This window comes from Pollicipes pollicipes, unplaced genomic scaffold (genome assembly GCF_011947565.3).
Source record: "Pollicipes pollicipes isolate AB1234 unplaced genomic scaffold, Ppol_2.1 Scaffold_7231;HRSCAF=8579_pilon_pilon_pilon, whole genome shotgun sequence".
NCBI lineage: Eukaryota > Metazoa > Arthropoda > Thecostraca > Pollicipedomorpha > Pollicipedidae > Pollicipes > Pollicipes pollicipes.
In genome coordinates this window covers 24,411,710-24,482,630 of record NW_023597034.1, presented here as the reverse complement: position 1 = coordinate 24,482,630, position 70,921 = coordinate 24,411,710, and the positions used below count along the sequence as shown (strand labels likewise).

The 70,921-nt window shown below is 54.8% G+C and overlaps 3 protein-coding genes across 5 annotated transcripts in view; 1 reads left to right on the top strand and 2 right to left on the bottom strand.

Annotated features, from left to right (window-relative positions):
* The window catches only part of Pka-C3 (Protein kinase, cAMP-dependent, catalytic subunit 3), a 52,399-nt gene extending 40,674 nt beyond the window's left edge, over positions 1-11,725 (top strand). The window contains exons 3-8 of the mRNA XM_037233371.1: positions 2,146-2,255; positions 5,734-5,887; positions 6,744-6,835; positions 7,241-7,422; positions 8,651-8,728; positions 9,107-11,725. Coding sequence (XP_037089266.1) covers positions 2,146-2,255; positions 5,734-5,887; positions 6,744-6,835; positions 7,241-7,422; positions 8,651-8,728; positions 9,107-9,232 — 742 coding nt within the window. The 3' untranslated portion in view covers positions 9,233-11,725. The remainder of the gene's footprint in view (positions 1-2,145; positions 2,256-5,733; positions 5,888-6,743; positions 6,836-7,240; positions 7,423-8,650; positions 8,729-9,106) is intronic.
* On the bottom strand, positions 11,715-23,305 carry LOC119109652 (DNA replication licensing factor mcm7-like). The gene is given in 11 exon segments (XM_037233370.1): positions 11,715-12,369; positions 13,466-13,704; positions 14,420-14,571; positions 14,942-15,123; positions 19,811-20,022; positions 20,410-20,707; positions 21,268-21,453; positions 22,107-22,244; positions 22,796-22,890; positions 22,893-22,975; positions 23,287-23,305. Coding segments are annotated over 11 exon segments (1,767 nt in total). The 5' UTR covers positions 23,298-23,305; the 3' UTR covers positions 11,715-12,198.
* Positions 23,306-32,009: 8,704 nt separating this feature from the next.
* LOC119109651 (potassium voltage-gated channel protein Shab) lies at positions 32,010-67,856 on the bottom strand. Of its 3 annotated transcripts, none has more exons than XM_037233366.1 (7): positions 67,241-67,856; positions 60,455-61,283; positions 52,065-52,161; positions 51,623-51,740; positions 46,876-47,208; positions 38,089-38,118; positions 32,010-33,874 (listed from the first exon to the last, which is right to left on the bottom strand). In XM_037233366.1, exons 1-7 carry the CDS (start codon positions 67,721-67,723, stop codon positions 33,785-33,787), a joined length of 1,980 nt encoding a protein of 659 aa, XP_037089261.1. In that variant the 5' UTR covers positions 67,724-67,856; the 3' UTR covers positions 32,010-33,784. The 3 variants fall into 3 exon arrangements, with proteins under 3 accessions (XP_037089261.1, XP_037089262.1, XP_037089264.1); XM_037233367.1 differs by having other exon boundaries at positions 60,455-61,435; positions 67,241-67,363; XM_037233369.1 differs by lacking the exons at positions 32,010-33,874; positions 38,089-38,118; positions 46,876-47,208 and adding an exon at positions 50,079-50,166.
* Positions 67,857-70,921: the final 3,065 nt, after the last annotated feature.

Here is a 70,921-nt window from a genome sequence, read left to right as displayed (position 1 = left end):
CGCGGCGCCCTGCACCGATTTAGTCCAGCCGCGGCAGAGGAAAACGCGCACCGTGATGACGATATTTCCTGCCGGTTGTGTTGAGTCACGCGCTAGTGAAACTGCATGGACAAGTCATATTTGTAAGACCCTGACGAGCTGCGCTGGGCATACACGTGCCGTCACTGGGGCCTGCCTCGGCGTGTGGCCCGGCTGTGTCAACACGCGGCGGGGCTGACCTTGGCCCGGTGCGCACCGCACCTTGCCCTAGCCCCGCCCGTCAAAACAGTGCCGTGAGGAGGCCCACCGCCGCCGCCGCCGTCGTCAGACCGCCGCCGTTCCGCCTGCGGTCCCTGGCGGCTCAACTTCACCACACCAGCATCGTCAGCGTCATCGTCACATCAGCGGGCTCGCCGTCAGCCTGATCATGCCACCGTCTTGACCATGCCACCGTCTTGACCATGCCCCCAGTCTGACCATGCCCCAGTCTGACCATGCCCCCAGTCTGACCATGCCCCAGTCTGACCATGCCCCAGTTTTACCATGTGCCCAGCTCTGTCGCAGTCCTTACCATGCGGCCGGCGTGACCATGCCGCATTAACCAGCCGTTTGCCGGACGTGCGGCTGTCCTGAGCCTGCGCTGGCCTGGGGCTCCGTGCGCTGTGCCGTCTGTACGCCCTCGCGCCGCCGGCTGATGTCCGGGCAGCATGACACGGGCCGGATGCGGTGTCCTTGTGCCCGGAGTCGGACTGTGCTGATGTCGGAGCCCTGCAGGACGCTGTCGGCCTGGGACGGCGCTCCTGTCGGACCCGGGCAAGCGGCAGAGCCGGCAGTGCCGCGCTCTCAGCGCCTCGCCCGGAGATGCCCCCGTCTCGTGCTTATCCCGCCGTGTGCAGCGTGGCCGGCAGCGCTGCACCCGGAGATATCCCCGTCTCGTGGTTACCCTGCTGTGTGCAGCGTGGCCGACAGCGCTGCGCCCGGAGATGCCCCGTCTCGTGCTTACTCTGCTGTGGGCAGCGTGGCCGACAGCGCTGCGCCCGGAGATGCCCCCGTCTCGTGCTTACCCTGCTGTGGGCAGCGTGGCCGACAGCGCCTCGCCTGGAGATGCCCCCGTCTCGTGGTTACCTGTGGCTGCGCTGTGGCCCGGTTACAATGGCTGGCGAGGCCTGGGATGGGACGGGCCGACCGACCGAGGAGAGCTCTTACGGCTCGACCCGGCCGTAAATATCGGCCCATCTGGGCAGACGTCGGCCCGCCTCGGCAGAAGTCGGGATTGTGGCGCGCCGCGATCCGTTCTGCCGCACTACAGGCGTTCTTGACGTGCTGTTTGAGGGTCACCAGTGATACTAGGAGGCTGAACCCCGCAGCTTCAGCCACCGCAGGCGCCTGCGCACCGCCCGCTGTAACGAGAGCTCTGTTTCTACTGATCTGGCGAAGTTCATACACTTAAAATGGCTTAGATTTGTGCTGATGCGGGCGATTTGAATCGTGATGTAATGGTACATTTGTGGGGTTGTCTTGCGAAGTGGTCCAATTAGTTGAATGGGTAGGTATCACAGAATGATAATTACTGTTCAAATTTAATTGATCAGAATAATTTGTGTATACGCAGGAGGTTTGCGTATCAAACTGAAGCGGAAATTATGAAGAAACCTAATTTTTTTAAAAAATTATGAACGTCGGTCAAAAACTTGTGTTGTAGCGTTATGTGATGAGACACGCTTTCGCTTATAAGTCCGAGATTGGACGGATTTATGTGCGCTTCACGCAGTGCGCGGACTAGTTATAGCTCATTACGTCATCACGAGGCAGTTTTAGCGGTCGTTCGGTACAACACTGAGTGAGATATGACACTCAGAACAAGCAGGCCTTAAACGGCTATAACCTACCTCAAGCCCGGTCGAACCACTTAACTATGCTCGGCCATGCACGCAATGTACAGGCTTACCCCTACAGCACGTACACAATGCGACAAATGAGGTGCGCCGCCAGCCGACACCGTAAGTGGATAACCGGTTTCCCGCGCATTCCTGCTGCTCGCGCCCAGTCGCCGCTATCCATACGTTTTTTTTTTATCCGTTCCCGTTTTCCGCATTTTGCTGCGGTCATGACGGCACCGGTTGGCTGCGGCGGCCGGCTGACGGCTGCTGCTGGTCTGTTCCCCAGGTCGTGGACGCATCATGACAAGTCGTTCCTGTACATGCTGTTCGAGTACGTGGTGGGGGGAGAGCTGTTCTCGTACCTGCGCCACGCCGGGCGGTTCTCCAGCAGCTCAGGTCAGTGGCCGCCGTCCGAGGACCCTCGCCGCCACGCGCTCCGCCGCCGCTCAAGCTGACAGGAGGAACTGGAGCGTATCCCGGATGTAATGAGGGCTCTTCTTATGGAATTGCTTCGTTCCAGCAGCGGGCGTTTTCCAGAAGCTGCATGTAATTTGTATAACTGCACACCCGGATGTCGCTATTTTTGTGGGAGTGAGAGCTCACTGGGCAAGCATTAAAGAACGTATCCAGGACGTGGTCGGGTGGTGACACGCACAGTACACGTCTTATGAAGTTCGTGTTCGTTACGTTTAGTGGCAGAGTTTTATGTAGACGACAGGGGCGTAGTTTCACAAAATGAGCTGGGGAGGGACCGGGAGGAGTGAAAAAATAACGCAACCTACCCGCAAAATAAGCTTAGGGACGGGTTTCTACCCGGATTTAGACCATCTTTCCTCTCAAAGTTGGGGGAGGGGATGGCTTGAGCCCCTTCCCCCGAATGACTAGGAAACTGTACCCATGATAGATGGTATGCATTGTGTCGTTTTCCTGTCGCATGGTAGGTAAATAGTTCTCGAAGGACTCATTACAAACGCAATTTATCCTCGTAATATCTTCCGTCTTCTGGCTTGACCAAATGTGGCATATTTTTCCAGCCAAAATGTACCTTTCCAGGGGGGGGGGGGGGGTCGTTGGTTATGTTGCGGTGCCAGGCCCGCACTCTTGCTCGCTGAGTTTGCCGGCGGACCAACGCCAGCATCACACTGCTGTTGACGACGGGATGCTGTTGGGCTTGTGCTAGCACGCGAGAGTCGGCGGGCACGGCTCTGCTATGGCAACAACAACACGAGCTGCACTATGCTCGTTCAGTTTACATAGCTACGTAATCGGAGCCGACGTGCATCGGCTGTCTGCTGCGTCAACAGAGGGAAACGGTCGCTCGATCATGCCGGCGTGCATAGCCTTTTCGCTGCAGATATCGACATCTCACGCAGTATGGTTCTCTCTTCGAAAACACGGCGATTCTGCGAACCAAACACAATGTCTCTTGCCGGTCTTGTTTTGTGGCGCATGCGCCGGCGGCCATTTCCGGGTGTATTCCAGTCGCTGCCACCGCCAGACGGCTGGCGGCCGCCCGCCATGACCGGCTTGGCCGGGGCCCAGGCGAAGCGGGGAGTTTGCACCGGGCCGCGGCGCCGCCGCTGGTAAACAGCGCACCGCCGGCAGCGGCCGTCACCGTCAGCCGTCGGCGGCCGACCGTCGGCCGTCACCCGTTGGTCATCGCCCACCGCCCGCCGCCTGCCGCCTGCCGCCTGTTGTCCGCCTCCCGTCGGCGGCGACCGCTCCACGCCGCCTGTGGCAGCTACCCTGCCCTGACTTACCCTGCCCTGTCCGACCCTACCCGACTCTGCCCGGCGTTGCCCGATTCTAACCGCCTGGACCTGCCCGCCCGGCCCTGCCCTGGGCTGGACCGGCCCGGCTTGGTGGCGGCTGGCTGCGGCAGGCCACAAAGTGGTCAAACCGCACCGCCATTGCGCGTGCCTGTGCCGCGGGCCCGAGGCGCCCTGTAGAGCGGCGTGGCGCCAGGCTCACGGCGCCGGGGCGGCGCGGCGGCGCGGCGGCGCGTGCAGGCGGCCGGCCGCGTGACGGGCGGCGTCTGGGGTGAGCCGGCGAACACACGTGTGGTAATTGCAGATATGTGATGATCGCAAATTGTGCACGCCCTGGGGCGGGGGGGGGGGGTCCTACGGTGCACAAAGAAAGAAGCTGGCTGTGTTCATTTCTGAAGCCTTGTCTGGTACTTTGAGTCCCCATAATGTTCACCGAAAAAAAGACAATATCGAGCTTGACTGAGGAATGTCAGTCACAGTTGTTCCCATGCAGTTGGGAGCTTTAAGGTAGGGGGTCACTGTCAACGGTGATAGTTAACTGCTGTTAGATCGATGATACGGACACACTTGTTTATCACCGTGTTTCGCGATGCGAAACATTTAGCAAATATCGTATTTTTCTCGTCACCGCAGAGTCTTGCTACCAGGAGAAGATTAGGAGTTGCTTGAGGTAGGTGCTGCAAACTCGCTGCACAGCCGAAGTGGCCTGCCCTCCTCTGGTCAGCGGGAGAGGGGTCTAACCCTGACCTGCAACTCTCGATAAGTAAACACACGACGTTGTACTTGGCAAGTCGATGTGCACGACAACCTTCACTATGTTTGCAGTCACGAAGCAAGCTGTTTCAACCGGCTAGGCTTCCTGGCGGCACCTAAACAAAGCCCTTGCACGGCGTGTTTTAAGCGCGGCTTGGCACGCTAATTCTTCAGAACCCCGCCGCAAGCCGGCTAGTATCACACGAGGTAGTCCCAAGCCCTGTCCTTTTTAATTTGTGTGGTGTAAACATAAAGTGGGGGTGCTTGCTGTTCCATGCATACGTTTTCTATCCTTCCATACACCGAAATAAACGTCTGGTCGCATCGGAGATTACGTCACCATTACAACTTCGTTTGTGTAATGCGTCGCCGCCATTTTTTGTCGCAACAGCGCCACTTCTTCCGAGATGGACTTAGAATGAGACTGACAATGCTGCAGTCCGTGAAATGTTTCGATCGCAGACGATCTGCCGGCGAGCCAGCTGGAGCTGCTGTCAAGTGCGCGGCGTCCACAGCATAATTCCATCCTAGCAGGCTTTGCGAGAGCCCTCCGAAGCTCTCCGTCAAAGTTCCGTGTTGTTCAGAAGTTTGGAAAAACAATCAGTGGGCGATGGACAGAGTGGCGTCTGATGCGGCCCGGACCAACGGTCGCCGCCTCGGCAAATCTGGCGAACCAAAAGCCGTTTTCCATGTCTTTAGAGGATGCACGCTTTTGATGCATACGGCCGCGGGTCCGCGCAGCTGTAGCCTGGCTAGGACGGCAAAGTAAATATTAAAGTTTCCCCGAGTCCCACGAGATTCCCCACGCTTCCAGCTCATGGACTCTGAAAGTTTGCTATCAGTTAATACTATGCAGACGACGAGCCTACCAAGAAGCTTCGATTTGCTGGAGTTACTTGTATTTAACAGCGTAACAAACATTACTACGCATTTGAACAGATCGGTGGCGTCTTGACAGCATAGACAGCAGGGCGATGCCTCCCCTTGATCAGAATAGATCATACAAAACTACGCATTGCACAGTTGCAAATCTGTCGTGCCGTATATTCTGAGAACATTCGATAACGTCCCGATCCGCGAATGTTCTCTCGGAACTGCGACAGCCCAGGAACATTCGTGCACGGTCCATCCATGTATGGGCCGGCGACGGTGCGGGATCTCAAACGCTATGTCGGTCTGTGATCTGTCCGGCGAGCGGGCACTTGTCAATCCAGCCGTTACCCGCCGCCTGAAATGTCGCCCGCCCCCGCAGCCGGCAGCACCTCCGCTGGCGCGCACCGCGGCCGCTATCGTGACAGTGACGGTCCGTCGCCATGACAACCGCGCCCTGACCGCCGTGGGCGTCCCGACAGGTCTGTTCTACGCCACGGAGATCGTGTCGGCCCTCGAGTACCTGCACGCGCAGTCGATTGTGTACCGCGACCTGAAGCCGGAGAATCTCCTGTTGGACCGAGACGGCCACCTCAAGATCACCGACTTCGGCTTCTCCAAGAAGCTCAATGACAGGTGGGGGCTGAGATCAGCGTCAGACGCGTGCAGATTAGCGTCTCGCCAGAGAACGGAAGACTTCGCTTACCATGTTTACGAGCCCCGCTGAAACCCTGGCGATTGTGAAAAGTTGTCATTGTGAGTGATGTCAGCAAGAGCGGGTTTATGAAGCTCCGCATGTGGCCAGCGTTGGCTCGCGGAACTCCAGGTAAGGTCAGTGTCAGGCCAGTGAAGGTTCGCTCGGTGCCAGGCGTGTGAAGGCCGGTCGACCCCAATGTCAGGCCAGTGGCAGGCAATGTCCGATGGTCAAAGTTCACTGGCCGTTCGCCGGGGGCCGGCGGTGAGAGGGAGGCGTCTGTGACGTGTCGGGGCAGCCCTACGACGCACCAGCAGAACCCCTCGCTCCGAATGGGCCTCAGGTGTTGAACTGAGCCCGAGCATCTGTATCGTATTGCTTCGCCCCATGGGGTTGAATGATTGTTATGTTTGGTGCTGTTCTATTGGTTTAGGGTACATTTATGATGGACCCCCGTGTCCGTCGAGCAAAATGTGATGCGTAAATTATCGGGTTCTTGAAATGATGACGATGCATAATGCTGCAGTAAACCATCAGAATTGTGTCATTTATCGCCCATATATGAGAACTTGCACCGCTGTGTTGGAATGACGTCACTGTTTTCCTTGCGGGACGGCCTCTGATATTGTGTCGCTCTCGGTTGGCCATCGCTGGTGTCACGGCGCCATGGAGCCGCACCGCAGCCTGACGCATCACAACATGGTGTGTCTGGACTAACGCCTGATGGCGTGTCTGGCGCCGCCTGGTGGCGAGTCCAGGCGGCGGCGAGCGGCCGGTGACGAGTTGGGATGCCGGCAGGACGTGGACGCTCTGCGGCACACCCGAGTACCTGGCGCCGGAGATCATCCAGTCCAAGGGGCACAACAAGGCGGTCGACTGGTGGGCGCTAGGTGAGCCTGCTGTCGTTGACAGGCACCGGCCGCCGCCGCTGGCCGCTGGCCGCTGGCCGCTGGCCGCTGGCTCTTCGTGCGCGCGGCTTCTGAGTACAGCGGGGAGCGCGCTGCGTCAGGCAGCTTTGGGTGATCGCGTGGCACATTGCCAGGTCGGAATGGGCGGATTCTTGTCTGGAACTGAACGCACCATTAATATCTGCGGTAGTTTGAAGTGGTGTTTCATCGATCAGAGCTTTTGCTGGTTTATTTTCGGGGAACCATTGGCTCCCCTATGTCACAGCTCCTTCTATTAATTTTATTTTGGGAGAGCGCTATTCCCGTTTGCGCGCTGAACTTTCGCCGGAGACCCCACACGGACAGACGGTGACACGACGCTAAATGGCTTGCGCCGCCCGCGCGCAGGCATCCTGGTGTACGAGATGCTGGCCGGCTATCCGCCTTTCTTCGACGATAACCCGTTCGGCATCTACGAGAAGATTCTGGCGGGCAAGATAGAGTGGCCGCGACACATTGACCCGGTGGCCAAGGACCTGATCAAGAAGCTGCTCGTGCAAGACAGGACGAAACGTCTCGGCAACATGAAGGTGAGTAGCCGACGGCGCCTACGCCCGCCGTGTAACCCGACGCGGAGCCACCCGCCGGCGTGGGGTTTGTTATGACACGGTGTCCCGCCCGGAGTGTACCAGGTTCCAGCCTGTCAGACTTTGAGCGTATGCGCGATCCCAAGTGATAACGGATATCACAAACAGCGACTCTTCGCTGATGAGCACACGCTTTGCTATGTTTGTCCTGTTCTTATCGGCGCGTGTCGGCATGGGGAGATGAAGGAAGGGGGGGGGGGGGAGGGGGCAACGCCCCGTCCCAAAACGTAGGGCAAAGTTCAGTGCAGACGTTACCCGCCGAAAGTTCGTTCGACAGGAATGCAGGCCCTACTCCACTATCACCCTGACTCCGAGCCCCAGCCTCGCTTCGGTTTCTCCCGATGCGGTTGTCACAAAAGATCGCGACGTTCTTGAGCAAGGCAGCCAGGCAGCCTTCATGTCGTGAGAACAGCTGACAAGCACGATCGGCGTCGTAACAGAAATCGATCATTTCGAAGTAGCCGCGTGCGTCCACCTCACGTTACCAGGAGTCTTATACAGACTGACTTCCGCCGCGCGGAGCGTGCTTTGGCAGGGTGCGTTGCTGAATCACCAGCTCGTGCGTCACGCTTCTCGTTACGCTTCGAACTGGCCAGCGGTGAGTTCGGTGGCAGCAAATGATGCCAGCCAACTCCTCCGCGGCCTGATGAGATCCTGGCCGGGACGGTGTTTGGCTTCGCTTGATTGGCGCCGCCGCCACTTCCGCCCGACTCTCGCCAGCTTAGGCCGTCAAAAGCGACCCGCTCGATTGCTTTCAGCAGGTGCCGGAGTTGGATGATCAGGGGCCGGGCCTCGTCCCACCAGCGTGCCGCGAACGTCTCCGGAGTTGGCAGGCGCAGTCGCTTACGTGGGTGATATTGTGGCGAGGAGGCTGACGCACTGAATGGGAATAAGCTGGCGGGAGAACCGCTATGCCCCGAGACACTTACAGCGATGTCAAAGCAGCCGCGATGTGTTGATTGGACGGAGTTTGATAGCGATCCCTGTCACGCTTATTGTAGGGACGCGGCCCTGGCACGGGGGTATGTCCCGCCACGTATCGTGCGTGCCATGCGTCGTCGTTCGTCACGCCGTCCACGAGAGGGTGTCCGTTCGTCGCGTTGCGTGCCACGCCGGCCCGGCCACGCCCCTACCTCACGCCATTGCTTCACGCCGGCTGCCTCCTTTCCAGAGCGGCGCAGAAGACGTCAAACGACACAGGTGGTTCAAAAATACCAATTGGGAGGAGGTTTACTACAGAAAACTCAAGGTGAGATCAAAAGTGCCCGCGCGCCTCGCGGAATCTCGAGCACCTGCTGACGATGAACACTGCGTGGGAGTTGCGAGAGCTACGGATGCTGGGAGCTTACCCAATCTCCGCAGCTCTGGGTGCTTACCCCATCACTCGATGTCGGGAAGAAAACTTACATACGTTTTTGTGATCTTTCCTGTGCTTTTATTAAAACCCCGCACGTCTTTGGTGAGTCCCCTTACGTGGTATGGTGGACTTTTCTAAAATTATCGGGGAAAAAGAACGTCAGTTGCGAAAGCGTTGGTGTTGTCGAGAACACGCTGGCACAGAACACTCTGAGCGTCGCCGGGCCTCGCCGGCCATCGACCACTGCCCTGACCGGCGCCTCTGTTGCAGCCGCCCATCGTACCCAAAGTATCGTACGACGGCGACACGCGGAACTTTGACGACTACCCGGAGACGAACTGGCAGAAGGCGCCGGCCGCCAGCGAGAAGGACATGCGACACTTTCTCGACTTCTAGCAAGGTGCAGCGGGTGTGCAATGGACCTGGCCATACGGCCACGACTGTGTGGCGTGCGCCGGCGTGTCGAGCCGTGCCGTGCCGTGCCGTGCCGGGCCGGGCCGTGTCGTGCTGGGCCGGGCCGGGCCGGGCCGAGCCGTGTCGTGTCGGCCGGACGCTGGGAGGCGGCACGTCAACACCGCATGAGTGGCCCGCCACCCAGTTCGTCGGCGTTTGGTCGATGGCCGGCAGGGTCACGACCCCGGCGTGCCGTGGGCCGACACCGGCCGCCCCACCGCCGGCAGCGGTCGTGACCTGCCGTGACCTGCCGTGACCCCGCCCCGGCGGCCCGAGTCGAGGACACTGTTGCCTGGCTCAGCTGGAGCGCCGCTCCCCCGTGGTGCTCTGGCGACCGTGGCGCGCGTGTGGGAGGCGGTGGCGCCTCCGGCGCTGGCACGGTCCGTCCGCGGGACGAGCGGTCAGAGTTCGCGCGCCATGTGGTTCGCAGCCGGCTGGGATTGGTCGGCCGAGGTGCTTCCGCGAGTGATGCCTATTTATATCCCCTCGGGCGACGCGTTCCGTGTGGTCAGTTGACGTTTGTAGCGGAGTATGTTTAGACAACGGCTAGGACTTACGTGTTTCCTGCGACAATACCGCGCTGTCCCGTGATGCCAACAGACTGAAGAATAAGCTGTGTAAATGGAATTTGTGTCCATGTGTCAGTCTGTACATATTACGAAGTGCGCACGCAATACCGAGTATCCGTTACGGGGAGGGGGATTGTGAGGAAATCTGTGTTACGCCACGTTGGCTATTCGCTTCGGAGTTCCGTTGGCCAGCTCCCACTTGGTTCACACGGCTGGCTGGCGCCGTCCGCTCTGGGCCCCGCGCCCAGCGCTGAGAGCGCAGACCGGGCCGGGTTGGCGTGCGTCCCGCACCGTCTACAGCGCTTCGCACCCCACCGCTTATCGGCACGCGCCGAGGCTTACCGCGCGCTCCGTCCGGCCCGCGGGGAGGGGAGGGGGAGATGGGCTGCGCAGTGCGGCCGGAGCCGGTGGCCAGCTGGCGACCGCCGGGGACAGCTGGGGTTGGCCGCCGGCGCCTTCAATTAGTGTCGTCTGGTTCACCGGTGTCGGGCGCCCCAACGCCAGGCTGGCCAGCTCCGATGCGGTCCCCCGGCGCTCACCAAACAGGGCCGGCCTCCTCCTCTCTGCCCGCGCTGGGACAGAACGCGCTGGAGTGGGCATCGGCGGCGTGACCATACGTTGATGCTATTCTCTAGCCCATGCCGTTAGAAGGCGCATATTGAGATGACCTGGACTAGTCTCGTGTCCGTTATATTTCGTTACTCGTGTGAGCGCTCAGCCCTTGAACCGTACCAGGATCCGCAGATGACGGTCTCGCAGATCGCCATCGCAGACGCAGACGGCGATCTCGACTTAGGGCACCAGCTCAAATAGCTTGCACCAGAAGGCGAAGGGCGTTACAAGAATGCCACCTGCACGCTCGGACGCATCAGATGCTTCGTAAGCCAGCGGTTGCAGAGGTCGGATCGGCCACGTGGCGGCGGGGCGGTACGGACCGCACGGCCGTCGACGCCATGCCGCGGCACCTCGGCGTGTCCGGCGGGGCTCTCAGATCCCCTCTCGCCGACTGTAGCTTCGCCTTCACTGCGCCGCCGCGGCCGAGGCCGCCGGCCGGGAGGCGCCGTGAGCAGGCGCAGCAGACGGCGGGGCGGTCCGCTGGTGACGGCTGCTCAGCCTGGCGCCCAGCCACAGCGTCCTGCGATGTGCCAAAATGTGCGCAGCGTACGCTCGCCGCCGGACGGCGCGCAGAGGTCAGGGGGAAGGGGAAATGTCAACCGGGGGCCAGGGTGCTAGCTGACAGGCCGACGTCGCCGCCAGCCCGGCGTTTGTTCTTTTTACGGTCGGACTCGCTGAGGGCCTCAATGGAAAGTTCGGGGTGACCCGTGAACAGATCCGACAGACAGGAAACCCAGCGTGACAAGTCATCAGCAGAGCATATACACAGGCCCCAGGCCCAGAAGCGCGCGGTACCCACTCGGCACGAGCCGGGCGCCGCTTGGCGGCCCCCGGTATGATAACCGGGACGATCCGCGTTCTGGGTGCGGGAATGGTGGCCCCCGAACAGGCTCCTCGCGGGCACGTGCCCGCGAGGAGCGGCGAACCGTCAGTCCGATGTATGTCCGGTTCTCCTCAGTGCGGGCGTGTGGGGTCGCCAGCGCGGCATCACCGTTGATACAGGGCCTCCCCACCCCGCCCCAGCCGCCACGCTGCGCAGCTTGGAGCCCGCAGGCACCTGAGACGCAGGTACCTGAGACGCCGGCGCTGTGCGGCCTTCACGTGCCAGTGTCGACAGATTGTAAATAAGCCTGGTACGCGGATCGGCGGCGTGCGCCCACCTACCGGAAGGTTCCGTGCCAGTCGCGTTGTCAGGAGCTCAGCTGTGAGTCTGTGGATGTGTTCAATTTTTGAATAAAACATATTTATCGAGGCGTGTATTCCATAAGAGGCGTCGAACAGCGTTGGCAACAACAGCGTCGGCGTTGACGGGCAAGGCGCATCATCGATGTGGTGTGGGGGCGCGGGCATCAGCCCAGCCGGCGGCGACAGAGGCGGGCGAGGGGGGATCGGACGCTGACCCGGTACAAGTCTGGTCACACACCTCATGCACCCGTGGGGGCGCGGCCCCATCGCGCCGATTCAGCTACACCCGCAGACGCGAACATAAAGAACCAATGTCAGGAGAAGAAACGCACGGCGCGGCGCTGCGGCCGGCGGATGTTCGGCGCGCGGTCGCGGCTCGGGACGCGCGGGCGGCACCTCCTACAACTCACTGGGTTGCTGGTTTCGCCGCTACTACGCTCGCCAGCCAGCCCGCAGATCGGCGCGCCTCGTACAAACCGCACAAAATGACGTACAAAGGCGACGAGCGGCAGCTGCGGAGGACGGGAGCCGGCGCGCCGCTCAGACGAACGTAAGCCGGGTGCGGCCTTGGTTCAGCATCCACACGTTCAGGTCCTGGTAGCTGTCGAGGCACTGCTCGATCTGGTCGGGCGTGAAGCCCTTGCTGGCGCACAACTCCTGCACGTCGGCCAGCCGCACCGTGCCGGCCACGCCGGCCAGCCCCTTCACCAGCTGCGGAGCGGGGCGGGGAGCAGAGCGTCAGACGGGAGTGTCCTGGCCCACCGAGGAGAGCAGGCGACGCACGTCGCACCTCCGAGACCATGCGGCACACGAGCTCCGACCGACGCCTTGCGTCAGCTGCATCCGCCGCACGGCGGCGGTCGGCTGCGCCAGAGAGCGCTCTCGCACTAATGGTCGTGCCAGCTACAGGAGTCGATAAACAACCAGTCCAGCGCCGTAGATGGACCGCCCGGCTGCGGCCGACACTCGGTAATCGGATGGGACAAAACGCCTTTACGGGTGGACGCGGCATGACGCAGCCAGCGAGCGCTCCGTGCGCATGCGCAGCAACTAAATACGATATCGCGTACGTCTTCCTACAGTTGCGCTGCATCCCTCGGGGGCCAGGCATGCCCAGGCTGCGAACGAGTTCTAATAGGCAAAACCTTTTGGGACGAAGAAACAAGTCCGTTAGACATGTAAACCACATTGCCGCGTACCACCCCGGCAGCGACAAATATGCTACTTTACCTCGCAAACGCATATTTAACATGCGTACTATAAATGGGCATTTCCAGGCGAAATTCAAAAGTTTCTCCGTCCAACCCAGCCGACAGCGATGTAATTACTCTAGCTGGCAAACGCAGTTTTCCCAAGAGATACGGGCAGTCCACGAATCAATTACGGGGCGGCGCGTTATGCATGTCAGGTGAAATGGCTTTAGCCTCACAGATACGTTGCCCTCTGATCTGTGACGACCTGATCCCTACGCCGTGCGTCTGCAATCCAGGCCAAATGGAAAAACAGCAATCCCGGCTGGATGGAAAACCACGCAGCGTGCAAATTTCGATTTATTCCTTCACATGTTCCTTGATTAGCTTCAAGATTCTTGAGATGATATCGTGCGTGCCCTTCCCTCTAAACGGGCATCAAAAGCGAGCCAAAAACACATGCCAATCTCCGTTCTCCCATGGATATGCCTTACCCAGCTCGACACCTTCATCAGTGCTTCACGAACTATCCCCAATAGCGGCGACAGAAAATTCCAGCAGGACTCACACAAGACCAGTTCCATCACGCACTTCACCAACGAGAAAGCATTGCAAACCTCAAAGATGGCGTTGGCGGTAGAGACGGGTGCGCGGCTCTCTACGTCGCAGTTCAGCGAGTCCTTGGACTTCTCCAGCAGCCGCATGGCCTCGTTGACGTCCTCCTTCTCCACCGTGTCCACCAGACGGAGACGGGCCAGCGCCGTGGACAGGCGAAGTATCGCCAGCAAGTTGCGAGCCGAGGTGAACGTCATGTCCTTGTTGTTGCGGGCTTCGCGACGCAGCTCGACGTATGCGCCTGCGAGGGCGGGGGAGGCGGCGCCGTCAGCGATGCGAGGCGGCGGTAAGACGCCGGGAGCAATGCCGAGGTTCGACACACGCGCTGGGGAATGGAGGATGGGGGGGGGGGGGGGGAGGAGTGTGGTCACCGATAAGCCAGGCATCTGTGGGGCACGAGGATAGCCCGGCAATACTCCCGGGCGAAGGTCACGCAGAACCCAGAGGGAATACCCGGCACACCAGCTCTAGGGACCGGCGAGGGCTAGGATGCTGATGGAGCCTCCTGTCTCGCACCCCACGACAGTGTCACCAAGCCTGCCAGAATATGTGCGCCATCCCGTCCACATACAGCGAACGCACGAGCTTAAGCCGTTCGTTGAACTACTGCAACTGGGGGGAGGGGAGTGGGTAATGATATCGCCAGGTCACTTCAACCGGCGTGGGCAACGATGCTGACGAACGCCAGATATCGAGCAAAACACGCCTGTAGTCAGCATGCGCGCCGCAGCCGCGCCCGACCTTGGCGGCCGGGTGGCTGGGCCTCCGCCGTCTCCGCCGCCGGCGGGATCAGGCTGGAGGTCTGGGTCGATGTCCACGTCGAGTCAGGGCATGATCAAGAGCGGAATCGGGACCCGGGGGCGGGATTACGGCCGGGATCGGGGTCGGGATCAGGGTCGGCACTGTCGACGGCGCCGTGATCTGGGCGGCCGTCGGCGTCGGAGCCGGATACTCACTGACGAGGTACTCGGCCAGACTCTCCGGCACGCGCGGCTGCTTGCGCCGGCACAGCGCCACGTAGCGCCGGATGAGCCGCATGCTCAGCGGCTCGAACTGCGTCGGCGGCTGCACGCAGTTCTGGTGCACGTACGTGATGTGCTGGGCCAGCCTGCCGACGGACGGTCAGAGGGTCATCCGGCGCGGCGGCGGGCCGGTAGGCGTACGGGCGAGCGAGCGGACAGCCCCCGGCCGATGGCCACGAGCGAGGCGCGACCGGAGCCAGACATCACGGTCAGGTATCGCACTGTGGCGAGTGTTACACCACATGCGATACGACGTCGGTGTCCCGGACCAGCCCAGCGCAGCACCCAGTGTTGCTGGTGGCATCACCTCACACCCCATGTCAGCCTTGCATCATGACATCCAGTCGGAGCATTGCCAGACGGAAGTCACGCGGCCAGCGCCCGGGACCCCCCGGGGAGACGACCCCCCCCCCCCCCCGGAGCCCGTTCCGGCGCCCGGTTCCGCCGGCGCCTGACCTGAGGTCATTGTCGCGGTCGGCCTTGTCCATGAGCAGCCAGAGCAGGTCGAAGCGGGACAGCAGCGCCGCCGGCAGCTGGATGTTGGCCTCCACTGAGCGCTTGGGATTGTAGCGGCCGTAGGCCGGGTTGGCGGCCGCCAGGATGGAGACCCGGGCGTTCAGTGACGTCATGATGCCCGCCTGAAATCCAGCACGGGGCGCTGTCAGCGCCGGCACACAAGGTCAGCGGCGGCACGCGGCCCCGTTCCAAACGGGGCGCGAGCCACTGGCCCGTCGCTCTTCCTAAACGGACGTGAGTGCGATTGTATCGCAGGCAATCGGTTTGTCCAAATCGCCCCACGAGCCGACTGGTCGGGATCACGGGGCCGTGCCAACTCGGTGCTAAGCGCTGGAAGCGAATTGGCAGCGAGAAATGGAAAGAGGAACAGGCAGCCGGCGTAGAAATGAAAGCGCAGTCGTCGTACCAACGTCATCTCGCATTCAGGGTGAGAACCGCTTCGCATGTGCGACTGGTTCATGCTTGTCACAATACAATACGTGCGCTAAACGGCCAAACCAACGTTTTTCGCGCCAACGGCCAAACCGTGGACGTTTCCGTCGATTGATTCCTAGAAGCACAGCCGAACTTAGCCCGCGCTTTCGCGCAAGAGAAATGTGCGTCACATCCTCCGCCAGGCGGCCACCTTTCGGACCGGACAATCGACTCCGACAGGCGGGCCGCGGGGGTGGAGCCGCGGCGTCCGGCGGCGCCGCCGTTTGGCTTGGCGGGGCGTGGCGGCCCGCCGGAGCCGCCCCCGGGCGTCTAGTCTCCGGCGGCGGCTGCGGCGAGCCTCAGACGGCGCCTTGATGTGCCGTCCGCGCCAGCCACATCACCGGCGCCATGAGTCAGCCGGCGCCTCACAAAGGCGGTCAGCCATCCTGTCTGAGCGCCTGTTATCGGCCGCCCGGCGGGAGTTCCGCTGTTTACAGTGCCGGAAGCGGCCCGGCAGCAGCCGGCCGCGGCCGCCGCGCGCCAGGAGAGCACCCACCGACGCGCCGACGGTTCTCACCAGGACGTGGCCGCGTTCTCATCCCATCGCCCGGCCGTGATTAAATCACCGTCAAATTCACTCCGAATCGATGACGATGGTCGCGCGCCGACGGAGACCGAGGGTGATAACCCTGCGCCACCTCTGCCACATCGGCGAGCCGGCGGCGGCCATTGGACAGACCAGCGCAGAGACTCGGGAGGGTGGCGGGCGGCCGACCGCATCGCCGCTGCGGGAGGCCGCGGAAGCTCCAGCCGCCGGCCACATCCACCAGCGCGCGTGGCCACAGCGCACTAAGGCTCTTCTGTTCTCCGAAAAGTCACGATGAACCTTTGTCCGACGCGATCGCAGCGCGACACATCCGTGTTTTCTGTTTACGTCTTCGTAACTTTCGTGACAATAACTGCGCATGGTGAGCGTACCACGCGTCCCTTTAACAATGGAAACTACAAATTATGCTGTTTGTAATGCATAACACACCTTTTCATCGTCCGCGGGCGGTCCCAGGCGCCAATATTGACTTGTTTATGACTGAACCAGTTGCGCCATTTCTGTCTAGCTTCAATCAAGTGACGGAAATAAGTTCTGCGCGTCCGACAAGGATCATGCGTGACGTCACGCATGCTGATGATGGTCGAAGTTTTAGGGTGCGCCGACTGCGATGGTTATTTTGCGCCGTGACGTCACGTAGACTCTTTGTCATCTGGACTGGCGCGATTACATCTAGACCACGCTTTTTCGTTACGGTGCGCACTTAACTGCGCGGATATGACACGGATATCAAATGGACTGAATAAATGGTTCAACGCCGTTCGATGAAATTTACAGCACGGTGCATCTCAAAGCAAGCATGTCCCATTCGCGCTACCAAAAACCTGCCCGTACACCCGCGTCAATGGGGCTTCATCACGCAACCAGGTGCTGATGCTCTACGACATCCCCGCCTCTCCCCCTGCCAGGAAGGACAGACATCTCGCTGGGATATCAGCGCGACCCACCCGCAGTAAAGAGGTGTCCTCAACAACCAGTGAGCATACTGATGAGCGGGAGTACTGACCGTGCGTCTTACGCAACGCACACTTCAACCCCGCACGCGTGCCCACACAGCTGGCGGATGTCGACGACCACCCCGTCCTGACGTTACTGCAGGCGCAACGATGTCCAATATTGCTCTGGACCCATCGTGAAACAGGCTGAAAGCGCCGTATTGCGCAGCGCACGAGCTTTAACGTGCTACTGGTTTTAATCAATGCCGCAAGCACAGCTGTAAGCTCTGATTAAGGCCCACAGCTTGTATCAAAAACAGGTTAAACTGGCTTTAATTTCGGCTCTGATTTCGGGCGGGACGGCCCCGACAGGTCAGACAAGACGCGCGGTCTGATAGCACCGCGCCGGTAACGCCCGTCAACAGTCACAACGCCGTTAGCCCCACCCCGAGAGCCCGACAGAATCAGAACGCTCGGGACCAATCTGTGACCGCGGGAGCCGGCCGGTCCTGCTCAGCAGCCGGCGGACCACGAAGCCAGCGCCAGCTCCAGCTCTCCGCCAGCCTCAAGAGCGCCATGGAGCGTGGCCCAGTGCGGATCGCGTTCGAAGAGGCCAGGCAGCAGTTCTCGCGGCTGCTGGAGCAGACACCGCTCAGCGGCGCCCTTCTGGCCGCCACGTTCGCCCAACTGGAGGCATGTCTGGCGGCCGGCGAGCGGCTGCAGGAGCGCCAGTGGCGCCACCTGCGGCGTCGCCTGGCCGCCCGCTGGCGCCGCCACAGCCAGGCCGCATGCCAGCCGCGCCTGCAGCAGCTGGCGCACCACCGCCGACTGCTGGCCGAGCAGCAGCCGCGCCTGACGACCTGCTGGCCGAGGCGCACCGCCAGCTGGAGCGGCTGGCCGAGCCGCCCTCCGACCTGCCCAGCCGGCTGCAGCGCAAATGGGACAGCATGATCGCAGTGGACGCGGACGGGGACGACGCTACTCCGCCGCCGGCGCCGGACGAAGACGCCGCTGCTCCGCCGCCGGCCACGGACGGAGACGCCGCTGCTCCGCCGCGCACCCTGAAGCCGTGGCTGATCGAGGGCCTGACGCTGGCTGAGACGTGCGTGAAGGGGCGCCTGCTGGAGCGGCTGCGCCAGCTCGAGTCGCAGCTGGACTGGCTCCGTAGCCAGCGCGACACCCAGTACCGGCCGGCCTGCGACTACGGCCACTGCCTGCGTCGCTTCCTCACCTGCACCGAGAAGACGGCACACAGCACCAAAGAGCTCATGAAGGTGAGGCTGCCGTCTGCCGTTCAGGCAGGGGTCAGTTCAGTCGCGTGAGGCGGATCTTGAGCCGACCTCCCTGGCAGCAAACCAACAGCTTCGGGTCCAGCTCCCGCCCAGAGGAACGCATAACGAACTACTTAGCGTGATGTACCAAAGAATCGCAACTGGTATATCCTTTCTAGGCCAAAAGTATTTTCAACCTATGAAACTGCGTGTTACCTATGCTGCACGCCGTATGCTGTATATGTATGGCGAGCATCGTGCGCGCATCACTGGGGTTTACGTTACGGGCTAGTCATTGGGGCTGACCCATGCCCAAGACTTTGCACGACATATTGTGTATAAGTGTGCTTCGTGGATATCAAATTGCCTCTTCAAGCAGCAAAATCGAATACAAACCTGTAAAATACATCAACACCGTTGAGTGCGTAAAACAGCCAATCAAAATTGACCAGCCACGGAAGCTGTCCCCTAACCCCACGAGCCCGGGCTCCAACAGCGTCGGATGTCACACGTCCCGGTCGCTCGGCAGGCGCGCGCCGACGTACGCCTGCACGCGGCCTGGGTACGCGAGCACCACCACCGGCTGCGTCGTCCGCCACCGGCGGCGACGACGACCAACGCGGCCGACTGCGGCGCCTCGGCCGAGCTGCGCCACTACGACGAGCAGCTGGAGGAGGGCGAGCCGGGCCCGGCGCCGGCAGACAGCCAGCCACGCGTCGACCGCACCGCCGGGCCGCCGCCGCTCGACGAGAAGCTGCTGTACGCGCGCCTCGACGCCGACGAGAGCCGCGCCCTGGTGGCGGCCGCCGCGGAGCGCGGCTGCTGGTACCCGGTGGAGTTCGCGCTGGCGCACGACCGACTCACGCTCACCGCCGACTGCGTGGTGGCCATGTTCGTGTGCTGCCGGTGCCGCGGCCGCTGCAGCTGCCAGTGGACGCGGCTGGCGCTGGCCGCGCAGCGCCGCGTGCCCGAGCGGCCGGCGCGCAAGCGCGGCTGGGGCTGGCGCAAGATGCGCATGGCCACGCAGCTGATCCGGCTGCTGCACAGCTCGCAGCTGGAGGTCTGATGTTCGCCGGCGTCGCGCTCTCCGCGCCCCGACGCGCGGTAAATCAACGGAACCGAGGACGGGGCGGAGGCTGACAGGCGACGGGCGACACGGCGGCCAGCCGCTGTGAGCCGGCCGGCGGCTCGCCAGAGGGAGAGATGGACCCTGGACACACTCCGCAGGGCGTCTGGCCCAACTGATTTAATGCGCGCACGAAGGGAATGAAGTCTAGAGAACATATGTGCCATTCATACCATAAGTAACTTCCTAACGGACCTGGTCCCATTCCAGCTAAGTCTTCTATGGGTTCTAAGGGCCGTCGACTGCGTGAGATCAATAATGCCATAAAAACCTTTATCTTAAATAAATATAATTCAAACCTTGAAACGTTGATCAACTTAAGTTCCACAGCATGGCTGCACAAACCAGCCTTCAACGCATTCTCACCTACGGACGAGGCTAAAAAAAAAACACTGTTCGAAAGTCCGCAGCCCTGACTGCTCGCAAAGCGGCGTCGCCCGCCCGTGGTGACCTGACCTTAGCGATGGAGATGGTCTGCTGTTCCATGACCTCGTGAATGGCGGTACGGTCGTGGTCGGCCATCTTGTCGAACTCGTCGATGCAGCAGATGCCCTGGTCGGCCAGCACCAGGGCGCCGCCCTCCAGCACCATTTGGTCGGTGAGCGGGTCCTTCATGACGGCCGCCGTGAGTCCGACCCCCGACGAGCCGCGACCCGTCGTGTACTGGCCTGCGGGCAGAGCGGGCGGAGCAGTCAGGCGAGCAGCGCCTCCTGACCATGTGGAGCGGGCGGAGCGGGCAGAGCGGTCAAGCCAGCCGGGCCTCCTGACCGTGTGGAGCGGGCGGAGCGGTCAGGAGAGCCGCGCCACTTCATCAAACGTGCCGCTTTCAGAGCGAACGGAGCCACGTAACCAGACATGTCGAGAGCAGAACAATACGCAGCCAAAGGGCGCTTGTCAGCATACGGTTAAAATAAATCAAAACAACGACAGCACGCACCCGACGTGGGCACGATATAAGCATCGGAAGTTCCGCGGTCGGCACGACCTGCCGGGCGCGAAATGTGTCGAAGTGCTGACACGCGAGCCAAGCCGGCGCGCCGGTGGGGAGGACTCACTGCGGGGAGCCAGACGGTCGATATAGCCGAGCAGCTGCGACTTGGCCACGCCCGGGTCTCCCATCAGGCAGATGTTGATACTGCCGCGGATCTTCATGCCGTTGGGGTTGGTGTCGACGCCGCCGACCAACAGCAGCAGCAGCGCCTTCTTGACGTCTTCCATGCCGAAGATCTCCGGCGCGATCGACTGGGCCAGCTTCTCGTAGAAGTCGTCCTGCGAGACCAGTCGGATCTCGTCCTCGGTCAGCAGGTCACAGTCGGCCTCGTCGTCGTCCGTCTTGTTCATCTGGATCAGCCGCTGCCGGACGGAGTGGGACGGCGTCAAGCGTCGGCTGACGGGCCCCGGTTGACACCGGTGGCGCCGGACGGAGGGGGATGGGGCGCCGGCTGACGGGCCCCGGCCGGCACCGGACGCACGACGCACAGGTCAGTCAGTGGTGACGACCGCCAGAGACAGTGTGCAAGTCATCACCAGTGGTTGCCACCTAGCAGCCATTGGCCCACCATTGCTGACGAAGCCATACGACACAAACGTAATGCAAGGCAGTTAGCGTTCGTGGCACCCTTGACGCGCACGCACTGGTTACTCGAGTAAATCGTGCCGGCAGCTATAATCTTTGTCCCCCCCCCCCTCCTTTGCATCCCTCCCTGACGTTTTCGCCATGCGTTAATACCACTAGCGCAACAGCCATCAATATGTGAAACTACCACCGCTAAACAAATAACACAAACTGTTCTCAGTGACGGAAAAGGCCGCCGATCAGCAGCAGCCCCGGGCACCGCCACCCGACTGGCCTCCGCAGCGGCCCAAGCCGGACACGGGCACGGGCCGGCCGTCAGCCAGCGGCCGGCACTCACGTGCGCGTCCATGTACGTGTCGCTGAGCAGGCCGGCGGTGAGGGCAGCGAAGCCGGCGGCGCGCGCCACGGGCAGGAAGATGCCCGTCACGGCCACGTGGTCGCCGGGCTGCGTCAGCCGCGTCAGCTCGCCGCGGCACACGATCGTCATCGAGCGCGGGATGTTGCCCACCGGCACCTGGTCGCTCTGTCAAACGGGAGGGCACGTCGGTCAGCGGGGTGGGATGTTGCCCACCGGCACCTGGTCGCTCTGTCAAGCGAGGAGGCACGTCGGTCAGCGGGGTGGGATGTTGCCCACCGGCACATGGTCTGCCGAGCGGGGGTCAAGCTGCGGAGTTTTACAACGGGACCCGGCCGTGAGCCGAGACAATGGTCGCTCTAGGCAGACGGGGGCCGAGCAGGCGGGTGAGCGCGTCAATCAGTGGAGCGGGGTCACGGGCGGCGGGCGCGGCGCTTAACGGGTCTTTGCGAAGTGGATAACGGCAGTCAGACCCGAGGTCAACTGCAGGCAGAGGGCGGTAGACACAGCGAAGGGAACGGAGGAGAGACATGCTTACATCTGGTCATTGCCCACCTTACGATGGCGGCCAGACCATTCTAGAGCCGTTCAGAAGCCGACAAATCACAGACCACATGGATCGCCCAAAGCATCAACGGTCCGACCAACAGCCAACGGTCTAGATCCCTTTAGCTAATCGTCATGCAGCGAAACGTGTCAGACCCGTATCCATATCACGTACAAATAAATGTCGCCATCGGCAACACAGTCGTCATTTCCGAGCAACTAAGCGAAAGGTCGCTGCCGTGCGCCGAGCTCGCCACGTCGCGGCACGAACTCACGTGTTCCTGGATCTTGATCTCCTGGAACTTGACGAACTTGGAGCCGCGCGACTGCACGTACAGCCGGCCTCCGGACTTGTTGACGCGGCAGTCCTCGCTGGGACACATCAGCAGCGGCATGAAGGACGGCGAGTTGATCTGCGCCACCAGGAAAAACACAGCGGCGAACGCGTCAGCAAACGGCTCTCCGCCGGCGCGCAGCCGGATGTGATGTAGGATGTGCATGTGACGCAAGATAACACATCTTCCACACTGTGAGGCAAGCCGCCGTAGCATGGCCATCGGCGAGTAGTCTATCGGACGTAAACGTCATTAACTAATCAACGGCATCCTAATCGCGAAAACGGCATCGCATGACCCCAGCGATAATCGCGACATGCATCGGGCACTCACATCATGATGGCAGGCCGAATAACTGGACATGCTCTGGCGTTGGCATCATCACATACGCGGACTGTCTGGGCGCTACGGCCGACGGGCAGCGCGGCTGGACGGCACGGAGCACTCCGTCACTCATACAACACGGCCATCCGAACTACACAGACCCTCGCCGATCACCAGGCAATCAGCAGATAGCCTGTCTGGATGCCGTGCTAGGCGCGTCGCTCAAGTGCCGTCTACAGGGGGCGTGGTTCGCCGACGGGGGGAGGGCGGGGAGGGCGGGGGAGGGGGGGGGGGGGGGGGCTCACCGGCTGGTACGTCTCGGCGCCGCACTGGTCGCACGTGTAGGTGGCCACCTGCAGCATGGGCTTGACCTCGGTGGCCCGCGTCACGATGCCCTGACCTGCACCAGCTTGCCGATGTGCTCGGCCTTGATATCGCGCACGGCCACGTGTTTGGCGGTCGCCGGCAGTCGGAACACCACCTCGCTGCAGACACGGCCGCGCCAGGTCAGGCCATGGCAGGTCATGGGAGGCCCTTCCGGCGGTCAGAGGGTCGACGAGGGGCCGCATCCCGACAAACATATGCTTTTGACCAATCGACACACGTGCTGAGCCGTGCTTAACGCCAGCGGCAGCATTTCAACAAATGCCACTCAAAGCAACGAGGAGAAAGCTCAAAACCTGACCGAACACACCAAGTCACGGTGCGTCGTTTTAGATTCGAGCCAACAACACAGTGTCATGTCTGCCCGTGTCAGGCAGACTGGCCAGCGCGGCTGACCAGCCGGAACACTCACAATCTGCGCATCAGCTCGGAGGGGGTACTTGTTGCGCGGGTCCCGGCTCTCGCCCGGCTGCCGCAGCCGCTCCTCCATCAGCATGCGGTGCTCGATGTAGACGTCCAGCGCGTCGCGGGCCGCCACCTGTCGACGCCCCAGGTGCCGTCACAGCCACAGCCGGGCCCGCAGGCGGCGCGGCGCTGGGTACGGCACGCGAAGGTGGGCTCAAACGGCTGTGGCAGACGGGGCTGGTGTGGACAATCGTGTACAGTATTCACCGAATGGTGTCAACTGGAGCACACGATATCCTCGCTTGTTACCGATTTGAGAGTTAGTGTCAACTGGAGCACACGACATCCTCGCTTGTTGCTGACCTCCTGCGAGCCAAACTCGCTCAAGCTGAAGTTCGATTCTTTGGGTCAACACAACACTGACCTCCCTTGTCTTGTACTCCGGCAGGAGGTCGTACACCACATCGGAGAACAGAAGGGTATAACGGCGGGCATTTCGACCACGGCCTCAGACAGATCCTGGTCGTAGCCCTCTGAAAAGAGCCACCGTCATTTCCTATGTAGCCCTCTCCACCATGCTTACAGTAACAGGACCCAGTTCAATGGACAGGGCCTCCCCAGTCAAAATTATTTGCAACTGTATTCCATAATATGGTCTAACACAACACCCAAATTATGAAACCTCAGAATTTCAGGATTTTGTTTGGGGGTGAGGGTTGGGGATCAAAGGCCTACATTCAGGAATAAACCCTTTGTTCAGTCTCATAAGACCATCAAACTTCTGATAAAACTGACCCAGCCAAGCCCAGACACATCCGGCTCCATCAGAACAAAAAAGAGTCAATCCCCCATGACTCCGCACAAATTCTGTTGATCACGAGGTCAATTCTGATTCTATGCCCAGTCCATCAGCAGCCTGTTAGCCAAATCAATAATACATCATTGCCACTACAAATAGATTGATGACAGCATACCAGTACCCTCGCCAATGGGCACGTGGTTCCAGTTGATGTCACACAGGCCTTCAAGGATTTCCTACATGACAGATCTCTTACCGACATCATCCAGGTCTATGGTGAGCAGAACCTGCTCGCGGTGAGCCAGTGCTGTCAGCTGGCGGGCATACTTGAAATCCTTTTTGCGGCCCTCCTTCACGTGGAACTCGACCAGAAACTGGCGAATTTTGGCTGAAACAGAGCATGGATTACCACATACATACTATAGCAGCACACGTGCGGCAGTACAGTTTGCAGGTGTCATGTGGGGTAGGTGGTTTCATGATCGCTTTGATATAAGAAGTGAACATTTTCTTCTTCTTTGGATCTGTTTAAAAGACCTGTTAATGCCAGATTATGGCAAACCACACTGCAAATTAACCATGTGAATTAAGCATGCCTCATCACATTACCTGCAGAATATTCAATTTCCTCTGCCTATTAAGTATTCCAATTTTGTACCTTTAGTCTGGGACCATCCAAGCAGAACAAAAAGTTTGTGCAGCCTACAACAAATATGTGAGGTCACATTCAACCAAAGGCATGAAGCTTTCACCACAAAGTGAAATGAGCTCAGTGTACAAGTTTCATGACATCAGTTGAAGTACCTACTGTCTGATTCATCCAAATGCAGCCTCAGCATATGATTGATGGAATTAACTGTGAACATATTAGATACTAGAATTAAAGTGACTGATGTCATGTCTTTAGCTTGCCATCTGTCTAACCAAAACACCATTTTCTCAACATGCAAGTATTAGTGAATGTGATAGATCTGTTCATTGAGGCCCATGATGAACAGTGGCATACAAGCTAATGGTGAACATCAATGAAGAAACCAATCTAAACCAACAATGGCAGTAACCATAACCTTAGCTAACCTGTGGCTAGCTTCATCAAATTATAAGAACAATAAGAATGTCTTGGGGCTTCTGGTGGCATCATCAAGAGCAGGCAAACATAGTTCACTGCATGGTATTTCTGGTCTTCTGATGAAATCAGTGATCACAAGCAAAATTTGGGAAGTTTGACTTTTACTTGGCTTAGTGGTATGCAGCTGTCAAATGGCATATGGCAAAGACCTCAATGCAAAGATGCACCACATTTGCTGATAGCCTGCAGTGTTATGAAGCTTTCAGTAAAAAGATACAGCTTACCAATCATTCACTACATAAAATTTTACTTGACAGAAGTGCAAGACTACCACAATCATAGTTAGATGGCACTGGTAGCAATGCATTCATGATGCACCCATATACATGTATGAACAAAATAATGCACATCTAACACCACAAGACTCACACAATATGCTCACAACACATAAGATGCAGACAATAATGATGAAAATACCTTGCAAACTAAACTAGACAACAGTTTTTTCAAAGCAGGCTACTAATGAAATCATATTTCATGCCATAAAAGGATGAATAAATGCATGTCACAAAACAGCAAAACACAAAGCAAACAAAAATATTGTTTTGGAAGCACATGCCAGACTGCATGATCCAAATTACAAACAAAAAAATGCACAACAGCACCAACATCACAATGATGCAAGCATGACTCCTAGCACTGAGAGCTTGGTAAATGGCCAACCACCTATTTCAGAGCAGAGCCCATGGTTCAAGGAATTAAGAAGTCCTAAAAACTCAATAACCCTTTAAGCGAAAACTATGCAACATTCACCTTGTCTAAGTTCGTCGCACGCAAGCACGAGGTTCAGCACAGAAGTCCCATAGACATCCCGCGTCCTTCAGTGGGATACTTTTTGCAGCCTAGCTGCAGACCAGCCGCATCTTAATACCCATGCACGTAAGGAATTGAGGTGTCAATATTCCAAAGTGCCAATATTTACCCAGATTCGATAGAACATGCACTGTAACGATCAATCTACGTTAGTACGCTTACCCTTCTCCTGTTCGTAGTCACGGGTGCGGCCATCCATGATGAATTATAAAGGCGCGAGATCTGCTAGCTGTCGGCCTTAGCCAATTGACACGAGAGTGCTTCCCCACGGAAGTCCACGATATCACAGTCAGCGGACTATCCCCTGTGAAAGGCTGGTACAATGCGAGCGATAAAACCTACTAATGATGAAAATGCCTGCGCGGAGACGGTCACGCCGGCGGCCGAAACCCCTAGATCTCGCACGGCGCGCAAAGTGCGCCACAAACAATGACGGCTCTGGGTATTTGGCGCCAAATATAATAGAGGTGGACAAAGAGAGCCATCGTGTTACTCATTCTGAACAGATTGGCGCATTAAACACGATTTCTCATCATATTTTTTCATTGAACTAACGTGACGGTTTGCTTCTAGAATGGCTTGGCTAATATGGTATGCAATCTACGCTAGTGCTTAAGTTTCACAGAATCACTACAGCTTGAATGCCAAACGCATGGCAAATGCAAGAAAAATAATTTGGGCCAGGGTGTCACAACCTCCCACGCATTTACCCCAAGAAACAGTATTTTGGTGGGACCCACCCCATTAGAAGATACGTTAAACTGCATGCTGCATCCTGCATTCTCTAATTACATATGCAAAAACAGCCCAATTTGGTGGACAATCGACATCTGCAACCTGCCTGATGGGACACGTATGGAGATCGGGCAAGGGGACGAAGCAGGCGTTGCCTCCGACCTCGGCTCTGACCAACCGCAGGCGTGTCAATTTTTAGATTATTGGGGGAGGGCCAAACCAAAGGCCCGACAAACCGCTCCCCATTTTTTCTCGCCGGATTTAGCCCACTTCGTGCTGATGAAAAGCAAGACATGTTTTAGCGTTTGTATAGTTTATAGAGAAGTATTTTAGACAGCATAGTGTTCACGCAGCGGTGGATCAACGCAGCACGCGCTGGACGCACGAGCCTCTCCTGATCAACAAGTGAAGGCGGCTCTTTAGAGGCCGTTTTAAAGCCGCGAGGGTGCTCCTCTATAGCGGTCATGGGAGGTGGCACGCATTTTGGTTGTGGGGGCTGGGGATAGGGCTAGCCATGAAGACCTTTGGGTCATCCACGTATTCCAGAGCTTTTTACTTTGACCTCACAAATTAATGTGTGTCTTATGGCCAAAAGGGTGTGAAGATTATTTGCATCGTTTATCCGCTCAGTTGTTGCAATTCGTATCTGATGGTGAGAGCAGCCACGACTTTTTGTTACAATAGGAGAGAGGGTTCTAGTGTTGATGGGTGCCCTCGCTATATGCGGGAAACGTGCGTCTCTATGGGGAGGCAAACATGCAGCCACATCAACGGATCCACCTACCGGATTTGGGGCGAAGCCATCCGGCCAAATTACACACCTTGTTCTTATTTCCTTTTTGTCTTTGAATTAGATCAAAGCTCCCACCCCATCCTCCTGCAAAATAAAGCTGCTTTATAAAAGTTAATTTTTTGTGACATGCGAGTGGGGCGCGAAATATTTTGGCCTCAATTTGGCCGTACCACATTTGCGAGCCCAACTGTTGCCATGACATCACGAGTTATATTTGCCAATACTTATATGGACTTTGGCCAACAACATACTGCTTTCATGAGATGCCTAAAAATGCGCTGTAAAAACAACGATGGGAATGAGTTTACTCTTCTTGTGGTAAAAAATTCGTGTGCTATTAAGAGGGCTTCCACATGTCTGGTTTTTATAAACGCGCGCTCGGTTCGGGGACCAATTTGGCTCCTCCCCCTTCCGAAGGTTTTCCAAAATAATTTATGGCCGGTGCGGCGTAACCGTTCTAGCGTTGGTGGGTGCACAGCTATATGCGATAATAATACGTTCCTACGGGGAGGCGAATAACCTGCTACATTAACGACGAAGTTTTGGTGCCGCCACGCCGCGCCGAACTTTACACAGCTGTACACAGCTGAGCAGCAGGTCTCAGGGTATGTAAAGTTAGATGGCATGGACCTACGGCAGGCCAACGTCAGGCCCTGACTTTCAGCAGTCAGTTCTTATGGAATCGTTCAAGCCGATGCGACGGCGCGCGGAGGGAATAGGCAGAGCATCCCACCTTTTTTACTTTTCACTAATTACTACATCAGACGCGTGCGATTCAAGCAGTAGTGGGAGTATTCTCCAAATCCTGAATAGCTCAGAATTTTTATTTGAACCAGGCAACCCTGGTATTTGACTCCATACTCACCACTATAAATTAAATAAATTTAAGTTGCCTCGCTTTTCCAACGTTTGTGTTCTGTAATGTTTGCAACACATTAAGTTTTCAACACGTTTGGGTAATAAATGCTATGAAAGACTGAAACACTATTTAGACACAAAGATATGCGAACATAAAGCTATTTTTCGACGAATTCCACGAAATGTTATGCTATGGCTTTCCTTGCTGCTTGGGGCGTTTACCACCGCGGCTCTTTTCGAGGCGCACATTGGCTTTGGGAATGGGAGAATCACATGATCCATGTGACGCACTGGTTCAAACATCAGTCAATGCGCCTCGCGGCAGCAAACCATTGTCCGCTGGGTCAATCACAAATGCTCTTTTATTCACACCAGTAAAGTGGCGCACGGTGGTTACCATGACGACGGTGGTCGCAACTGCAGGGAAGCATAATGCCGTTACAGAGCGATGATAGCGCAATTTGAACTGGAAAATAGTTAAAATTGATATCTTAATTATACCTTAACGGCATTGGAGTGGCACCACTCCATGTCATCATAAGATGTAACTAATCGTGAGGCTTCACTGGAGTATGTTTTTGAAATATGAAATATGTACATATATATATATATATATATATATATATATATATATATATATATATTGTGTGTGTGTGTGTGTGTGTGTATATTGGGTTTTTGGGCTCAGGTTCTTTGGGAAAAAGTCAGTGATGTGGCAGCTAACAGGCTTTGCCTTTCTACGAGCCCGTTGGCTGCAACGCGCAAAATGTTCGCCGAGAATCTATGTTGCCGCGAAGACACACCAATCAATGTTGCCGAAGCCCAACTTTGGTAAAGCTGTGATCAGCTAAAGTTATGCTGACCACATTCATGTTCTGGCGAAACGCTTGGAAGGGGGTTCGCCTTGCAGAACAAGCGTTCGTATAAGGCTCGCCGAAAAGGGCCATCTGGCTGCTGCCTTGACAGCGTCAGCCTGATCACAGGGCGCCGGGAGTCGTGTAACAGCATGGCACGGGAAAGGTCCTTTCACGCCATTTCGATAAAGGCCCGAGGCAGAATGGGTCCGTTAAACCTTTATCACAATAATGGAAGGTTAGTTTGGAGTGCGAGTAATTAACTATTTTCAGCAGGGAATCTTATTTTAAATTTGTCCCAGCAACATTTTTGTTTTCTGTTATGTGTATTGTACATCTATTTCATAGCTGAGACTTTACTTTGAAGCAGCGGTGCCGCACCAAAAATAACATTCTGTTATCCACTTTGAGAGGCAAAATGAGAGAGAGAGAGGGGGGAGAGAGAGAGAAAGAGAGAGAGAGAGAGAGAGAGAGAGAGAGAGAGAGAGAGAGAGAGAGAGAGAGAGAGAGAGAGAGAGAGAGAGAGAGAGAGAGAGAGAGAGAGAGAGAGAGAGAGAGAGAGAGAGAGAGAGAGGGAGAGAGAACATTTCTTTGTTTCGGCCAGAGATCCCCAACACCGAAGAGTCGGCTCCGTGTCGGTCTGAATTCTGGAAGCCCATTTCCCAAGCAGGGACACTGCCGCACCTGCCATTTACACTGGCCCGGGCGCCTGCAACAATGCGGGGCTCCTGTATCGTTCATGGATCCACGGTGCCGCACAGTTATTATGTGCCAACAAGTGGCCTAGAATCGGTCAGATAAAAATGTACTCAACAGTGACGTGGATGGGACCCTGAATGGCAGAGGCCTCTTGCGTCGGTTGGAGTCCTCTGACAATGAAAGAAAACAGGACAGCTTATGAGGATTGTTTACATTGAGACAATGGAAGGATCCTGTGCCAGCCCGGGCCTCCAGTGCCGAACAGTAGGGCCTGCAGCCCAACGCCAGCATGTGCTCGTTAAGCCGAACTGAGGCCTACGCGCCAATAATTGGACCACCTGTGGCGATCAGAAATGTTGCTGCGTTAATGAGGGCTCCTGCGTCAATCCGCGATTAACTGCGCTCTGCGGGGGTCAGAAGGCCTCCAGCGTCAGGGAGGGGACCAATGTGATATGATGCATTCCTTTAAGGGCCTCCGGATCGGCGAGGGGATCCCGTCCCGTGTCGCCCGGATGGCTGCCGGAGGACACGCCGTGCTGGAACGGAATGGCCCTTCAGCCTTTGAGCGGGAACAATTATGTGCCCCCAAGTGTCATATTCAACGGGGCCCATTCACGGAAATAAGAGTGTCATTAGTGCTGACAAGAGTGAGTCGAAATCATTTTTTTTTTTAAAAATAAAGGAGGCAATTCCATGTCTATCTGACAACGTTCACTCTTTTGCAGAACCGGCTAGTAAAACATATTATCGAGGGATTTGAGCCTGCGCGCCCGCAATCTGGGGAGCAGGGGTCTCGACAGCCTAGTTTGCGGTTTCCGTAAAACCGAACGATGTTGGCCACTGCAAGTAACGCCTGGCTGCGGGTGCCGTGCACGCGAGAGCAGCCGGGGCGCGCATGCTCAAAACTACGTCACGTAATTTTGATTTCTAACAAATTCTGACTGAATGTTGAACATTTCCAGACGAATATGCCTCGGCCATGTTAATGCAAATTGTTCATCGATGTTTATCTATAGTCGCGGGGCTCTTATGATCTCTGTACAGCCCAGGTAGGATTTTGACAAAGTTTCTGAGTTCTGTCGGCTTAGAAACAGTCCACTGGATCATTGTAAAACCAAAAGCGCCGGTGATTTATTTCATGCAGATGTTAAACGCATGATTTCTTCAGTTGATGGACTAAAATTGAAACAGAAATGATCCTATTCCAGTGATAAAGGATAGAAATTAAAAAAAAAATGCATTCATTAACAACTGGGCGATGTTCAGTGATTTTTGGTTTGAGACATTTTACTATCAGGGGCTTTTTGTCGACCATTTGCCCCCCCCCCCTTGCCAAGGCACTGGCTGCGCGCTTGCATTACCAACAGTCAGCACAAATATGATAAAAGTAGGGAAATCTCTATGCTTTTCAGGAAATCAAGCCTACGGCCCCAACGATTCTAACACTTTTGATTATGGTCAAAGTGACAAAGAATAGGCTGCCACAGGTAAACATTGGACCCCCCCCCCCCTCCCCCCTCTCCCTTGCCACTACCTCCACTCCGACACCTGCCTGCTTGCATTGCCATAGATTTTGAGCAGTTTTAAGTTACAATTCATCCTGTTTTTTATCGGCACATCCGCCGACAGGTGTCGGATGTCCTGTCTCCATGATGCTACCCTTTACTACTGAATCCCCTTTGTGCAGATGTGTGGGGATCGACATCGATGAAAAACCTCGCGTAGTTTTGCGCCATCGGTCTAGCGTATGTTCCAACAAGGTCGAGGTAAACTTAGCGTGTTTAAGTAAATCCAATAATCTTCTCTTCAGTTGCTTGCCTCCTAGACTGAAGAACAGGTCATTGTTGAATATGTTCCGGTTCCATTCACTGGTTCAGAATGATTCTGGAATTGAGCCGACCGCAGGCAGGCCTCAGTCCAGTATTTACCTACTGATGTTTGTGCCTGCGCAGGCCTGCTGCTTTGTAGGACACAAGATGTGCGTGCGCAATTTGCAGGTAGTTGTACTTGTGACGGAGGAGCAGATCACCATAACATCTATGAACGCGGCTCGTGATTCAAGAAGTTGTATTGTGATGATATATAATATTAAATTGAAAATGTGCGACACAGATAAACCTCATGCAACACCGCATAACCTCGGAAACAACTAACAAGATACCCGTTGATCACAGGGAGGAAGGACTAGCGGCTTCAAATAATCGATTCCACCGTGCAAATATAAACTGAGATAGCTGCGCAGGAATATGACAGACGGCCTCATTGTGAAGACTGATACAATTCACCTCGTGAGCCACAGCCGGGGAGAACTCCGCCAAACAGCGGCTACCGCCAAAACGATGCAAAGGAAAGCGACACAACAAACACTGCACTGAAAGGTCCGGCACGCGGTGCAGTGCATCATAATGCAAAGGCAAACGAGTCGATTGTGTTGTAGATCAGAACACGCTACACACGTTCGGTACGTCGCTTTCAGAAAGACACCTCATATTTGCACAGCTTGGCACAACCAGCAGACCAAGAGATATGGATAGGTTTTTGAGGACAAATGACCTTGGCTTCCAAGGGTTGCTGAATGCATTCATGGAGAGACGGGACGCAAATAAATAGGTCAAAACCGTGCCTAACTATATTAAAACTTGAAACTAGACTATGTCATGTAAAACTATGTCTACACTTTTGCTACTGCCGAGGCAAGAAGCTGAAAACGTATGCGGCGAGAAGCATGAAGTGCAGGCCCTCGTCAGGATATGCCGATGTCGTGCGCGGTGGGAGAGTGAACGGGCCGATGGGACCGAGCGACACACACCGACGGACCGACGTCGGCGTTGGGGTCTCCTCTGCCCCTCTCTCTCCCAAGACCGTGCTAACAACACCGGGGAGGGGCACGACACTGCGCCACAGAGCCCATCGGCGGTAACGACCAATACGCCCAGAGCGAGAGCACCCTAATGTATCACTGGGGACAGCACGCGTCCCTCAGGGCAGCATCGTGTGTGCAGCACTATTGCTGATGGATGCACCACGAGTGCTCCTCACGAAACGGCAAAAAGCATTGAGCGCCAACACGCTACGACGCAAGCGATGTGTGATGTGAGAATAAGGCGGGGCTTGTACGGGCCTAAATCGCGCACGTAAACATCAGACGGGGACCACCGACTGCGCGGTCTCACCGAAATACGCGCAGTTTAAATCATCCGACGCCACAATTGAGCCACAACCAGACCGCAGCTGCTCAGTACTGATACCCGACTAAGCCACTTGGACGTCCGGCCACTGGTACCGGCGACTGTGGCGATCCTCTGGGCGTGTAGGGAAGTGTTCTGGGCGTCGACAACACGAGCCTAGCCTGCGCTGTGGCACAGACCCCGGCATCGCCAGCCAAGCAGCGATCGGGCCGGGCTAACGTCAGTGATCCAAACACGGTGTGGTTGCGGAGAGCCTACTGATGCAGTTGCGCTGAATGGTTGCCGCTTGCGGCATGCCAGTTCTCACAGCAGCGACGGACGCCTGGCGCGGCCGGACCGCGGCTCGCCGGTCCGGGGCGGCCTGTCCGTCGGACGCGCAGCCGCCACCGCCGCCGCCGCCGCCGCGCCCGGCCCACCGACAGCCGCCGTGCCCGGCCCACCGACAGCCGCCGCGCCCGGCCCACCGACAGCCGGCTTGGACGGTCTCGCGATGGCGTCGCGACACGCGGACGTCTGGGGTCGAGAGAGCGGCGGATGCACGGCATCGGGCTCGCATTGGCGCGGCCCTCAGCACGGCCGGACGTCAGCCACGTCGGCCACGTCAGCTACGTCAGCCTCGTCAGCCACGCCAGTCGCGTCAGCAGTCCCGATCGCCGAACGTCAGCCAGGCCTTCGGCACCGTCTTCACTCTGTCGCCGGATGGCCTGTCCGTCTGGTGCGACCACGCCTGCCAAAATGCAACGTCGTTACGGCAAATTGTGGCAATCTGACATTGATTAGATCTGATAGATTGCTGAAGTCATTGTTTGCTTGACCTTGTCGGCGGCACCTCTGTCCGAGGACACAGTCAGGTTCCATCAGCTACCTAGAGCGCTTAATGCAGCTGTAAAACAAGTAGACATTGCTGATTATCTGACGCACCTCACTATTTAATATTGCATACCTATGGACAATCTGACTGGTCATTAACCACAGCTTGGTTTTGGAAATACAAACCATAAAATGAAGCTGACACGCTATCACCACTAGAGAGATGTTTAAACCTGCCCAAACAGGTCGCCTTTGAACATTTCTCTTTCTCTTTAATCTTACTGCTTCAGGCGTTTTCCCCAACGGTGATGCAATATGCATGGCTCAGACGTAGCTGAATATCACAAGATTGAGAAGATTGTGCCTGTCAGAACGTTTCCCGTTGCGTGACAAGGGACGACAGGCCAGCCACGTCTGAGGCCGCCCAGTCTCGTTGTCATGCATTGATCCCCTGTTGACGGCGCCCAATCGTAACGTCCAATTCGGCCACTTGAAATAGATCGTTCTCGCAGCATTGGCGGCGACTGCGGACCGTCCTGCCACGCCCGTGGGGAGCAGACGCGGAGTCTGGCAGCTAATGCAATGGTGATGCTCTTCATTCATGTTGTATGATCCCAAAGCGTGCAGGGGTTGTCTGGCCAGACACGTACTGAGCACTCGGCAGGTAAATGCTTAGAGACGACCAACCTGGCAATGGGAGCGTCACGACATTAGTGTCGCGGCAAAAACTCTTATCGGCAGGAATGCAACGACTTTAGTTAAACGCGTCATCTCTTCTACTGCAAAAAGTCATACAGACTTTACTTGTGGCGCCGATAACCAATGCAGCTCATTCGCCCGTAAAATCCAACAGCTAGCTAGCTGATTAACTAGGCCTTAATTATACGCGACATTACTTTTGCTGCGAAAACGTATGCACCTCATCCGGGCTAAACGACAAGACTTACTTTTGAGAAGCTCACAACCGTCATCTCTGCTACTGCAAAACTAATGCATTCATTTCTAATACGCGGCTTAATTCCTACTTCAAAACTCATAGTCAACATGAGCGCTACACGAACTACACACTAATTCACCAATGTCGTGTGTGTGTATTGGGCTCGGCAGTAGAAATAGTGTCGTAGCACTGATGTTGGTGGGAGTTTTTGCTGCAGGATCTGTAAAAAAAACAGCCCGAGCTAATGTAAACAATCCAATTTCTATGCGGATTTCAGTCGATGCATTTTGAGATCAATTTCTAACACAGATACATCTTGAATTCAGCATTATCATCCACCTCCCAAGAGGTCAAAAGTCATGGGCCTGGATTGCATAACTAGCCTGTCACCTAAAATATTGAGGTGATGATGTCCGCTATTGCTGAATCCCAGTATTTTCACGCCGCACTGTACTGCGTGAAACGAACATTTCACACCCAGTGCCAGTCCTATTCACTAAAACTTGGAGGAAGCCTCCACTGAACGGAGGAGTCACGTTCCATGTGGCGAGCTTAAGGTGCACGCAACGAACTGCTTAATGCATGTGCAGCGCGAAGTCGTCAGGTCAGGAACTCGGATACAATAAGAAGTTTCCAAAATACCACGCCCGATTTGGCACAACCCACCCATAAAGCAAACTACGGTGATGGCGCACTGCACTAATGCTGTCGCTCTAGTGACGTCATATTGATGCGCCGAGATCTATTTGTCCCGTCGGCAGTGATTTCGCACACGACACCACGTGGTGTCACCCAGGGCTCCGTCCGATCTGTCGGCGGTGACCATTAGCTTCATGTAACATGACGTCACTCAGGGTGACCTCCGATCCGTTTGTGGTGATCCGTACGCGACGTGATGTCACTCGTAGCACCGTCCAATCAAATGGGATTGATTCCGTGCATGACGTGACGTCACTCGGTGCTCCGTCCAATCCGCTAGCTGCAGTTCCGCGCACGACGCAATCTTCAAGGAGAGCGCTATTCGATCCGTCAGCGGTTACCCGATCAGTCAGCCCCAAACGGACATGACGTCACTCGGAGCGTATTCCAACCTATAAGCAGTGATCCCCGCGGACGCCATGACGTCATGCCGGAGTAACGATCGAGGCTCGGTCCTCGTTGTATCATTACCTTGGATTCTCGGTAAACACGGCGACGGACGGCGATTAGCGAGCGTACACAGAAACACTTGCGGGCGGCCGGGCAAGGCTTCGGGCCGCTCCGAGGACAATGGCGGTGCCAAACATGACTGACGCTGCCAAGGAGTGGCGTGCACTCGCCGCAAGTTGATGTATTGGAGCGCACACGTTGGTAGATATGTACGCGTAATTGATTGTTCAAGAGACACACCTTTGGGGGAATAGAGGCAAACGGAAGCAGAGTCCTTTGAGACTTAATTCACGAGGTACACAATACCGTGTGTGGTTTACGCAACGGCAAACCGCCAACCCATGGAAATGTGTGTATATAGCATAACCATTGTTATCGCTACATCCGCGGAAAGTTTGCAGTTAACTTATTCCATAGAATGCCGCTACACAGCACTTCTGAGAGCCACCACTGCGTGTAATCGCACGCTCCTTAAATGTTCCGTTTTTTACCAAAGGCGGGTTAGGTTAGCCTGAAAAGGCAGTGCAACGAGATGTGAGACTTCAGCAATTCACAGTAACAGCAGCCGAACTGCTGCGTTGAGGACGTTTGCAGTTCTATCAAACGGGAAGGAGGGGGACGGGATCTCTTCGGAGGCACGACGATGAATGCGGCGGCAGCAAAATTGGAAAATGAAATAACTCAGCTAGTGTTGCTATAGGCTTGAGCTCAGCCATCCAAAAGAAAATGGGGGCGTTAATATGCAGCAACGCGCAGCCATTTGGAGAAAACGACTCAGAGAAAGCTGCACGGTGCGTGCGTGTTGCATGCGCAGCGTATCTCACGAACGGAGCGCAACTGGTGTCAAATGTCCGTTACCGCCACCTGCTGTGTGAAAGCTCAAACACCGCTGCAAAACACCCTTGCAGGCTCAAGGAATGTGTTCAATATTTTCAAAAACCGACAAAATCGAAAAATGCAGATGTCTGGCAATACTCGTTATCCTTGGGGCATTTCTTTCTTCGACATTCTCAACTGCCGAGGCCACACGGCGTCGCCTGCCTCCCACCCTGGCAGGAAGGGGCGGGCACCGCGGGATACGGGCCCCGTACCTCTGGTTTCCCAGACACGCAGTAGAAGTTACTACACTAGCAGCACCCTCACCCTCCTGGTCATATTCAGTGGGTACCCTAGGCCATAAGCCAGCAACGGCCGGACAAATGGGTCTTAACGAACGTTTATCAAGCTGGTTCGGGCAAAATTAAACTTGTTTCGCATAAAGTTATGAGCGGGCCGTAATAACAGCTGAGTGAAAAGAGCGGCAACTGGGGAAGGCGAACTAAATACCCGCTGAATGCGTTCGGATTTAACATCTGTCACAACGTTACACATTTGAAATGACAACAGCGATAGGAAAAAACAGGCCCACGAAACAGGCATTGTACAATTCACAAAACAACCAAAGGATTAGGACTCAGCAAGTCATCTTAGTCCCACATCTATGCTTCGCGGGTCAGGTCGCCTCGGTAGCGAACCACGACCCCCTCCCCCTCCCCCGTACCACAGGTCACGCAGACCCGACCTTGCGTTATGACGAGACGGCCGGCAGGACGGCGGAGACGCCCGGCTCGGCTGCGGCGCCGCTCATGTGGCTGCCGCACAGGCAGACGGCGCCGCGGGACGGCGACTGCAGCGCCATCGTGCTGTACAGACAGGTGGGGTCCGGACAGCGGAGAGCGCCCAGACCCCGCCGGCCGCCGCCGGACGCCGGCGCCGACTGGGGCGAGGAGCCAAGCGCCCGGCACGGCGCCGACGGCACTGGTCGGGAGCGGCGCCGGATCGGGACCGGGGGCGGGAGCCGGCGCCGGCCGCAGCGGGGGAGGCTAGGCCGGGCAGCAGTGCCGGGTCCGGACTTGGGTCCGGAGGAGGGGTGACAGGCAGGCTGTCGGAGATGACCGAGCGGCGAAGAAGCTGTTCGGCCTCGGGGTCGGCACGCGCCGACCGACTCCGGCCGGGTCGGCTCACGTCTGCACCACCGCCAGTGGGCCGGCTCTCCTGTGACTCACGAGCAGGCGAGGAGACACGGCCACCTCCGCCTGAAACAGCACCACGGCACGTCAGATGGAGACACGGTCACCTCCGCCAGAAGCAGGACAAAGACACGTCAGATGGAGACACGGTCACCTCCGCCAGAAGCAGCACAAAGACACGTCAGATGGAGACACGATCACCTCCGCCAGAAGCAGCACAAAGACACGTCAGATGGAGACACGGTCATCTCCGTCAGAAGCAGCACAAAGACACGTCAGATGGAGACACGGTCATCTCCGCCAGAGGCGGGACAACGGCACGTCAGATGGAGACACGGTCATCTCCGCCAGAGGCAGGACAACGGCACGTCGGATGGAGGCACGGTCATCTCCGCCAGAGGCAGGACAACGGCACGTCAGATGAAGACACGGCCACCTCCACTCTAGACAGGTAAGCTGCACGTAAGCGTGCTGCTGCGAAACAGTTTCCGGGTATTGGTATCGTAGTTTGTAACTTACAGGCACCATTCACCTTCCTCGAGGAATGCGGACGCACAGACCCACAGCTTCAACACGCACAATGACACTCCTCCGAGCCGCCAAAAAATACAGCGACCTTCGACTCCAGCCTTCCGCAAAGTATGAGCATCATAATTAGCCCTGTTCCTCGGGCCCTTTTCTGTATCGAACAAAACCAGCCTCGCACGATTGACAAGCTCGTTCTTCCTTCTTTCCAACTGAATGACAAAGCTATGTGTGCATGCTACACAGATTGTGTAGCATGCTACATAAATCGGTATAGTTGTACAGCAGCTGTATAGATTGCTTCGAACTGTAGCAACTCACCCGGTGATCATTGGCGGGCGGGCGTTTGAAGTGCCGCTCATCTACAAAGGTGAACACCAAGGAAGCTGCCGCATGCTCAGCGGTCTGAATAATTAGAAAACTTCCTACTTCCGACTGCTTTCTTCAAAATCAATCTAGTAGGCACTCCCGCTTTTGTTAAAGCCTGAAAATAATTTGAGGAGGTATTTGAGTGACTCCCTCATCAATAATGATCGTTGAAGTCCAAAAACTTTCGAAATAAAATAACTCACAGGATCGGAGGCCTCGAAAGTACGTAAGTTGAGCGATACCAATGTCGTAAGTAAGTGATGGAGAGCAGATAGTCCGCGACCAAATGCCTTTAAACTACGAATCAAATACTTGATACTGAAACATTGCCGCTACGGGTGTTTTATATCCAGGGTAGCATGTGCCCACACCAGATATGACCCAACTATACACACCCCTTAATTATCATCAGGGACAGAGTTTTTATATCCGCCACCACAATGAATATCTTACTAAAAATGCTGCATGTGACAGGGCGAAATATATACACAAAGTCTAGGGTTCACACCATTGATAAACTGCAGCCAATAAATGGCGAATTGGAGCCTGGAGCGATACATTTTGACAGGCTGCAGTGTGACATGAATGCGAATGGTGTGCAAAGGCCACGAACAGCCATTCACTGCACACTGATTGCAGTCAACCCAGACATTGTCGTGTCTGGACAACGGCAGCCACTGGCAGTATCAGGCCGGGCCGGCCCGCCGGTGGTCCGGCCGCCCGTGGTCCGGCCGCCGGTGGTCCGACAGCCACCGGCAGCGGCGGGACGGGCCGGCCCGCCATGGGTCCGGCCGCCCGTGGTCCGGCCGCCGGTGGTCCGGCTGCCCGTGGTCCGGCTGCCGGTGGTCTGACGGCCACCGCCAGCAGCGGGACGGGCCGGCCCGCCATGGGTCCGGCCGCCCGTGGTCCGGCCGCCGGTGGTCCGGCTGCCCGTGGTCCGGCCGCCGGTGGTCTGACGGCCACCGCCAGCAGCGGGACGGGCCGGCCCGCCATGGGTCCGGCCGCCCGTGGTCCTGCGGCCACCGGCAGCCGCCATTTGTCCGCGATAACCATGTGGCTCCACTGGTCACGCTAATGGAGCGCGATCCTGACCGACATCGCCAGGCCCGAACACAGGCCCAACACGCGCCCACGCTGGCGGCGCCGGCGGCAGGGGCTCTTCAAGGATCAATTTTTCAGGACTCAGTGCCATACAACCCCCCAGTCTAGCGCTTTGACAGCGAAGTGAAAATCCAATCGGGCCCGATGCGTCACGGCAGATCCATACACCAGCCCTACCCAGCGTCGACGGTTACGGGCACCGGGACGGGTGCGTTCGTCCACCCGACTAGCACGAGGGCGTCAGCTGGCACCTGGCCAAAGCGGTGGCCCTGCCTCGGTTAGACCCCGCTGTGACACTGTACGGGTTGTAAAAAATCCGTGATCAAGCCGTCCAATGGTAGCTTGCAGACAGCATGCACGCTCCCGTGACCTGGGTCGGGCCACCTCGGGTGGTGGGTGCAGGGTGCAAGACAGCACGTACGCCCCCCGTGACCTGGGTCGGGCCACCTCGGGTGGTGGGTACAGGGTGCAAGACAGCACGTACGCCCCCGTGACCTGGACCAGGCCACCTCGGGTGGTGGGTGCAGGGTGCAAGACAGCATGCACGCTCCCGTGACCTGGATCGGGCCACCTCGGGTGTTGGGTGCAGGGTGCACGCAACAAACTCCGCTAAGCAGATGCTTTGAGCTCTCCCAAAGCACCCGTGTGAACCAACGTGCAGTATTAAGTATTCCATGAGAATGGGGCCTTCATTCCAGAGCCTTTCAGCCATACAAATCATTGAAAATTAATCATTAACCGGCAGGGTCATTGGAAATAACTAAGCAAAATGTAGTTGCAGTTGAGTTTGTAGTTGGGTTTATTACATTTCAGCCCAATGTCACGCGACGTGGAAAACGCGAAACGTGCCGGTGCGTTTGGGACTTCTGAAAGACAATTATTTACCCTACAATCCCTTACCATCCGTTTGTCCCGAACAACTGCTGCTGAATCAAATTTAATCCCAGCACGTGCCACGTACAGCTTTGCGCACTGCGTTCAGCATCATTCATTGATTAATGCTAAATGCATGTATCTATTCAGCCGGTGAAGAATCCTGGCAGTCAGTAACGTCAGTAGAGTGCTCCATTTTAAGATGGGGCTTCATTTTGTCCGTCCTCGAGAAGGTCAGCTGCTACCCTCACGGACCGGGTCCGTGATGCCTTAAGCTGTCGCAGCGGCACGTACATCGAGTCAAGCCGGAAAGGAAATTTTCTCGAGGCTATCGATCTGACGGAGAACTGCAATGAAATTCATTGCGTCTGGGAAGGCTAAAATCTATGACGAGCCGTCCCGCGAAAATACGTCATTTACGAAACCAAACTATCGACTCCAAATACCAAGGTTTTAAAATGCCGCCAGGGCACAGCCTATCAGGTGGGCGATGAGAACTGACGCCCAACAAGGCTGGCGGCGTGGCAGCTAGTCCGGTGATGACGTCAGACGGTCGACGGCGGCCAAGGGATGGAGCCCTCGCCCACAGTGGGTGCCGATACAGCCCGCGGCTTTGTTTTGAAATGCCTCCCCAACTGTTTGCTGCATCTTAGTGGTATTTAAACCGACTGAGACACACACATCTACGTTTCTGGCCTCGCGGTTGTGGTGTGCTGGTGTCTCAGGCCACTCAATTATTTTCCCGTTCGGAAAGGTCTGCACGACGAAGCTATGTTGAAAATGAAAGTTATATCTACAAGGTACCGTCTGCCAAAATAACCCGCATGCAAGCAGTATTTCTGCAGTTTTGCTCTAAGAATCTGTAACGAAGCGGAAGTGGTAGTGTACCAACACCCCAGTTCTCTGTCCGATCAAAAATGGCAAAACACCCAGTGTCGGCGAGGGCCAACCACCGGTACAGCGCTGCACTGGAGCCTTTCCACCACACCCCCTGCACCACCGCACGGGGGCGTGTAGCATGTGCCGCTCCAAACCACCCAACCCCCCGCCGGGCCCCCCACCGCCTGCAGACAACCCGGTGGCCTTGGGGTGGGCCGTCCCGCCGCCACACCCTATCAACGCGGCTCCGCGGCCTAGCAGTGCTCGGGAGCTTACTGGTGCTGCCGACGGGCTCACCGGCCGCCGAGAGCGGCATTGGCACAGCCTGGCAGGGCTTACCGGCGGCCGGCGGCGGAGGCCCATGGCCACCGGCCCCCGTCTACCGACCTGCGACGACAAGGCGGCGCGCATGGGCCCACGGCTTACCGGAGCGGGAGCGGAGCGCGGCGAGGCGGAGGCGGCTTACGGCCGAGGAGTAGGTCGCGGGCGGCGGGCAGGCCGGACGGCCAGCGGCGTCGGTGGCCCGACGTCGGCGGCTGGCGGCGGCGGCGGCGGGCTCGCTTCGCGTCGGCTCCGGCTGCGGGCAGAGGCAGGGGGCTGCCGTGACCGTCGGTGGGAGTCGATACGGGCTCGACGCCGCCGCCGCCGCCGCCGCCGCCGGCCGCGCGGCGCTGCATTATTGATGCTGCGCCGCGCCCGGTCGGACCCGGCACGTCACCACGCCTAGCCAGGGCTAGCCCAGTGTTAGCCCCCTGCCCCTGTCGACACAGCCGGCCCGCAGCTAGCGACACGTCACCCTCCCAGTGATGCCATTGTCATACCCAGTCCTTCATCAATACGACCGGTTACACCTAGTCTTTCCTGCCGACGCGACAGGTCACAGCACCCGGTCACACCCGTCAATACGACCTCTCACATCCAGTCGCTCGTATCGATATAGCCGATCGCACCCAACCTTTCCTGTTGATACGACCGGTCAGGCCCAGTCCCACCCCTGCTGATGCCACCGGTCACACCCATTCCATCCTGTCAATAGGCCTGAAGCACAGCCCCAGGCGATGCAGCGAGGGCCTCAGGCTGGCTCGGCGGCCCCTGGCTCGACATGTGACACTCACGTCACGGGTCAAGATACGCGCCGAGCGATACGCATTCGATACGCAGCAGAGCCCCCGCTGCTAATTCTGATCAGGAATGACCGTCTCGAGAAAACGTGATGAAGGCTTCAGCATCGCGCGACCAGTAGAGCCAAAGCTCTCACAACAGGAATAATAACAAAAGCTATGTGAACGGGGCTTACGGAATGCCAACTGCAGTGGCTCTTTGCGCTAGAAAGAAAAGACCAGACGAAACTAGGCGCATGTCGCTACCAGCATCAGGACAATGCTAGTGTCAACAAGACCACCCGCATCCCCCAGAAACCGATTTACTGCGTCAACGGGAGGCAGTCAACTTGTTACGACCAGAGCAACAATCGCAAGCTTGTGTTATAGTTCCGTTTGCCGTTCTCTTACCGACTACCGTCAAAGGCCCCTCATGGATGTTCTCATACCATGACACACTACGAAAAGCAGCCCATCAAGAAAGGTATCTGAAAATACCCGAGCGTCCTCGCAAGGAGCATACTGCAAGAGCTTCTGAGCGAAATATGGTGCGTCTTATTGTTCGATGTGAAAGAGCCTCCCATAAAGGTGAAATATCGTGGTACATAATACTATATGTGTGCGAGACGGAAGCCCGCTGGGGCTTAGTTGGTCATATGCGCTTCAGTAGCCCACTGCAATGGGTGCGGGGATAGGGACCGGTTGGTGGGCGACTGCGCGAGGCGCAGGAGCGCTTGCCAATCGATACTGGTCTCCAGGTAAGGTCCGCTCCTTCATCGCTCCCGACCGTTGTCTCTCCCCAGGTGACAGTCGCCCGCCGTCTGTCTGGTCTGTGTACCTCTCCAGGCAGGGCCGGTCCTGTGGCTGTCCGGCCCGTACCCTCTCCAGGCAGGGGCCGGTCCTGTGGCTGTCCGGCCTGGACCCCCTCCAGGCAGGGCCGGTCCTGTGGCTGTCCGGCCTGTACCCTCTCCAGGCAGGGCCGGGTCCTGTGGCTGTCCGGCCTGTACCCTCTCCAGGCAGGGCCGGTCCTGTGGCTGTCCGGCCCGGACCCCCTCCATACAGCGTCAGTCTCCTGGCCTGTACCCTCTCCATGCGAGGCCAAGCCCCTGGCTACTCAGCCTGTACCCTCTCCATGCAGGGTCAGTCTCCCCGGCTGTCGGCCGTGGCCCCCTCTCCAGACAGGGGTCGGCTGCAGCGCCAGCGGCCAGGCTGTCACGGTCGAGGGGCACGCTTGTCCGGACCGGTCGATGTCTGTCCGGGACGGTCGATGTCTGTCCGGACCGGTCGATGTCTGTCCGGAACCGGTTGATGTCTGTCCGGACCGGTCGATGTCTGTCCGGACCGGTCGATGTCTGTCCGGACCGGTCGATGTCTGTCCAGACCGGTCGATGTCTGTCCGGACCGGTTGATGTCTGTCCGGGTCGGCTGCGGTGCCAGTGGCCGGCTGTTACGGTCGAGGGGCACACTGTCCGGACCGGTCGATGTCTGTCCGGACCGGCCGTGACGCCGCGCGGGTAAGTGCCTTGGCGGGGCTGACCCTGTTCGTTGGCGAACGCTGCTGTCGCTCTGTTGTCGCTGGCCTATCCATAACTGTGCCAATGAATACCAATGATGGCATCGACCTTCTCACGAGGACCGCCGGAAAGGCATTTGCTTTGCCGGCTGGGTCAAACACTGACGATGTTTTTATTGAGCTGTTGTGCTGACCTAGTGTAAGCTGCTTGGGGGTTATGGCGTTCCTAATTTCGCCCGTATGCGTAATGCATGAAGCCCAAAATGGCGGAGCTGGCGATCATGTGCACGGAACAAACGTCATCAGCGCTGGGTGCGCTTTCCTGCCGTGGTCTCAGGTTCTCGCCAACCAGGGATGGTTTGTAAATTCAGTGACACTGTAAATGATAACGTACTTGAATGATACGCGCAATCTCATTACAAACACAACCAATTGCAATTGCGAACGCGGTTTCCGCGTGGAAAGCGCCATTGAGAGTGTGGTGCATGTAATGTATTGGCTCCGCTACACTCTGCCCTCGCCTTCTTCCCAACAGCACCGTCGCGCCTTGTTCGGTGGCTACAATCTGCTGATCCACCGATACGGTGGTTTAATATATAATGCAAACCAAAATATTTCCGTCTGGGAAAGGGACATTAAAAAAGTTCGCGCATAAACGATGAGTCGAATGTTCGCAGCAGCTTCATACAGCTGTAGTGCTCGCTTTCAGATGGGCTGTTCAGAAAGTTGCAACTTTCATTATCTCCTCACATATAATGTGTATAATGTCTGATGAGATGCTTTTTAAATGACGCAGCTGAAATTGAGGTTGCGTAGATCAATGTCGGCCAAGTTCTTCAGTGTTTTCACTCTTCTCATTTAATCTAATTCATGCTTTTTTCTAAGCTACCATTGGTCTGTTAACAGCGGATGCAAACAACGAATAAGGTTTGCAAAAGGTATAGGAATTATCAATGGCAGTGAGAACATAACCCGTTTTCACGAAGAGTTACGGTGCAAAACTCAAAAGCTTTTGAAAGAAATTCAGCATTTTTTTCTAGCCACACACTTTTTTAATAGCGATTTTTGCAAGAATTGTTTTGCAGAGATTTAACATATTTGATAAGACGTACAGCTTGATCAAATTGCGGTTTGCTAGCTTTAAGTAAGGTTATGCTTCTATAGACAGGGAGGATGCCAGACCTCTTTCTCCCGAAACTTAACAAAACCTATAAAAAAACATTCGGCAACATTTTTGGCACGGAAGCGACAAAATAAACACTTTTACATTATAGCGTCCGAGTTCATAGGCATGCAGTACATACAAAGCTTACTCACAGCACTTACAGAGCTTGTTTACAGTATTAACAGGGCTTACAGGGCTTAAATTCCTTAACATGATCTAAGATGAATGTTCTTTGAATAAAGTGATCCTCCAAGCGCGTATCGCTCCACATAGCACTGACGAGAATAATCATAATGCAGCATCCAACGCCCTCGACCCGATTAACGTTGCTGATTGCCAGGCCTAGTATTTTTCTAGATTAAGGGTGAACTAGAGGCATGGACTGGAAATGTCTATAAAGGGTCTCATCTGATACACCAAACTTGTTTTTCGTTATGTACACGGGGTTTACCTACCGCATGTTAATGGAATTCATGAAAACAATCTCTGTCATGTCAGAGTGTTAAGTATGTACTAAAATTTCATGGAAATATTTTAATGACTTCAAAAACTTTTCATTATATCAATCCATTGTGAAAAGGTTATTGCGTCATTCCCGGCGTAACTGCCAAAAATGTGTAAACATGCATTGATAAGATGCAGACGGGATGAATAACCGGCATTCAAACTGCCAAAGTTATCATCAACCGAAAATAAATGTTCTTTGTTTGTGCTAAAAGGATTCGACTATAAATCATGGCAACATACGGAGCTGTTATTTTAATGATCGGATCGAGGCCGTACGGTTCAGCTTTAACAGTCGTTGTTGGTCAGGGATCTGGGCGAGTTCAAGATAATTAATAAAATCAGCGCATCTGCTGCAAATAGTTGACGACCCATGTGCGTTCAGGAATCAATAATTAGGGCCTTTGCAGAGAAAATGGATTCCTGGCCAAGCGTGCTCTGCTTTGCTTGGCAGACATGTGCTCGGCCCCAACACGTCCGCGAAGCTAGCCTGTCAGTGGCCTAGCGACCGGTGACGTCACTTCCGACCCCAGCTGACCGTAAAACGGGCCATCTCGGCGACGCCACGCCACCCTGTTTGCCGGGTCCCCCCCCCCCCCCCCCCCACCAGATCTGGCAGATCTGCGCCGCCGCCTATCTCTCGGAGTCGGCCAGCCTGACTGCCGGATTCCTGGCTTCCGGAGTAACCAGGCCTCACTGCCGACTTTCCTGGCTTCCGGAGTCGGCCAGGCCTGACTGTGGGCTCCGTGTCGGCTGCCGGCCGGCTGCGGGGTCGGCTCTGGGCCCTGTCTCACCTCGTGGGGCCCGGCACGGCGAGAGGCCGCCGAGTCCCGGCCGTTCGCCGGGCCGGGCGTCGCGCCGTCCGCTGTCCGCTCAGGCTGTCCGCTGTCGGCTGTGCGCTCGGGCGGCGCGCCGGCCGTCAGGTCGCCCTCGGACGGGAACGGGTGCGTCCGACAGGTAGAGAAGGTGTCACTGCTCGCCAGACTGAGCAGGTCCGGGTGAGGCTCGGCGGGGGCGTCGGACGCTGGCGGCTGAGTCTTGGGCATGGTCTGCAGCTCGATGCCGGAGGACCAGGGTTGGCTGGGGTCGGACGGGGGCGTCGGCTCGCCCCCCGGCTTCAAAATATCCTGCCAGGCGGGCAGCATGTTGATTATAGTGGTGGGGTCATAGCGCAGCGTCTTACATCAAAAGGCTCGGATCGCTTGCCGTCTGTCATAAATCTAAGGCGAAGCCGGTGTCAAAGGTTGTGGCATTAACGAACTCGTTCAGTTTAAAACGCTCACAGATATCGAGCATATTTTCATACCCTATATCTCAGTAAACAAAATGCATGTCCGCTCGTGGAAATTCATGAATATTTATCGTTAATTTTAAACCTATTATCTGCCAGTTGGGTAAACCACACCACACCATATATAGCCTTTGATAATGCGTTTTGGCTGCCGGACCGAACTTTGAGCGGGTGACACTATTTCTCACCCTGCGTTGAGTTATACCCAGCCATTCATGTGAAGACGGCATTAGAAAGGCCACCCGCCGCACATCCACAAATGTATGCAAGCAACAGGTGGCACTTCTCAGCAGTACGCGACAGCTGGCACTGCTCGCAATCAGAGTTGTACGTGCATGCGTTCTTCTCCTCCATCCACACAAACTAGCAAAGTCAAATTTTATCAAAGAGTTCTCAAAACATTGGCATTTCTCCAATCCCTGGAACTCCAAATGCACCAGACCCACAATGCAAATAGGTTTGTGTCCTGTGTGAGTGGTCTAATCTGTCCGTAATTTGCGTGCTCTCTGTGCCCTATGGTTGTGACTCGGGGCTGCGATGGGACGCATCGCCCACATGCTATCTGGTTGCGGGAAACCACATGCAGCGGACGGTGTTCAGCCCAACCTAACCTAACCTAACCTAACCTAACCTAGACCAACTTAACCTAACCTAACCCAACCTAACCTAACCTGACCTGACCTAACTTAGCCTGACCTGATCTCGCCACGTCACCCATACGGACAGCCGGAGGTCGTCAAACGCGTCCACGTAAAAGGTCACAATTCTGGAGGATTCTTGATGACAATGCCTTCAAAGATGTCGCGCGTTTGGTTCCACTAAATAGCATACCTATAGCTAGTTTGTTCGGCAAGAGAGAACCGCACAAAGCCGCCTAGCGTGCGCCCCGAACTAATAAGCATGAATGTTCTGTACATCCTAGCGGCATTTGTCGGGTTTTCTCGCTGGGCTACTTCACTGCACCCAGCACGGCATTTTTGCAGCCGGCGGACCCCTGCGCACATGAATACCAAGCGTCGACGGGCAACAAGAATTCTATTTTAAAGTGGCTGGAATCAGACTCTCCGGGTAACCGCTTTATAGCCGGCGGCCCGTGAATGATGAACGAGGTGGAAACGAGAGGCGTTTTAACAATGCATGGGGTTAAGGGCGTGGGGAGCAGACTGATCTTGACCCAGAGGATTAGAGTAACGACCGACCTACGGAACGGACTCAGAACAGAACAAAAATACCCTGCGAATAACCCCTGCAAGCACTTAACCCGAGTGCAGCCTTTAGATTATTACACAGCTCCAATACTGAAATACTTAATTTCTTCGCAGCGCGGCGTATGCGTCGCAAATATAACTATCCCGTGGCAAGCCATTCAGCTATAATTTTGGAACGGAAATGCAAAGAACTACCAGACAGGTTTCGTGTTTAATCGCGTTATATTGACTGTCACACCAACACCTGAAGCTCGTTCGGTGACGCACCGAACATTTCACCACTGTGTGAAAGATGCTTAGGGTCTCACCAGCGACGTAGCGCGTATGCAACACGTCGCTAGCGAACGATTTACAGAGCTGTTCCGCTTGGCAAGCGAATCAGGTTGTCACGGGCCGGCCGTGTCGTGGAATTAGAAAGGGTTTAAATATCCTTCGGTACTAGTTGTTTGAACCGTTGGAGGAGATTATGTCCGTTGAACTGGGGCGTCTTTACTGCGATGTTCGATTAGCGGCTTCTCCACAAATTTTACTTATCGAGGACTCATATCCTCGTGCCATTTTGCCAAGTATTCAATGCCATTTCAGCGATATTCAGATGAAGGATACTTTATGTCAGTTTCACACTTGTCACATTGTTTGTCCCAGGACCACATCGCTGGATATAGTCCAGGGAAGAGCACCGTGCATGGCAGGCTGTTGTGTTGTATGCATTTCACGTCAACTTCAATGTAATTGCTGGCTCTCATATCCGTTTTTCGCTGTTTCTACGCGCTCCTTTGCAGCTGGTTCACTGTGCAGCCCCTGGCCGTGAAGGTGACCAGCAAGGTGTTAGGAAATAAGACACGACAGACATTACGGCATGCTCCACAGACACCGAAAACGTGCATGAACAAGAGGAAGTGCCGAAGAAGTGCAGGCAGTAATATACAATAGAACGCTACTATCAGAAGCTACCTCAATGCATGGAGACCATCGGATGGGAGACAAAGCTATAAACGCCAACAAAACACATCTTTAAATGGTGCATCTGATGCACAAGTATGAGATCCCGCCTAACGGTGTTTACCATTCGCATGCAACTTAGATCAAGCCGGGTTCGTTGTACCTAAAAGGGATTTAATAGCGCTCTCAGAATGGTTGTGAGTGCGTTTCTTGTTAAACGATGTTGAACAAACCAGCTTTAGCATAAGCTGTTGGCCAGCAAGAACGGCGGCAACAGGGTCGCATTAGGTGGCATGGGGCCTCGCTGAAAGGGCCTGCGGCGTACCCCGTGGCGTATTATAGGGAGCCCCGGGCACCCAACAGTCGAACCAAAGCCGAGAGCGAGCCGCGGGGCGTCGGCGTGGAATGCGAGCCTACCGATGGGAACCAGGGCCTCCGCCACCACAGGTCGCATTGGGATACGCCACTGAGCTCCCCAAACGGTCCGGCGCAAAACGCCGACCAGGCTCTCAAACTACAGGGTACGGCTCTTACCTGAGTTGAAGATGAGCTAAGAACATTGAGCTTTACTGGGCTTTCTCGTGCGCGGGTTTCTCGTCCCCACCGTGGGCCCCATTTTCGGTCGCCTCTCGTGCCGGCCAGGTCTGCAATCAAGAGAGGGCGCCGCCCCGTCGGGTCGCACGTCGTCTCCAGCTGCTCGGGGTCGACCGGCTCGCCCAGCGTCTCTCCCCCCCCCCCCCGCCACCCCAGCATCGGCAGCCCCCCGCATGCTCCCCGGAATCGATGCCTCACTCGTAGTGCCGATAGTGCACTTGACTGGAGAGTGCTTTCTTTATACTGTTGCAATTTCTGAGCGAAAGCAAGAGGAGAGACCACTTGAACGCTCCCAGCGTGGGTAAGGCGGCACCAGTAGGCTCTTAGATACAAGTACAAGCTGCGCTGGCTCGCTTGCAGTGCTTGTGGGCGGTGCGCTAGGGTCGACTACATATAGTGAGATGAAGCCAGAAGAACGCCACAGAATCGGATCTTTCAGTGGACATCAGGAAGTGGTAGGATTTAAAAAGCAGGGGAAGTGCCTCAGCAGGTTCCAAACACTGATCACTATTCCACTCCATAGCCAACATTTTAAGCGCAGCCTAAATTGTTACTGACTTACCTTTTCAATTTGAACCGCTCTGTTTCTGTTGTATATCAGCGATACGTCCCTAGCCAAATTCAAAACATTTTCATTTGTAAAAGAGACGTTTAATTGCAGGTCAGCCTGCACTGGTATGGTACTGGTATGTTATGATATTCTAAGGTTGAGATGACACACACGATCGAAAACTATCATTTTATCATTTTGTGGGACCCAGAAGCCTGATTCATGATCACGAGATTTCTACCTGCTTTCTTGGGGCTGGTAACCCAGCTTCTTATCGTTTGATTCCAAAAGCGCAGATACTTGTGTCACAGAACTTCATGCGCGCTCGTGCGCGTCTGCGTTTGTAATCATGGCTCGCGATCCACAGACAAATCATGTTCTTGGTCATGCGTTCCCGGGTTACCCGCAGATAAGGAAGAAATTAAGTGAAATATTACCGAGAAAACCTAGTTTCTTTTGCACACCTCGTCCACCCCTGAACCTCAGCCCTCTATCTCTTCTTCTTCTTCCCACCTCTAATCTGTTCACATGTGTTGTTTCAACCTATTCCGTTGTTCTCTGTGTTGCTCCTTTCGACGCCATATTTTGATTAATTTACGGCAACTGCGTTTCTCCTAACCCTCACGGCCATTAACATCAAAACCTCTCAAGCTATGCGCACTATGGCTACGAGAACATGGCTGCTAGAAAGCCCTTACGTTTTCTTTAAGGCACGCAACAGTTCACAGTTATTCGCAGGATGAGATCGAAGCCCACAGCCGGTGCAGGCCACGCAGCGCCACACCGGGCCACTGAGCGTATCCCATGTACAGTCCCAGGGCTGACGACGCCTCCCAGAGTTTCCTGCGCCAATGGCTAAGAACAGACATTCCGCTGCGAATTTACTCTGTGAAACATCTGCCCTCCATCTAGGCTCGAGCCCGGTCCGCGGTCGCAGGCGGGGGGGGTCCACTCACCGCCGGCGAGATGGAGTTGAGCGCGTACGACATGCCCTGCAGCCGGGGCTCTGGCGTGCCGTGACCTCGCTTGACCGACGCCGGCGACCCGGCCGCCGGCGTGCCGGGGCTGTCCGCCCTGCGGCGAGCCGGGTTCCAGTCAGACGTCGCGCCACAGTGCGCGCTCCTCGGTCAGAGCGGCCGGCGCAGAAGCGCCTCAGGGGCAGGGGCACAGAGAGCATCGGCGCGTCGGCGCGTCGGCAGCGACGGCACAGCATGACCAGCGCCGCTCTGCTGGTGTCCTGTTTGACACTGACGACGGAGGCACAATCAGCTGCCGCGCCGGAATCGCACCGGCCGGCATCCGGTCGCGCGCCGCGAGCTCCGCTTGATGCGCATTCCGAGCGCAGCCCAAGCACCAATGAGAAGCTTTATGGCAGGTTGCCAGCGCGCGGCAGCCTACCGTGTCTGCAGCTGGTTGGGTCCAGGCTCTGGCGGCTGGGCGTTTTTGGCGTCCACTTTGTTCAGGTCTGCTGCGCCACCATCAGAAGGCTTGTCTCCTGTGGGACACGTGGCAGACTGGTAGCGTGCATACGCCAATGCAATACATCACATCCAGGTATTCATCGTGCTCTCCGCTTTGGTCTTACGCAAAAAGGGCACACTAATAAACGTTATAGGTAGATGTGCTTGCTCAGATAAGTTTCTGTCTGCAATGCACCCATACACCAACGTAGCACCCCAAAGGTGGTCATACAGCACGTACCAGCGCGTCTCATGTTGTAATACACGTCAGGGTCGATTGGCCAGAAGATGCGGTTATGCCAGAGCAATGCAGAATTCATTGGTGATACTTGATGAAAAAGAAACGTTATGTTGTGCTTTTCGCAAAGTTCAGCGTCGAAATAATAAGTATCTTACATTTCGATTTATTTTTCAAGCATGCTCCTGAAAAGTTTGGTAAGCTATCGACTATCCATAATCCATATTTCACAGAGCTGCAGGCTTTCCATACCGAGGATCGGTTTGGTCCCACTCTGATTTTTCCATCATCAAAGAATCGTTCCAGCCAAAACGCTGAAAGTTTGTGCCTCTTATTGCCATCGGTTTGACACATCCTGACAAAACTTAGACATCCAGAACCGTAGCCCATATCTGGCTAATGCTCTGAGTCTCAAACGGGGTATCGGAATTTTGCTCTGGGACCGGCCTTTATAGCAAGATAGCGTTGACTGTTATGACATCTCAGGTCTGGTGCAAGGACACGGTTTTGCCTGATGTAAGCACGACAGGTCTACATCTTCTGGTTTTTCGGCACTATGAATTTACAGGCCCTGTCCTAAGTTATCGATCTTTGATATACCAGGAGATCTGACAGAACAGGGATGTGCAGCAAAAATTGATATATTGGCAGCACTCGACGTTGCGAGCCGTGTTTACAATCAGCACAAGCCGTGCGTATGGGGGCATGTGACCATAAGCATGCATTGAAACACTGAGTCCTTTATTGTGACCAATAGTTATAACCATTAGTCTACACGGTCGTCTAACCAGTGCCTCCTGGTATTTTGCATGTCAGTAACTCGGCATAACGCCCATGAACTCCTAAAAGAGGCGATTTTATGACGTCCGTGCACAAACCGATAAATATCACAGTTCAGTTAGGTCTGTCCATTCTGGGCACTAGGAGAACACCGCTTTGCCGTGCTTTTCTAAGAACCGAACCACGAATTTCCTTCTCACACTATCAAGACCTACATAGCATCCTTCCTTCTGTCACCCATCCAAAAATATCATGCCTTCGGGGTCACCATAGTCGCAATATCAAAACAAAATAAAATTGGGGAAAATATCTGCTTCATTTAGACAGATGAACAGTTCAAGCTATCCCATTTGATGCCATATTTAGTGCGTCATTAGTGTTTTCAGTTTTCAGGTACATAAACATCTAGTTCAGCTAACTTCAGACACCCATTTTGAGACAGATTTCTTTCGTCAAAGTTGTGTTAATAGGCTATCAGATTTCAACCTCAAGCATTCTCGAGCAAATTTTTTCGCAGCTTAATTGAGTCCAATTTAAGCCGACTCACACAAAAGTTGAGGACCGCAGCTTTCAGCCAAACATGTGCATTGTAATATCCAAAGCAAAACTCCTAGCATTTTCGACTGTGCGTGACAACTTTTTTATGCATTGGAGATATAGCTGTGTGGAACGTACTGCTTCGACATTCACGTGGACTACCCCACTAGGTTTTCTCGAACAGCATATGGTCTTAAGCTTAATTTAATGACATTCCGGGGCGAAAAGATAGAATTTCCGCAGTACCCGCATCATCATCATCATGTCAGCATTCGTTACGAGTTCTGTTCTCTTAATCTTACCAGATAAGCGCAGTGCCTCTCGAAGTACGTCGTTCTGAAATAATTGCTTTTCTGACTGGAAGTCATTTCTAGGTCGTCCAGCAAAGCAGTCTATACAACTACGGTTAGCATGCTGGTAAGCCTACGATGGCTGAACCGCATATTAACGAACATGACATGCTAAACGGCCGCCCAGATTTGGTGCCCGGGGTCAGCCCAGGACCCATGAGCATAGCGTGAGTGTGCTGGTAGGTTAAGCGCGACCAACGTGAAGGGCCCCTGAGCAACCGAGAATACCCCGGATGTCAACACATGCCCCCCCCCCCCCCCTCTCCCGGCCCTAGCGTATAGAGCGTTTCGGACCAATGGAAAGAATCCTGTGAAGGCCGCCCATTGGCAGAGTGCCCCGGCACGCTGGCAAGAATGGCCCCAGCAGCATCGCAGGGCCCTCCGAGCAAATGCAAATAAATCAAAGGGCAACGAAGTAGGCTCCTTAACAATCAGGTTGACCGCACAAGTGGATATATAGAGCCCCGGAAACAGCGCAGCACCTCTGGACAGCGTAAGCAGTCTTAAGACGTACCAGTCACCACACTCTCAATCAGTGAAGAATAATGTTTGTCTACTCGTGAGCTCTTCACTCTCGCTTGCGACTGTTATCGGTCGCCTGGAAGCCCAAAGACGTCCAATTTTGTTGCGCTCTGTGTAGAAAAAAACAAACACTGCGCCTGTTCGACCGGCTATGAGACCCCTCGGAGCCTATGGAGCCGTTCGGGGTCCAAGGGGGGGGGGGAGTCATGACCCCGTGCCCGTCCCTTCTGGATCCGCCCCTGGTTCACAAATGCCTTTTTGATAGGTTCAATGCCTTGAACAGAGGGCGAATTCCTCCACAGAACTAAAGTGAACAGATCAACACAGCTGTTAAGCATATTGCTTATCCCGGCCTATTTGCAAGTAGCACGATCCTTAAAGCACATTTATTTCATAACTCCAACTGTGATCACTCCCCACCAGCAGTAAACCATGGTCATCAGCCATGTCACCTGCGGCACACTTCAGTGGTTCTGTCCGTTCCCGTTTCTAGTGATGTTCGGAATTAAGTGCACGAATTAGTGATATCGCTGTAACAAAACTCAGACAATATGGCGCATACATGGGTACCACGCAATGTAGCCGAATGTTCTGTGCCCCGCAAAGGGCCGTTAATGTCGGCCAGACGTGGCGGTGTCCGCTGGGACACGGTGTCGGCCGTCCAGCGGGGCCCAAGGGACACTGGCCAGACGTGTCGATGCCACGTAACTCACGAGGGGGCTGAGCTTACCCCGGGCGCTGAGTGCTGGCCGAGTCAGCCGATCGCCCGCAACAGAGGATACGTGGTACCCATGTATGCGCCATATTTGTCTGAGCTTTGTTTGAGCGATATCACTAATGCGCGTCATAGAGATGGCGGCTACAAAGCTCTTAGGATGTATTGCCACCAGCTTTCCCTCTTGGACTGAATGCAATGATGACTGTCTTAGCCTGAGTTAGTCCATGACCTTAGTCGTCATCATATTATGTAAAAGATATTGCGAGAGAGAAAGATCTCTCTCTCTCCTTCTCCTCTCTCGGTACTCTCTCCTCTCTCTCTCGCTCCTTCTCTCTCTCTCCCTCTCTCGCTCTCTCTCTCTTCTCTCTCCTCTCTCTCTCTCTCTCTCCTCTCTCTCTCCTCTCTCGCTCTCCTCTCTCCTCGCCCTATCTCCTCTCTTCCTCTCTCTCCCTCTTCCTCTCTCCCTCTCTCTCTCTCTCTCTCTCTCTCTCTCCTTCTCTTCCTCTCTTCCTCTCTCTCTCTCCTCTTCTCTCTCTCTCTCTCTCTCTATCTCTCTCTCTTTCTCTCTCTCTCTCCCTCTCCCTCCTCTCTCTCTCTCTCTCTCTCTTTGCGTTCAAATACCTTTGAAGCATCGTTCCAGGGTAGTTGTTCACGGGTAGTCAGATCAGAGCTTTCAAATGGAAGGGAGGGAAACAGCTTGCTTCTGCAGGAAGTATGTTTTTCAACGATGTTGGTTGTTCATAGGATGTTTTTTTAAAACGGTTCGCGGGCTTACAGTCATTGACTCGTCCAATACGCCACCATTAGATGCTATACAAAAACTGCATTATCTTTATACTTCATCGCACGTAAGTGCAGCGTGACGGGACTAAGTGTGGGTGGGGAGGGGGGGGGGGAGTGGGGAGGTACCAATAGTGTTGTTGCACGTCTGGGAAACCAGATGCACGCGTCTCTATTGCCCGCGTTGCTCACTGTCCCGCTGGGGTGAGAGGCAGGCGATGCGCCCCAGCATCCGAGTGCGTCGTAAAGCCCCAACGACCGACAGGCGGCGGATGTGGCTCGGGTGGCCTTGACCTGTGCCACCGGCCGACCGGGACCAGCGGCGGCCTGCGCGGCAGACAGCCACGTCCGGCAGACAGCAACACTCTTACTTTCCCCGACAGTAAAACACATAGGAGTGAGAGGACAGAAGACCACGGGAGCAGGACACAGCCTACAAACTCGGAGGATGTCGATTAAAGACCAAACTCTTCTGGAAGTGGCCGAAATTTTTTTGTAAGACATTCAAAGAAGAAATGCTCTATTCATGTTGCCTTCCGGAAGAAGATACACCACAACCCTTGTAAAGTTCAGCGTTCGCCACGTCCACATTCCCGACGAGAAACCGTCTTACACTGACGGTTCAGAGATGCTCAAATGCTTTATAACACCACCATCAGGTTCACGTCTCATTAAGATCTCACTCAAAGGAAATTAATACTAAATGTCTTGCACCAGCCAAGATAAGCGCTCTAAAAGGCTTATTCTCTTGCGATCCGAGGCTACCAGACGTCATACGGACGATGGAGAAGCTCAATTTCAGCACGACACAGATACACTCAGCTGGGAGATGCAGCAAACAGAGCCATTGCCTTTTCGCTTGCGGCTTTGTGGCATAAAAAGAAAACACTAAAATTGTTTATCAGTCGACTTTGCACAGTTCATCGAACAATCGAGTTTGCAACAAATTTGTCACAAAATGTATCCGTCTGTGGCTCTCAAGTTGCCTACGCAACTACTCAGACTCCGGCGATGCTCACTAGTGGCTCGCCTCAGGCTGGTAGCAACGTCAGCACGGTCTGTCTGCCTGTCCTGCCAGGCTACGCTTCCGACAATCCTCAGTAGGCCACGAACGAGGCTCTGGTCTTGCCGCTAAGTGGCTCTGACGGGCTCTCTGTGGTGTTTATCCAACGGATAGTCGACCATGTCCGCGATCTTCTCTCTGTGGCTGGCTCTGACGGGCTCTCCGTGGCATATATCCAACGGATAATCGATCATGTCCGCGATCTTCCCCTCTGTGGCTGGCTCTGACGGGCTCTCCGTGGCATATATCCAACGGATAGTCGATCATGTCCGCGATCTTCCCCTCTGTGGCTAAAAAGGACATGCCACACCTAGCGGGCTGGGACCAAGGCTCCGGTGGGAGATGTGCCGACCTCCGACTGGTGCGCGTGGGTCACGTGGCTACAATGACCGTTTCTGACGGGGGGTGCGGAGGAGCACCGCCACTGGGACAAACACCTGCCCAGAGCGACTCCGCTGTGCTTGCGTCGGTCTCACCTCTCCAGTGAGAACGAACGGGAGCCCACTCGGAGCAATCGATGGACGCTGTGTGGGTATCGCCACCGTGACGTCAGCATCGTCGGCGGTGACGTCAGCAGGTGACCTTTTGCGGCATGGCACACTTCCGCCATACAGATGGTCAGATGTATATGAATGGATTTGTTATGGCTCCAACGAAGCAAAAACAAAGAAAAGCTGGTGAGAGAACAACAAGGTCATCCATCCCCACATCTAGCGATCGCTTGGCTGAAAGTGTCTTTTTTAAAGGGACTAAGACTAGTAAAAAGTTTTCCATTTTGAGTTACCACGACGAAATAAGGTTCGGACTCTAAAAATTGTTCAGTCAGTCCTAAGGGGCAAAAAACATAAATATTGCCACTTTTGGAATATTTTGTTGCGCTGAAATCGTCGTAATGCTATCACGGCAAGTACCTCTATATTTCAGAATGCCACTGTCAATTAGTATTATCATATTGGAAGGCACCAGGTGGACGCAGCAGGATAAAATTTTGTTAAAAACAGTTCATAATTGTCGCTACGCAATGAGGAATGTGCTGAAAAAGAGGAAACGCAAAACAAATATATAAAACATGCCAAAACTCTTAAATATTTACTCGACACGGCTGTTTTCGGCATCATTTTCGCGGGGCCCGGAAATGACATGGATAACATGATCAGCAAGGGGACAAAAGTTACCCCTGATATCTATACATACAGTGACCTTAGAGCCACAACGTTCTCAGACAATAGTGCATGGATGTTGTGGGTCACAGCAGCCGCAGGTCAAGTACATGGTACAACAAGATAAAAAGCAAATTCCCGGTTGGTCGGCGATCAAAAGAGAAAATTTTTACATAAAAGAAATCGTCCTCTTTACGCGGGAGCCACGACCGAGCATCTTTGAGGACAAAGCGTAAATCTTGCGCAGAAGACATAACGGCTCAGATTTGGGGTCAAACGAGGTCATATTGTGCCCCGATTAAGAACCGATTAAATGGCAGGCAAGCTGAGCAAACCGACGACGCCTTCTCTGACACAGCCCTCTCTGATAAAAGGTGACGTTTTTCAGGCGGCCGCACACGTCCGATGTCCGACGCTTGCGAATGTGTCCGGCCCTGGCCTTGTCTCCAGCCCGTCATGTGGTTCCGCGGTCGGCGGTGCCTCCTCCCGGCGGATGGGTAATTTCGTGGCGTGATGGGGGGGGGGGGGGGGGCTAGACTGAAACGAATCAGGTGCCTCTTCGGAAACAAACCGATCAAACCGTTTTCTATGAAAAACAGCATATTTAGACATGGCTATGCGAGCGCATGCCTTCATTCGCCGACAGCTCTGCCGCGCCGCGAGCGTCCGTTCAGATGATCCCGGCCGGCGAGCACGGTGAATGGACATCATGACTCTGCCAGCCTAGGACTTAACTGGTGACCTGCCTATGTGGTTGGCTTTTGCTTTACTCGACGTCTCATTCTATTTTTGGGAGATACGCCAACAACCGTTTGCTGACACCTTTAGTTTCGACATTATTCTCGGAATAAAACAGCAGGAGAAGAACGCAAAATTCTCTCACTACCTCTGGTGCGCATGTCAAAGCCGACAGCTTACAATGATTGGATGGCCTCACTGCTCGCTGACTGGTGTTGCCTCTCCTCTACCTCCCCCTCCCCCCCCCTCACCCCATTGCTTCAGTGGCAGGCGGGGGCCCGCGGGGAAGAGGATGACACCTATTCTCCAGCCCGCTCGTTAGACCTGGTCGATCCGGTCGAGGGGGAGCATCCTCCCTCGTCCGCTCGTTTAACCTGGTCGGGGTGAGCAGGTTAAAGGTGAGCAGGTGAGCAGGCCGCCAAAAGCCGGCAGCGGTCCGGCCACTGCCATTGTCAGCCGTCGCTGGCTCTCCCGGGATGGGCGGACGACATTGATTTCGCCCGCGGAAGGGGCGATCTTCTGTCGATCCACCGGACCGTGACGTCACACAATGGCCGGGGCCGGAACCCCGCGGCCGGTAGCGGTCGCAACTAGGCACCTCAAATCAGCTGAGCACGCGAACTGACAGCGAATGGTTGCTGTCAGTTCATGCGCTATGCACGCGGAAGCCTCTGTTGATACTTCACCAATATCTGCCGACGTATACCTCGCAGCTGCTCATCAATGTCCGCATCAATGCATGGTAACCCATCGTCTTCTTCTCAGGTCGTTTAGAAGTGAGAGTGGCGTAAAGTGGGCTCATTATGACCTGCGCTCTCAGGGACGTGAATAACGATATCGTCTATTCGAAAAGGGAAGGGTTAATACTATTGACTATCGCCGACGTCTTTCGCATGCTAAGTGCTCACAACAAAGTATTGTACTTTTGTGCACACGTTTCTTAATCCTTTTAACGTGGTTTCTGTTGGATGTGCTGATATGCATGATTCCCACACAATTTCAGTTTAATTGTCCCCAATGTGCAAATCACCCTTGCGAGTTTGATCAGTTTGGTGCATACCGATAACACAGCAGCAATAGCATTATTCCTCCTGATTTTTTTCGAGGAATAAGGCCATTACTACTGCCTTTTCTGTATGCATGATGTTCCTCGCAAACACACCTAACAACTTACGCATTTTGGTGCGTCACCGGCAAAACTTATGAAACAACTATGAAGCGTGACATAGATAGCGTGACAAGAAAACTAGCAACTTAAGTGTGAGCCCCCTTCAAACTGGCAGCACTCAAGTCGATGTTTATATAACTTGCACAACACGATATCATTCTATTCCGACACCCAGCCTTATTTAGCACATAAACCCAATCTGACGCATGCGTCTCGGCCAAGACGATCTTTCCCTGACCGCGATCACGTGGACCACGATCACCGCGCTTCTCACCTGGCTCAACCATGACGTCCACGATGTCGACCGACTTGGCGAAGGCGTCCCGCAGGTTGACGTCGTGGAAGCTGGCGACGCTGCCGTCTCGACGCGCCTTCTCCAGCGCCTCGCGCCGCTTCATCGCCTTTTCGCGCATCATCTGGCTCTTGTAGAACTCGGCGAAGTTGTTGACGATGATGGGGATGGGCAGGGCAATGACCAGCACACCACATATGGCGCAAACCGCTCCCACCCCCTTGCCTAGTGGGGTTCGGGGAAAGGCGTCACCGTACCCGACCGTGGTCATGGTGATCAGGGCCCACCAGAATGTCTCCGGAATGCTCCCGTAGTCTTTTTTGTTGCAATCTTTCTCGGCAAAGTAAGCGAGGCTCGAGAAGATGAGCACAGTGATGGCCAGAAACATCAGGAGCAAGCCGAGCTCCTTGTACGAATTCTTCAGTGTGAAGCCCAGACTCTGCAAGCCAGTTGAGTGGCGCGCCAACTTGAGGATCCGCAAAATTCGCATGATTCGGAATATGGCTATGACACGACGAACGTCGTCAAATTGATTCTCCTTTTTGCTGGAGTCCAGCGGAAAGAGAGACACGTAATAAGGCATGATCGCCAACAAGTCGATGATATTCATGGCACCCTTGAAGAACTGCCACTTGTTGGGAGAAGCGGCGAAACGCAAGAGGTACTCCAGGGTGAACCAAGTGATGCAGACTGTCTCCACTTGGGAGAGATATTTGTTATCACCTCCATCGTCCTGGAGACTGGGCAAAGTGTTGAGCACCAGGGACGTGGTGGAGACCACAATGAAGAGGACAGATACAATGGCCAGAACCTGAAAGAAGATGACGGAATTCTTATGATGAGGAATACTGGGACGCACCTGTTCCCGGCTCGAAACGACAGTGATCTTTCGGATGCGACGCATTGCTTCTGTTTTCGGCCATATCTGTTGCAGCTTGCGCTGACCGAGTTGAATGGCTGACGCTTAAAAAGACACGACACTGGTGATCATAAGGCAACGAATGCTTGTGGAGCTGTTCTGATCCTCTAAATTTGAGCCTCGGCCGGTAAGTGGGCCACAGAGTTTGTTTTTGTCATGCAGTGGGATGAGTGGAAGTGCCATATACAAAACCATTGTTGCTGATACTCATATCTTCCTAGATGCCCATGACATGGAGGAGCTTTTCACGTATTTTACCTTTGATTAGCGCTTCGAAATACATGTCATGCTTGTCCAAGTCACGAAACAATATACATTTAATAAGAAGGCCCATTGTCGAAAGTTTAAGACACGTTGGTTTTGGTGTAGGCTGGAACATTAGAGGGAGAGCTTTTGATCTGATTTATTAGGATGTCAACATGACATTCCGCAAGACCGAGCTGAGTAGAGCACACAATATTTAAACGTAACTATTGAGAAGATTCTGAGTGGATATATTCCTGAGGGCTGTGCCCCACATCTGTAACCATGCCACATAGCCATCTTGAAGATCATTCTATGCAGTTTGCAGTCCTGACCTTCCTGTGACCTAAACCATCCAGTCTCTGAGGTAACCGCTCAGAAAGGTGTGCAGACTATTTTAAAGCTACCCAGGCATCCATGGTGCCATAATAACGTCATTGAAATCCTACTTTTCCACTGGTCATGCGGCCTTCAAAGCCAATAAACGCACAATTGTCAAGTCATTCATATCTGAAGCTCGTGAGCACGATTTCCAGACATAGCGACCGTCAATTGGCTATCAGCCAATGCCGCGCAAGCTAGACGAGATTCCCAAATGAATGACGCTATGTACTCCATAACACAAGAAATCACAATTATTCCTAGCTATTACGGAAATAAGACTTGCGATCGAATAACTTAAGACAAACGTTATAACCACACATGCGAATACAGGTAAGCACCTTTAAAGACAATGTTTCACATTTAAAGATATTGAAGCAGGCGTCAAATGTGATGAAGCAAGCTCGCATGTAGCAATTGGCATACATTTGAATGGAAAAGACTGCCATAGATAGCACAAGCTATTTAGTAAATATGCTTCCCAACGCGCCATGATCTGATTACGTTACCAGCTTTGCACAACATTGACAGCCAATTGATGGCCGTCATATCTGGCAATCGCGCTCATGAACGCCAGATATGAGCGTCTCGACAATTACATTTTTTGGTCTCTATCGCCGCATGACTTTTGGAAGCGCAGCATTTAAATGACGTTACTATGACGTCATAAATGTCAAGGTGACATTGAAATACTCTTCCCGATATACCTTCCCCATTTTTGCGGGCGGGTGTTCAACAACAATTCGTGAGGTTATTTCCGACAGCCGCGTATAAATTATTTTAGCTAATTGATCAGGCTGTTTTGCCGTGCCGTAAGATTGGTCGCATTAAAGTGCTATGTTTTTGCCTCTCCATTTTTTGGATCTGACATATCGGGTCCCAAGGTGTTGATGCCTCCATCGCACCTCGCCTGTCGAGGTCGGATGATATATATATATATATATATATATATATATATATATATATATATATATATATACAAAAGTTCATATAGTGCGAACTAACTCGTCAGTCATCCAGCTCGAACGCATTGACCATTATGTACATGACATTGACCAATGACCATTACAGCTCGCGCAGACAAACAATACAAAGCAATGCTTCGTAACCGAAAAACCCCGTGTACGTGGGCCGAGGACAGGCGCTTTATGCACAGATTGCGCAAAGGTACACAATAGCATTCCTTCACATAGGTTATGCATGGTTATATATTCCACTGCACGCCAAGCCAGACCGGATTTTAGTAGTAATAGCCTCATGCGAAGGCTCCATTAAATAAACGCTTCAGAGCCAGCTCAAGCCTTTGCCCATTACCCTGGAAATGTGCGGCACACAAAGGTTGGACAAGATCCTTGCTTGGGTAAAAGGTTTTAATAATTCAGCGCTACTGACATAGCGCTATGCTTCACCAATGAAAACCAGTTCTGAAGAACAGACGTGCTGCAAGCACCACTCATACCTGTCTGGCAGCAGGTCACTTTTTATTTTTAATAAACTTATTCCGAACGAATTGCATGGGTGACTCTGGGTCCATAGTATCTGCTAAGCATGGCTTTTTGCGTGTATCCTGAACCCGCCACCTAAGTCGTACCGTCCAGTTCAACGGATATTTTCGCCTCCGCCCCTGCGCCAAACAGGACTGCGGAGGGTTTTACCTGCCGCACAATACTGTGACACGGCAGCCCCGGGCCAGGGTTGACCCTCGTTGGCCGGTTGCCAGCTCACCTTTCCATTTCAGTCGGGCTAAACAATGCGCCCCTCTGGGACCCGTACCCAGTGCCGCTGGATTATGAGTTCAGCGTCTTTCCCCCGGACCACGGGGGCGGCAAGGCGCCGCTTTGATCATGCATATTTCAAAATTTACTTGAATGTTTTTCAGCCGAGTTAGTCAGCTTTTGCAACCTATCTGTGCATGTGTTTGTGTGATAATTATCAATGTCAAAAGGCACTCCACCCTTTTAAGTCATGGTCCTGACTGAAAAACGAATTTTGGCCAACTCGAAAAGGATATGCCGACCGCTGTCGGTGTTTGTTCGCACCCGGTCTATGAATGAACAAAATGTGGATCAATGTTCATCGTAACGATGCTGACAACATACAGGTAACTCGATAATGGCATCATGACAGCGTGGGACGCACGTGCGCCTCTCCAACGAGACGTTATTAAAGAACAGGGCGTTTGGCAGTTCCAGTACAGAGACACCGCAACAAGTGGTCGGTCAAGGGAATGTTATAGCCGTAGTGATCGGGTCGAGGCGGTTGAACCAGGCATTCCGGAAGGTATAACCTTGGCGTCTGAAGGTCATTCATGGCCGCAGTCACGAACCGAACAGACGCCGAAACCAACGCACGCCTTGAGCCAGAATTCGGTGAGCACGTGCTTTGGTATGCGCCTAGGCTGAAAGGTGACAAAATGTCTGTTAGATGGATGTTTTTATCAGCCAGCTGTTTGGCCAGTTCTGTTGTAATGTATAATCAGCGCCGTCGTGCGACGCGTCGCTATCAAATCTATATCACTATCCGAGAAAGTGATAAATTTGTGTACTAATACTATTATATATATATATATATATATATATATATATATATATATATAATTGTACTAATACTCATGAACCTGAAAATTTCCATTGTCAATCATCATTATAACAGCTGCTAGTTATAATCAGCTAGTCGCTCACGAAATATTATGCATATGCAACGCTTTTGCGTGCCACGCTGTCATGATGTCGTTATCGGGTCAGCTGTATGTTGTGAGCATCGTACGATGGATATGAATCCATATTTTGCTTATTCATTGACCGGAATGCGAGCAAGTATCGATAGCTGTGGGTCGGCACATATCTTTATTTCAAGTAACTATCCACTAAGGTGTTCAGTGTTCTGTGATTGTGATGCGATAACGCTTTTGCGATGGCGCTCTGCAGGATGCAAGAATAGGTGGTCATGAAATGTGACCACGAAGCGCTTTATTTATTCCACTTTGATACCAAACTAAAAGGAAGGATACGGGGAATGAGCAGAAAAGTTAACTTGGACGGCATGGTGAACCTTTGTTAACGAACATTCTACTCACATTGCAACATTTGTTTAGCATGTTTCCTTGCAATGCCAAGTTAAGATGTCAAAATGCACAGATTTCTTTGATAATTAAAGACAAAACACAGATATCGTAGGGACCAAATATAAAGAGAAACCCTCTGCAACGTCGAAGGATTTTCGGACGTACAGACAACAGGCGTCGAGTTTATCCTGGGCTGCGGAATACTTGGGTAGTGCGTTTGTGTGTCACATTTGTAAAGAAGTGCTACAACATATTTTGTGTTATGATGTGACAAATGTGACATTCTTAGTTATAACATAATCATATTTTATTGCTGTTCACATTGTTACAGTAATAAGCAACTGAAAGAAAAAGAACTAAAAATAGAGCAAACCGCGGTGTGTTGTGCACGTATAGGATGCTTTGACACATACAGTGACCAAGTGTACGCAACATTGATGCAACATTTTGAGCGGTGCCCTGGCGGACAGCCAAACATCGTGCTGAAATGTCAGCCTGGCATAGCGTCGCAAAGGACGTGGCACAGTTCGTGACACGGCGGGATACAATATTGAGGCCCCTACGGTCATACATGTTTTATGATGCAATGATGGTGCTTTGTTAGCATGACCATGCTTGTCTGTATCGACCAAGAAGTTAGCTATGATTTATAGAGGCCAGCAGCGTCACAAGACCCAAGGAGCCCGTTAGGCGAAGCAACCGAGCAACAGCCCGGAGGTATGTTTGCAACTGCATTATGCTCAAGTTTGTATTAAGCATGGCATTGGATGGCCGACACAACATATTCCTGAGCGCATGCTAAAATAACACATGACCAGCTAGAATGAGCAGTGTGCTTTGACTTCTTTACCCTCAGTGATCACGTGCTTAATTTTGTGGAATAGCCACGAGCCCATGTAGCTTCCCTAAGCTTAGCGGTTTGTATTACCCATTCCCGGGTCCACGCGTGTGGCAAGGGGGAAAATGAGCCGCTTCGAAAACAAACATAGGGGCTTTCCTGGCCTGGACTCCGAGTTTCCAGCGACCCCAGGGGTATGTGACCTGTGGATGGTCGCCCCTGCCCCCCCCCCCCCCCGGCAGAGTGGTTCTGGACGCCGAGTCACCAGCCGCCTCAGGGGCCGGTGACCTGGAGGTGGTCTGTCCCCTAACGGAGTGGTCCTGGACGCCGAGTCAACAGCCACCTGAGGGGCCGGTGACCTGGAGGTAGTCTGCCCCCCCCCCGCCCTGGCGGAGTGGTCTTGGACTTGGAGTCAACAGCCGCCTCAGGGGCTGGTGACCTGGAGCTGGTCTGTCCCCCCCCCCGCCCTGGCGGAGTGGTCCTGGACTCCGAGTCAACAGCCACCCTAGGGGCCGGTGACCTGGAGAGGGTCAGCCCCCCCCCCCTGGCGGAGCGGTCCGGTGACGTGCATCGGTAGGGCGCCTTCACCACGGCGGCGCGCGGTGCGGACGTCCCACAGACAAGCCGCAGAGCACTGGTGCATTGCCTCAGCCCATCCCCGGCCAGCCACACAACAGCCCGGCTGCGCGTGCGGGAGGGAGCATAGCCAGCTCTCAAGGCGGCCACCTGCGAAAGCTAGGGCAGAGCACACTGCGCGGCCCGTGTTAGGCAGGCGACGTCGCTGCCGGCGGCCGCCACGACACCGAGGGAGAGTCGCGCGGCTCGTGTTGGCAGGCGACGTCGCTGCCAGCGGCCGCTGCGACACCGAAGGAGAGCCACAGACCGGACGCGTCTCCGCTTCGAGAGATGTGGAAATAGTGATTTGTGCTAGTTGTAACTGAGTTTCCAGTGCTTGAAGTAAAGAGAAATGCAACGTGTTGATTAGTGTTGATAGACATGAGGTTTATGCAAGGCAAATAAAGAATCCGTGATGTGCATTTTTACATCAATAAATGCCCGACATACCAGCACCCTGACGACTTAAGCAAGCGAGAGGCTTTAAGCGGTAGTGAAACAGTTAAAACAAATGTTTGGTTTTCCGCACGATAGCACGCAGCCGACACCAAAAGCTTCCATCACGATTAAAGCTTCACGTAGCACCAAATTCCAGAAATACATCACCGGTGCAACCTTTCCACGTGCGCCCACTCACCCAAGCGAGCACGGAGGCTGGCCGCAGGCCCTGGCGCAACATGAGCGGCGCCTGGCTGCGGGCCCACTTACCCGAGCGCCCAGCGACGTGGTCGGCTTCTCCATGAGGTCCCAAAGGAACTTCTGGTACTGGGCCCATTTGCCGGAGCCGAACTGCTCCGTTTCCCCCGTCTTGAGCGAATCAGCCTCCTTTTTCATCTCCTCGTTGACGTACTCGCGCCGGGTGTGGTACTTGTGCTGGCAGCACGACTCGAGGTACAGTTCGTCGATGCCCCAGTACTCGAGGTCCTCGCTGAAGGCAATCACGCACATCTCCTCCACCAGGTGCAGCTTGCCCGTCCGGTAGAAGTTGAGGATGCTGCAGAACGAGCGCGGGTGCCGGTCGAAGAAGAACTCATTCTCCATCAGTGAGTACTCGTCGCAGATGCCCAGAATGTCCTCGTGCGTGTTGCACGCCTTCAGCTTACCGAGCCGGGTACGCGGCAGCCGCTCCAGCGTAGACCAGAGCACCTCATTGCGCACGCCGCCCACGTTGATGACGACGCGCTTGTTCATGGCCTTGAGCCGGATGATGGTGGCCGGCTCTGGCGGCGGCTGCGCCAGCTCGCGGCGCAGGGCGGCGATTGTGGCGGCCGCGCTGCGCTGCTCGCCGCCAGCGCTGCTCTGCCGGCTGACGGCAGGCGCGCCGCCCTCCTCGCCCGGCGGGTCCATCCGGACGGCAGGTCTCTGTGGACCGGCAACCCACGCGCTGTCACAGTGGCCGGGTCAGCGGAGACACGTGACGTTACAGCTCGATTCGTCACCGTGACGGCCACATCACGCGGTCGAAGTCAGGGTCATTCCAAGAGAGATGCCGCGCTGCTCTTTTGTGATATTTAAGGTTAGTGAAACAGTTTCAATTATCGCAAACACTTAAATATATGCAAAAACATATGTAATACGTAAGAAGTCTTAAGCCAACAGTTGTAGTTAAGTATACGCGCATCTCGTTTTGGCAGCCTGTTTTCAATAGTAATAACCACCTTGGCCCAGATAAACAATTCAACGTCAATTCTGGCGCGCCCAAAACATTTCCAAGTTTTTTAGAGCATTTTAGGCCATGAGCTCTCGGACAAACATGATATTTGAGCTGTGATTAACTTATAGTACTTTCAGAGTGCAGTGTGCTGCAAAACAAGGAGAAGTCATCAGCTGGAACAACTCATTAGGCTCGTGCCGTTACCCAATATCTGCCGTCGTACAACATGTTTACGCGTTATTGCGCCGCGCAAGAGACGAACGACAGAGTCGCAATCTGTCCGGTTATCCGGCGCCGGCACATATTGAGCGCTGTCTCGGTCGTGGCGCCGCCGCCGCCGACTTCCTCGGCAGCGGCGGCCGGACCGGAGCGGGCCGCCGCCCGCCGGAACGGAGCGGGCCGCCGCCCGCCGGACCGGAGCCGGTCGCCGCCCACCGGACCGGAGCCGGTCGCCGCCCACCGGACCGCAGCCGGTCGCCGCCCGCCGGAACGGAGCGGGCCGCCGCCTGCCGGACCGGAACCGGTCGCCGCCCACCGGAACGAAGCGGGCCGCCGCCTGCCGGACCGGAGCCGGTCGCCGGTCGCCGCCCCCCGGACCGGAACCGGTCGCCAGGCCGGAGCGCGTCGCCGGACCGGAGCCGGTCGTCAGGCCGGAGCGCGTCGCGTGTCACCCGTCAGCTCACGCTGCCTGCATCGACCCGGCGGGCGGGCAGCGACAGCACCATGAACGTGCCATCCACGGCATCGCGAGCGACGACCGGGTCCGGCACTTACGACGATCCCATGTCACGGTGCAGCTCACGCGCCCCCTGGATGTCGATGACGGAGAAAGTGTCCGAAAACCTGATCAATCAGTTTGCGTGCCGGAATGTAACGGCCCCTTAATAGCAGCTGAACGTCGGGCTTTGAAACGTCTTGAGTGATGTCCGATAACACAATTTTGCTTAATTAATCCAACACAGACCCTATTCCCATCATGACTCTCCAATCATCATTAATCACACTCCAATCACGAGCCACAACACCGTAATAACCACTTGCCACGATGAGCATAATATCGTGAGCATTACTGCTATGATACCTAAAAAAAAATCATAACCTCAGCCAAGATGCTTACATTTCTCTATAGACCACATATTACGAAAGAGCCACATCATTCTGTCAGTCCAGATCTGGAAGCTGAAGGCATCCATTCACATCACGCTGATCTAATATAACGCATCCCTATTGGTGCATTGGTCCGTGATGTTCATAAGCGCAGGAAAGCACGCATGAGCCCAACTAAAGGTCATGCCCATTATGATAGAGCCTACACAAACAAGACGTATTTGTGTCACACCCTGGCACACTAATAAGCAGGGCCGTGCCCGCACGCCCCGCATGTACGGGTGTCTTGAAACAGCTGTCGAAAGTCGACACGAAAGTTAATAACAACTTTGTGATTTCGCGTCGCTGTGTTGTTAGCCTTGCCAAACCATTCTAAGGCTACTTCTAGTTTTAGACATGCGCCATTGTAACATACTTCATAAGAAAATTTGTCTTACATGCCATGAGTCAATAGACAAAAAAGAGATCGCTTTAGTTCGTACATTAAGTCATTTTCGCCTACTTCGATCCATAAGTGCTTTTCGCACGTCAGTACATTTTTGAAAGTATTTAGGCTCACTCAGTTTTTCCATGCCAAGCGCAGAACGATGAATCTTTGTTTCAAGAGCTTCGATATTGAGTCACGACTATCTCCCACGTGCGCAGAAACATCCACCATTAACCGCATTGACGCTTATTGCTGTGCTGCTTTGCAATGCGTTTATTCAATAATGCTGTATAATTTGGAGGCGTGTGTGTGTGTGTGTGTGTGTGTGTGTGTGTGTGTGTGTGTGTGTGTGTGTGTGTGTGTGTGTGTGCGTGTGCGTGTGCGTGTGCGTGTGTGTGTGTGTGTGTGTTGTGTGTGTGTGTGTGTGTGTGTGTGTGTGTGTGTGTGGTGTGTGTGTGTGTGTGTGTGTGGGTGTGTGTGTGTGTGTGTGTGTGTGTGTGTGTGGTGTGTGTGTGTGTGTGTGTGTGTGTGTGTATACGTGTGAGTTCTGTAACAAGCATGCATGAACACATGCCCGAATGCCCACGTGGACACCACCTACCCGCCCACGCATCTACGCCCACCCACACACCTGCAAACGCTCCTTCGCCAATCACGCAAACTCGCTCCCTTATCAGCGCTCTCTGGCACACCCCTCCCCCTTCCCCCCCCCCCCCCAAAGCAGCACACTCGCCCTTCCCCAGCGCCCTCTGCCGCGGTTTCGAACTGCGGCCAGCCGACTGCCATGTGACCTCGATAGGAAAAATGAAGTTGGCTAATGGCCACTTTAACACGCTGCCGGACCTCAAACTGTTGTCATCTGCTGGCTGAAGGGAGCAGAATTCGCCAAACTGACGTCCGGATGACGTCACAAGATTATTGTATCGTAACTTATGACGAGGCATTTGGGCTTTAGAAGTGTGCTGGTGCGGAGGAGCGTGGGATGATGTTTGCGAACTTAGACGCGTTGTATAGTTCAAGGAAAATTGTACAGGGACCAATATGGTACCATACCATGATACCATGATATACCATGATACCATGAAGGCGCATTCATTGAAAGAGCAACTCTTCATTTGTCGCACATTGAAAGCAAACCACCACAAAGGTTCTACACGCTTAAAACCTGACTCAAAATTGAAATGCTTCGTGTGCATTTTTG

What these genes read in the sequence shown, in the direction of transcription:
- LOC119109651 (XM_037233366.1), bottom strand. Translation starts at nt 67,723, where the DNA reads ATGAACAAGCGCGTCGTCATCAACGTGGGCGGCGTGCGCAATGAGGTG. An exon ending in CCCAACCAGCTGCAGACACG is followed by an intron (nt 51,741 to 52,064) that starts GTAGGCTGCCGC and finishes GGCTCGCCGCAG; the next exon opens with GGCGGACAGCCCCGGCACGC. An exon ending in GCCGTGCCGGGCCCCACGAG is followed by an intron (nt 38,119 to 46,875) that starts GTGAGACAGGGC and finishes GTGCTGTTTCAG; the next exon opens with GCGGAGGTGGCCGTGTCTCC.